This window comes from Rhinopithecus roxellana, chromosome 15, assembly GCF_007565055.1.
Source record: "Rhinopithecus roxellana isolate Shanxi Qingling chromosome 15, ASM756505v1, whole genome shotgun sequence".
Lineage (NCBI taxonomy): Eukaryota > Metazoa > Chordata > Mammalia > Primates > Cercopithecidae > Rhinopithecus > Rhinopithecus roxellana.
The window spans coordinates 72,536,013-72,608,101 of NC_044563.1; the positions used below are offsets into that span (position 1 = coordinate 72,536,013).

Here is a 72,089-nt window from a genome sequence, read left to right on the forward strand (position 1 = left end):
CACTACTTGATTTAAAACTGCAGCCTATGTCCCTGCTCTTTCTATCATTTTTCCTTGATTTATTTTTAAGGATATTAAAAATTGAGACAAATATTTTTTATATTTTCCCCCACACTTACCATGTCAAGTGCTCTTTGAGTTTACGTTTATGTCATATCTCTAAAGTTACATTTTGCAATTTCAGGAGTTCTCCCTGCTTCCAACTAGTGCTGCTTCCAACTAGTATCTTTTTTTTTTTGCCTAGAGAACTTCTTGTAACATCTCTTGTAGTGCAGTTGTTACTGAGCAAAAGGGGCTCGCTGCCCGCTATGCTAGAAGCCAATTCTATGACACCAGATTTTTGAGAAAAGAAAAGCTTTGTATTGCAAGTTGACTCACAAGGAGACACGAGTGTCAAGCTCGAATCTGTCTCCCCACGCTGACTTCAAGGTAGCATTTTTATTAGAAAAGGTACAGGGGGTGGATTTTGAGATTAGTAGATGATGGGTGGAAGGAAAGGGGAGGTCTGGAAAGCCCTTGGGTATGCGCAATTATTTTTTCTTGATATCTCACGGGTCACATGTGCAAATTTGTGGGGAGTTAGTATGAAACATGCGGTAGAAATCCAGGCCGTGATGTCAGCAAACTCATTCTGCAAAAACTCCAGTCGGCCATGTTGGTTCCAATTAATTTCAGCCACTTTTTTCATCCCCGAGGGAGACGAAAGAGGGATTTTCAGTGTTTCAGGAAGTTGTTTCTTTTCTTAACTGCTGTCTACCAAACTCAAGAATTTCTGTTAGTGGTTTCTTTAACTCTTTGGGGGCATGGTTTCACTTTTACTTATATTAAGAAGTATTTATTTCGCCTTTAATTGTGAAATATATTCCACTGAATATAGAGTTTTAGATTGACAATTTTTTTCTTTTTGCCCTTTAAAAATTTCAAAAGAATGAAATCCTGTCATTTGCAACAACATGGATGGAACTGGAGGACATTATGTTATGTGAAATAAACCAGGCACAAGAAGACAAATAGCATATGTTCTCACTCATATGTGGGAGCCAAAAACAATTTAATCTCATGGAAATAAAGAGTAGACTGATGATTATCAGAGGCCGGAAAGGGGAATAAGGAGTGGGGGATAAAGACGGGTTGGTTAATAGGTACAAAAATACAGTTAGATGGAAGGAATAAGAGCTAGTGTTTGGTGGGGTGACTATAATTTACAATAATTTAATGTGTATTTCAAAATAACTAGAAGAGTGGAATTGAATGTCCTAAACACAAAGAAGCGTTAAATGTTTGAGATGGTGGGTATCCCAGTTACCTTGATCATTTTACATAATCATGTACTTCATAAATATGTGCAACTATTATGTATAAAAATTAAAAATAGAAAATACTATTACGATATGATTTTTCATTGTCTTCTTGTCTGCATCACTTCTGGTGAGAAATCTGTAGTAATTCTTACCTTTGTTCCTTTGGTATATAATGTGCTCTCCTGCATTCCATTTCCCCAGGCTGCTTTTAAAATTCTCTCTTTCTAATTCATATTCAGAAATTTAATTATGATGCACCTTTGCATGGTTTTATTTGTGTTTATTTTGCTGACAGATTCATTGAGCTTCTTGGATCTGTGGACATACAGTTTTTAGCTAATTTGAGACATTTCAGCCATTACTTATTTATACAGTTTTCTTCCCCCCTTTCTCCTACTGGAACTCCAATTACAACTATGTTAAACTGCTTGATAATGATATTGTTCCATAGGTCACTGAGGCTCTATTCAGTCTTTTTTTTTTTTTTTTTTTTGAGATGGAGTCTCACTCTGTTGCCCAGGCTGGAGTGGTGCAGTGGCACTGAGGCTCTTTTCAATTTTTATGTCAGTCTTTTTTCTCTCTGTGTTTCAATTTGGATAATTTCTATCACTGTGTATTCAAGTGCATTGATATTTTCTTCTGCAGCATCTGATGTTAATACAATCAAGTCATTATTTTTCTTTACAGATATTATATATGTTTTAATCTCTACATGTTCCATTTGGTTATTTTTGGTATCTTCCATTTCTCTCAGCATCATGTTTACTTTAAAAAAATTATTGACTATATTGAACATATAATAGTTAATTTTAAAGCTCAATTTGCCAGTTCCATCATCTCTGTCATTTCTGGGATGTTTTTGCTGAGAAATTTCTTCTGGCTACAGGTCACATTTTTATGTTTCTTCTATATCTAGTAATTTTCAATCGGGCATGGACATAATAGATTTTATGTGGTTGAGTGCTAAATTTTGTTATGTTCCTTTAAAGTGTGTTGGGAATTCTTTTGGAAGGCTTTTAAGCATCTTGAGGGTCAGTTTGATCTTTTTGAATTTTATTTTATTTTATTTTATTTTTTTTTTTGAGACGGAGTCTCGCTCTGTCGCCCAGGCTGGAGTGCAGTGGCCGGATCTCAGCTCACTGCAAGCTCCGCCTCCCGGGTTCACACCATTCTCCTGTCTCAGCCTCCCGAGTAGCTGGGACTACAGGCGCCCGCCACCTCGCCCAGCTAGTTTTTTTTGTATTTTTTAGTAGAGACGGGGTTTCACCGTGTTCGCCAGGATGGTCTCGATCTCCTGACCTCATGATCCGCCCGTCTCGGCCTCCCAAAGTGCTGGGATTACAGGCTTGAGCCACTGCGCCCGGCCTGAAGTTTATTTTTAAGCTTAACTTAGGTATCAAGCGAAAGTCTCAAGTAGACCTCTATGCAGATTTGTGGGGTTCTTTTTTGCAGAGCTCCCTCTTCTCACTTTCTGCTCCACAGATTCTTGCTGCTCTGGCCTCCCTCAACAGGTCTGTCGCTTCAGTTCAGTGAGACTACCAAGCCCTTTTTGCTTCCTGATCTCTGCATTCCTGAAATTGCGTCTAAGCAGAAATTCTCATTCGTTTTCCCTTTTCTCCCTCTGGAATAACAATCTTCTGCTACGTTTTGTCAATGTCTGAAGACAGTTGTTTTGCATACTTTTTTTCTGGTTTTCTAATGATTTAGGGTAGGGGACAAGTCAGGACTCTGTTACTCCATCATGATTATGAGAGAAAGTCTCAACCCCCCCTTTTTCTTGAAGTATCTTTCCTATAGTTTTAATGTGCATTTCTTGTATGAGAAAAGTTGAATATTGTTTTATATGTTCAAGAGCCATTAATATATCCATTTTCTCTGAAATCTCTATTTGTGTCTTTTGCTCATTTTTGTCTTGGGTTGTAGGTCTTTTTATTTTCAAATACTAGAAGCTCATTATATTAAATATATTAGCTTTTTGTCTGAGATATAAATTCCATATAGATTTTTGTCATTTTTTATCTTGTGACTTTTCTTACAATTTTTTTTCCAGGCAAAAAGCACTTTCTAGAATATAGTCACATTTATTAAAATTTTATTTATAGGCTCTAGGTTTTGAATAGTTGTCTGCCAAGTATTCTCTACTTTCAGGTTATAAATAACTTCATCTATGCTTCATTTTCCTTTCCAGAACTTGTATGAATTTAATTTTTACATTTGGATGTATTTGAAATTTATACTGTTTGTGGTGTGAGAAATAGATCTAATTTTGTTATTTTTCATAAGGCTATCCTGTTACACCCTCACCATTAAAAAAATGATAACCTATCCTTTCCCCTATTGATTCTAGTTACTACCTTCATTAAATATTAAACTAAATTCCTATTTGTTTTATATTCTGTTTCAGTGGACTACCATCCTATTCATGTGCTAATATTTTGCTTTAATTATGGAATCTTTATATTGTTTTCATATATGTTAGGGTTAGCTTCTACGAGTCGTGATCCCTCATGCCCCCAGGATTTTCCATGGTATTCTTGCTTATTTATTCTTTCAGATGAACTTCGTTATCAGTTTGTCTTTCTCCAGACAAAAAAAAAAAAAAAAAAAAAACAAAACCCTCCTACTATATTTATCAAGATCATATTACATTTACAAACTTAGAACTAACTGATATATTCTGGAGTCCGACAATCGGAGACCACGGTATGTCTTTCTGTTTGTTAGATATGCTTTTGTGTCCTTTAGGTATGTGTATACTTTTAGTCATATAGGTTTTGTATATTTTTAAAACTAGATTTTTGCTTAGACATTTTATTTTCTATTGTAATGAGATCTGTTGTGACATGTTCTACCAGGTGATTGTTTGTATATGAAGTATATGGATTTCTAATTTTATTCCTGCAATTTAACTGGTATTGTTTTTAGTATTTTTCATGGATTCTTTTGGAATTTCCAAAAAATTAATAATAGCATCTGCCCATACTTCTTGTACTTCTTCCTTTATGATTCTTTTGCCTTTAATTGCTTTCTCTTGTCTAATTGCATTGGTTCCCTACTTTACAATATTAATTAATAGAAGAGATAATAGACATATTGGTCTATTTCAGGTTTTAATGGGAATGTATCTAATATTTTTACCATAAGGATGTTTTCACATTTACTTTTAGAGTATGTCTATTGATTCCTATTTTACTGAATATTTAAAAATAACGATATTGAATTTGATCAAATGCCCTTTCATGTGCTCTTAGTGCTACCCCTACCATCCTAAGTATTTCAAATCCTCAAATTTTCTTTCTTTTTTAAAAAATTTTTTATTTCCATAGGTTTTTTGGGAACAGGTGGCATTTGGTTACATGAGTAAGTTCTTTAGTGGTGATTTGTGAGATTTTGGTGCACCCATCACTCAAGTAGTACACACTGAACCCAATTTGTAGTCTCTTATCACTCACCCTCCTCCCACCCTTTCCCTTGAGTCCCCAAGGTCCATTGTATCATTCTTATGTCTTTGCATCCTCATAGTTTAGCTCCCACTTAGTGAGAACATACAATGTTTGGTTTTCCATTTCTGAGTTATTTCACTTAGAATAATGGTCTCCAATTGCATCCAGGTTGTTGCAAATGTTATTATTTCATTCTGTTTTAGGGCTGAGTCATATTCCATGGTGTGTGTGTGTGTATGTATATATATACACATGTATCTATATATATGGGAGAGATATATATATCTCACAATTTCTTTATCTACTCGTTGATTGATGGGCATTTGGGTTGGTTCCATACTTTTGCAATTGCAAATTGTTCTGCTATAACCATGTGCGTGTAAGTATCTTTTCTCATATAATGACTTATGTTCCTCTGTAGATACCCAGTAGTGGGATTGCTGGATCAAATGGTAGTTCTACTTTTAGTTATTTAAGGAATCTCTGCATTGTTTTCCATAATGGTTTACTAGTTTACATTCCCACCAGCAGTGCAGAAGTGTTCTTCCATACCAACATCTTTTTTTCTTTTTGATTTATTGCTGATGGCCACTCTTGCAGGAGTAAGGTGGTATCACGCTGTGACTTTGATTTGCATTTCCCTGATCATTAGTGATGTTGAGCATTTGTTTTCATATGTTTGTGAGTCATTTGTGTATTTTCTTTTGAGAATTGTCTATTCATGTCCTTGGCCCACTTTTTGATGGGATTGTTTTTTTTTTTTCTTGCTAATTTGAGTTCCTTGTAGATTCTGGATATTCTGGATATTAGTCTTTGTTGAATGTACAGATTGTGAAGATTTTCTCCCACTCTGTGAGTTGTCTGCTTACTTTGCTGACTGTTCCTTTGGCTGTGCAGAAGCTCTTTAGTTTAATTAAGTTCCATCTATTTATCTTTGTTTTTGTTGCATTTGCTTTTGGGTTCTTGGTCATGAAGTCTTTGCCTAAGTCAATGTCTAGAAGAGGTTTTCCAATGTTATCTTCTAGAATTTTCATAGTTTCAGGTCTTAGATTTAAGTCGTCGATTGATCTTGAGTTGATTTTTGTATAAGGTGAGAGATGAGGTTCCAGTTTCATTCTCCTACATGTGGCTTGCCAATTTTCCCAGCACTGTTTGTTCAATAGAGTATCCTTTCCCCACTTTATGTTTTTGTTTGCTTTGTTGAAGATCAGCTGCCTGTAAGTGTTGGGCTTTATTTCTGGGTTCTCTATTCTATTCCATTGGTGTGAGCCACCATGCCTGGCTTCTCTCTATTGCAAAAAATTTTTAAATGTTTTGTGTATTTCTCTTCATGTCAACATTCAAGTGCTTGTGCTAACTTTTCACTGTTATACCATTTTTCCTCTCTCTTCATATGCGGTGCAACTTCCCTCCTGTACAGATGTACTTGGATCTCAGATCTAGGTTTTCTATGATTTAGAACTTGCTGTGTAATTGTCAGGTTTTCCCTGGGCCAGAGGGAGCTACTGAGAATGTTACTCTCCTTGAGTTTTAGGCAAGCTGCCACCAGATGGCAGCAGCAGAAAAAGTCATTCTGTGTGAACGTCAGTTGAATATGTTTAGGCCTATGATGATTTTTAAATATCATCTTCTCTTTTTATGGGAAGAAAAAAAAATATATATATGTTACTTTTGAGATACATATTTTTAAATATTCCCCTAAGTAATTAAGAAACTTTAAGACACAGCTTCTTACAAAGACTTTTTTACTTAATAAGGGGAATATATTTACACATATATACATAGTATACAAATATATTCATATATAATGTGTATCTTTATTTTTATTTATTTATTTATTTATTTTGAGACGGAGTCTCGCTCTGTCGCCCAGGCTGGAGTGCAGTGGCCGGATCTCAGCTCACTGCACGCTCCACCTCCGGGGTTTACGCCATTCTCCTGCCTCAGCCTCCCGAGTAGCTGGGACTACAGGCGCCCGCCACCTCGCCCGGCTAGTTTTTTGCATTTTTTAGTAGAGACGGGGTTTCACCGTGTTAGCCAGGATGGTCTTGATCTCCTGACCTCGTGATCCGCCCGTCTCGGCCTCCCAAAGTGCTGGGATTACAGGCTTGAGCCACCGCGCCCGGCGTATCTTTATTTTAAGAAGTAAATTCTAGCAAGCACTAAGGCATTATTCAATAAATTTATATTCTAAAAAAACTTAAAAAAATAAGTGGGTATTATTTATTCTTTATTTCGTATTTTACTTAGAATTGCTGAGAGTACGAGGGCATTAAATGTTTTCTGACTAAAAGGATGATGCATTCATGTAGAGAGCTTCTGCCTTTCTGAAAATAACAGTGAGTGTATGCCCCAATTTGAACCTCTGAAAAGAAGAAAAATGTCACATGTTTATGGTGTGACTCTTCCCTGCTGTCTTCAAGGGCACAATACTGCTCCCCAGAACCAATGACAAATGAACAGTTTTTCCTCTCTACTCCATATAAACTGATTTTAAGCTCTCTCAAGGCATTAGCTGCCATTACTTAAGAAAGCAGAGATCTTAGTAGCTTTGAATAATTTTATATAATTTAATTGAAGATAGCGATATGAAAAGGGCTTTGTCATGTGCAGAATGTAAAAACCCTGCCTAATTGCCAGCTCCACAAATTGTGTTACTGAATTTCGGCCATTTTTGTAGAGCGCTAGCCTAGGAATTCCCATGTAGCATCAACCCTGGGCCCCAGAACCAAATGGGGGAGGGAGACAGGGTAGGCACCTCCTTTCATTGCTTTCAGTGTTGAAGCAAAATCGAACATGGAGGTTGTTAAAGTTGCTACATGTGTCAACTCAAGGGACATAATTTCTTGTTTTCTATAGTAACTCTAGGAAGTAACTGAGGGAGCCTTCTCTGGATTTTTACTGAGGCCTCTGAAATACGTAAAAGAAAACTCAGGCTGTTAGGTTGAGAGGTCTCTGGTTGCTCTTGACTTGAGACACACTTTGTGTATTTACCCTCCAATTGCACTTGGGCTTCCAGAAGCAGATCCAAACTTCAACTAGCAGAGAGAAGCAGCTACACTAAAGGGGAAAACAAGTAGAAGCGTGTCTTAAAGTTTCTTAGTTACTTTTGAGATGTATTAAAAAAATTAATACATCTCAGAAGTAACATAGCACAGTACTGAACTACAGCAGAACTTTATGAGCAAGTATTTTACATGTCACAAGAAGGAAACTTGCTGTAGGGAAATGATTATCCTGTCTGTGACTGAACCCAAAGCAGACCAGCCTGTATAACGGGATACCTATGTGCCTTCTGTGCCTCAGGAAGATAAAGAGCGGGAGGAGCCCTTTCTTTTTTCCTTCTCCCCACTAGACTCAACCCCAGAAAGAACAGTGACTCCTGCCTCTTGAGGCTGGGAAACAGCACTGGTTCAGGATGGCTGAGCCCCCTGAGCATTTTCTTTGTAGGACAGCCCTGTCCTCGGGAGTCTCTTTCTTCCTCTTCTAAGTGCTCTCCTTTTGTAGAGAAGAGCTGCAGTTGCCATCTCAGCTGGTGTCTAGGTTTGTAGAATTAATCTAGGGAAGCAGAGAGGGAATTAGGGAGTCCTTTTGTGGCTTCAGCTCTAAGCTATGCCCTTCTATGAACTTCATCAGTGTTTAGGCTCTCTTCATCTCTTTCTATGTGGCTTCTTTCTCAATTCTCAGAGTGTGGAGGGGAGGATGATTAATTATCACCTGTAACCTCTTGTGTCTGTCTGGGTTCTCCAGAGAAACAGAACCCTACCTACATCTAGATATCTATATCTATCTCTAGATATCTACATCTATCTCTATATCTATCTCTAGATATCGATATCTATCTATATATCTACACAGATATACTGTGTAGATAGATGGTATGTCTGCAGGGAGCTGTGTTTTATGGAATTGGCTCACATGATTGTGGGGACTGGAAAATATGAAATTTGTCAGGTAGGCACAGCCTGGAAGAATTGATGTTGTAGTTTGGAATCTCAAATTCACAGGGCAGGCCAGCAGGCTAGAAATAGGTGGGTTTCTGTGTTACAGTCTCCAGGCACAACTCCTTCTCTGGAAACTCTTTTGCCCTTTGGTCTTCAATGAATTGGATGAAGCCTGCTACATGATATTCTACTGTAATCTGCTTTACTTAAAGTCAACTGACTGTAAATGTTAATCACAGATACAATTCACATCCACAGCAACATCTAGACTAATGTTTGCTCAAACAGCTGGATTCCATAGCCCAGCTAACTTGATACATAAAATTAACCATCACAGTTGAGCCCTTGTTTATTCAGCATCCATACACATTTTCTTGCACTTAATGTCCAGATAAAGGAAATAACAAAGCCGTTCTTCCATCCAACGTGGTACAGTCAAAGTGACACACAAAATTAACAGTTGTGCCACTGTTCCCCGAAGCTCTCCTATTTCACTCTTCCACACATGCAGTGATTTAACCATAATATCACCAACCCTTCCCTAAATATACATATATACGTGGGTTTTTTTGTGCCTCCGTATCTTTTTTTCATATTGTCTTCTCTGCCTACAAAACCCTTGCCTGTTCTTTTCTGGTCATCTTCTATTCATCATTCCGGATTCATAGCAATGAGTTTTTCGTGTATCATAAATTTGACCATGTATTTCTATAGTTACAGTGTTAAAAAATAGGACATGGTTTCTGAATAAAGATTGAATAGAAAATAAATAAAGATATGGCCAGTTACCTGTCATAAATGCAAAGCTATAGTTGTTTAAAAACAAGGTACCATAAAATAAATCTTGTAAAAATGAACAATGAGCTACTCTTGTATTGGTTCCATAAGGAACTTTAACAGACAAGGTGTATGGTATCTATGTGTGTGCCTGTGTGTCGCAGAGAGATAGTCCTCTGCTATCACAGTGAATGTTTAAAATACAAATGCTAACTATACCACATGTGTAACATTTAAATAGTAATTATGTCATTTACTTTGTTAGATGTCAGTAATAATTTTGGGAATACACTACATTATTTTAAGAATCTTAGTAAAATTTGAACTGATACAAATATAGATATCTAGATTGGAAGCATGTGTGTTTATAGTTGTTTTGCTGACATTAGGGCATTAATATTTGAGTTAGTCACTTAAAATGCAGTTCTCATAAGACAAATTGACTACAGACTTCCCCACACTCTTTACCAAGGACGTTGGTCTCTGGAATCTGGTCTGTTCGTACATTTTCTTTTTTTTTTCTTTCTTTCTTGCTTTCTTTCATTTTCTTTCCTTCTCTCTCTTTTTTTTTTATTTTTATTTTTTGCGTTACTATACCAACAAAAGGAGTCTGGAAGAGAAAAACAAGAATAAACATAGCGTGAGTATGATGCGGAAGAGGAAGGTAAAGGCTGTTTCCACTTTACCAGGAGGAGGGTGGGGGTTGATGAGCAGCCACAGACGTCTGAGAGGGCTGCTGTGCTGCCGGGCACTTTCCTCAGTCCCTATCATTTCCCTCAGATGCGCCATCTGGCCAGCTTCTATTATAACCAGCGATGGCTCTTAGCTGTGAAAAAATAGAATCTGACTCTGGTGAACTCCAGCAGGAAAGGAATGCATTGAAAAGATATAGGGCAACTAGACTATTAGAGAAGTCTAGGAAACCAGATCTGGGAATAATTAGGATCCAGGGGAGTCAGGTGGCCAGAATCCCAGCTGAGGCCATAAGTGAGGCTTGCATTGGTTTAAGTAGCCCTGACCTTAAACCTGATAGCACCTGATAGCACCACACAACACAGCTGGTTGCTAGTGGTTGCCATCTTTGTGTTTTCCATTATGGACCTGTATCTTAGTCCATTTTGTGTTGCTGTCACACAAATGGATAATCATACCTGAGACTGGATCACTTATACAGAAAAGAGGTTTACTTAGCTCACAGCGCTGCAGGCTAGGCAGTATGGGATGCATGGCCCTGGCATCTGCGTAGATTCTGGTGAGGGCTTTTCGTGCTAGGTCATAACACGGCAGAGAACATCAAAGGGGAAGCAGACAAAGGCAAAGAGGCAAACCCCAAGGGCTGTCCTGGCTTATAACAACCCACTTTTGAGGGAACGAATTCATTCCTTTGAGAAGTAATCCAGTCTCAACAGAGCAAGAACTCACTCACTGCTGCAGAAGGACACCGAGCCACTCATGAGGGATCTGCCCTTGTGACCCAAACACCTCCCACCCCACAGCCCAGCCCCACCGCAATGGGAGTATTGGTGGGGACATTTCAACATGAGTATCGGTGGAGACAAACAAAGCGTAGCAACCTGAAATTATCTGTGTTTCTCTGCACTGCTTGCTCCAGAAGTAAAGTCCTGAGTGGGAGCATCTAGTTGGCTGAGGTCGAATGTTCCTCTTACCTTCAACAGAGGGCATATTCACACACTTGCTCTGGCCTTAATAGCTGCCAAGTGAGAAGATTTCAATAAAGATTTGAACAAAGGCAGATTCTTCTAACAGAAAAGTGGGTTCTGATGCTGAGAAGCCAAATATCGACTGCACTCCCTTATCCTTTAGGTGTCTGAATTTCACTTCCTCAGAGAGCCTATTCCTGACCCTGAAGACTCAGTTCAGTTTCTCCCAATTAAATGCTTTGGTACAACCCTATGCTTCCCTTTGGAGCACTTACCACAATTCTAATTCATTGTAAGTGATAACATCTAGGACCTCTTCATAACACATTTTTGGTATGGGACTCTACAAGTCAGAGAGAGATTGTTCCATCCACATTCCAAGTTCATACACATTTGAGTGCAGATTGTGGTGAGGGATTTTCAGGAGAGAGGGTTTTCCATTATCTCCCCGTATTCCATCCAGAGCCAAGGCTGAGACCAGCCTGTATCCTCACCATCTCTCTGAGGGGGCAATTCTCTTCCAGTTCATTCACTCAGGTTTACCTTCTTTCGGCATGAGTTTACAAGGGTGGTGGGGAGGGGACATGGCTTCTAATCCCACCTCTGTCCTGCATGGGCTCCAGGCCTCATCTCTTGCTTTTCATGTGTGAAAGCTCAGGACTTTCCAAGGACTCCAAGGACTGGAAGACACCCCTAGGTGAACACTGAGTCCAGGCTTCATTTACATAGTCAGATGCCTGCTTTTTACCTGTTTTTTTTTTTTTTTTTTGCCTTCATAGCAACTTCCTTTACCTTCTCATAAACCATATCATTCAATAAAAAGCTGCTTTAATATTACTTATCTACTACTTTTGTATGTGCTGCGGTGAGAGAGGTTTTTTTCTTTGATCATATAGCCAGAAAGGGCTATTTATGTGAATGTTTTTCTATTTTATCAATGAATGAATGCTTTAATAATTATCTTAATAAACAGATATTTCATGCTCTTTCACGCTATTCTTTTTTTTTTTTTTTTTTTTTTTTTTTTTTTTGAGACAGAGTCTTGCCCTGTCGCCCAGGCTGGAGTGCAGTGGCGTGATCTTGGCTCACTGCACCTCTGCCTCCCGGGTTCAAGCAATTCTCTGCCTCAGCCTCCTAAGTAGCTGGGATTACAGGCACCCACCACCATGCCTGGCTAATTTTTGTATTTTAGTAGAGACGGGGTTTCACCATCTTGGCCAGGCTGGTCTTGAATTCCTGACCTCATGATCCACCTGCCTCAGCCTCCCAAAATGCTGAGATTACAGGCGTGAGCCACCGCGCCCAGCCGGATTCATTCATTCTTATTCATTGCTGTGTACTTGGGGAATCTTCTGTAGGAGAGGGACAAAAAGGGAAAAAGCCATTTTTTTTTTCCTAAAATAAACCAGAAACATTCAAATTTGGAACTGAAGTTGATTCTGGGTGGGGAGGGATGATTTGACCAAGCATCCTAGGCTCTATTCTGGGGAATGTCCCTCCCCTTCCTGTGTCTTCTCTCTGTTGTGTGCCCCAAATTATGCAGGCCTCAGAGGACGCCTGCTTCTCCTTAACAGTGGACAAATGACCGTAACCTTGCTGTTCTCTGGTGCATCTTGAGACAAGAAGCGGAGGGTCCAACATGACTGTCCTAAGGCTAGGTGATGATGAAAGGGAAATAAAGGTGGAGTGTGTCTAGAGAATATGTCTAATGAGATATTGTTTAATCATTGTCAGCTTGTGGGGTCCCACAGAGGTTTCCATACCCTGCTCCTGCTGCTGCAGAGGCTATCATCTGCTTCACTGTCTGAGACGGCATTTGAACTTGTCTACCTTTCAAAGTCCATGCTGAGAAAGGAAACCAGCTCCTCTCCTTTTTCCATCCAGGTATCTCTTCTTACAGATTGGTTTCCTATATGAGGATCCAGTTTTTTTTTTTTTGTTTTTTTGAAATTGACACTGGCAATGTCTTTATTCAGCAGAAGTACCCAGTGGGGCTCCTCTTTGTTTTTGCCATCAATGAGTGTCAGAGTTTGAATTTAAGTCATCCTGATTGCAAAGCCCATATGGTTTGCACAGAATGATGCGCCTGCAGAGTTTTCCTTTCACCTTGAGCCTATGTGGATTTGTACATGAATTCCAATCTTAGTTATAACATAAGGACATCCTTATATTGTAGCCTGGTGCCTTAAAAAGAGAGCATACTCTTTTGAGGTCTACTAGATGTGTGCTTGCATATCTCCTCTGCTTCTTACTAACCACAAAGCCTTATGATTATTTCACGTTTGTTAACCTCAGTTTACTTATTTTCAAAATGGAAACACACTTGTTCCTTAAACAACATGGGCTTGAACTGCACAGATCCATTTATATACGTATTTATTTCGATAAAAGTTACATGGAGTGTGCCTGCCTCTCTTGCCTCCTCTTCCATCTCCTCCACCTCTTCCTCCTCTGCCACCCCTGAGACAAGACCAAGCCTTCCTCTTCTTCCTCCTCCTCAGCCTACTCATGTGAAGACAATGAGGGTGAAGACCTGTATGATGATTTACTTTCACTTAGTGGACAGTAAATATATTTTCTCTTCTGTATGATTTTTTTTAGTTGTATTTGCATTTCTGTATCTTTATTATAAGAATATGGTGCATAATATGTATAACATACAAAATATGTTAATTGACTGTTTATGTTATTGGTAAGGCTTCTGGTCAACAGTAGGCTATGACTAGTTAAGTTTTTGGGGAGTCAAAGCTACAAGCAGATTTTTGGCTGTGTAGGGGGTTGGCATCTCAACTCCTCCTGTGTTGTTCAAGCGTCAACTGCACTATCTACATCTTGTGTACTTGAGATACCAAGAACAGTTTTCTGTAAAAACATGGAGATTATGTGCAAGTCTGTGAATTAAGTCATGACACCCTGTTGTTCTTTCCACGGCTGGGTTCTTAGGATGTTGGCAGCCAGTCTCATTAGGAGGCTGGAGGGTTTCCTGGTGAAACTGACAAGACTAAAATACTTACAGCTACTCATAAAGGGGCTCATGTAGACATCCTTCCTCTAAAGCAGTACTTCTCAAAGTGTGGTCCCCAGCCTAGAAGCGTCAGTGTTACCTGCAAATTTATTAGAAATGCAGGTTCTCAATCCTTGCCTCAGACCTAGCAAATCAGAAGCTGTGGGGTGCAGCTCAGCCCTTGTCTTCACAGGTTTCTGAGGCCATTTTGATACAGGCTAAAGTTTAAGAACCACCGATCTGTTCACTAGTTGACCAACTGTCTTGATTACATTGGGGTGCTAGGCCCTTAAAAAACATTATAGTGCCCAATCTCCCTCAGCCACATAAAATTTAAAATAAAAATTAATATTTGAAATGACACAATAAATACATGTATTCTGAAACTAAAGTTGTTTGTTTTTAGTTTCTTTAATTGGAAAATTGTGAAAATGTTTTCCAAAACCTTCTTGTTGCCCTGATTTTCTGGTGCCTAAGCACATATTTTGTCTGCTTATTTCATTACATTCAACCCAGCCAAAATAATGAAACTTGCTTAGCATATGAATCATACTCACAGCTGTCTTACTCCAGATCCCATGCAATGAGAGGAATAAAGTGGTGTAGGCTCCCTCTGCTGCACTGCGTAGTGGCAGCAACACACTGGAAAACTCCTGGGCCAGGGACATCAGCAGCAGCGGCAGGCCCACAGCTATGAACTTGCCCGTTTTGTTGGCAGCAGGGCTTCTGAGAGCATAGAATCTGCAGCCATGTGCAAAAGCAACTAGACACTGATGAGCGTGGGGGTGCAGAGACAACCTGAAGGGATCCCAGGACAGACAGAAAAAGGATATGGCAGCTTCAGGAAGCTGGCTGTGAGCAATTATCCATGCTAGGAGCAGGAGATGTTCTCTAAATAACTTACCAGGCCCCTGGTAATTAAAGGGAGGCTTGGCCTTGAGCAGGTCGTTGCTGGAGGAGAGTCTAACTTCTGTTGGGACTGGTGCCAGGCTAATTACCCTAAGCTGACCTTAAGTCGGCAGAGCTCCCTTACTTTGTTCCAAACCCTGGCAAACGGGAACATTTCAGCAGAGTGATGGGGAAAGGAAGGATATGGTCCAATTATGTGGACCCTGTGTAACTGGTGTGAAATTTGAATGGCATTTGCTTAAGTGTATTGAAGGCTCTCATTTTGTGGTTTGGGAATGAGAACAGAGACCCTATAACTCTGCCTTGGATTGCTTCTTCTGCATTTTATTCTTTTTCCCAGAGAAGGCTTTAGTTCTGAACTGTGGTTCCTTTTCCCAAACTGCTATGCATTTGAGGGTAAAGACCATTTTCTCTGTGTGCCTGCTATGGACTTTGTGTAATCTGTTTCAATTACACTGGGTCCTTCTGAAAATCTCTGAATACATGGCAGGGCACAGAAGTGGAAAAACTTTGAAAGCTACGATCAAAAGTCCAGGCAGATGGTAGTATCAGTAGCACCAGCTTTTCACTCTGTCACTTTGGAGAGCCTGAATATACAACCAGACAATGTCCAGACCATATATAAAAATGTAACTCTTGGCTGGGCGCGGTGGCTCATGCCTGTAATTCCAGCACTTTGGGAGGCTGAGGCGGGTGGATCACGAGGTCAGGAGACCGAGACCATCCTGGCTAACACGGTGAAACCCTGCCTCTGCTAAAAATACAAAAAATTAGCCGAGTGCAGTGGTGGGCACCTGTAATCCCAGCTACTTGGGAGGCTGAGGAGGAGAATCACTTGAATCCGGGAGATGGAGGTTGTAGTGAGCCGAGATCGCACCACTGCCCTCTAGCCTGGGCGACAGGGTAAGACTCGGTCTCAAAAATAATAATAATAACAATAATAATAATGCTTCCCTTAGATTTTGTGAGAGGTGTCTCTGTCTTCAGCCCTCCCCTGGCTGACCCTTCCTTATGGGGTGAATGGATCCAAGAGGATGTGCCCAGTTAGAGCCTATGCATCCCTTAGTAGTGTTGTGGATACCAGAATTCCCTCCTTAAATACCCTGTACCTGCTTATAAGGCTCTTCCCCAGGACCATGTCCTGAAGGTAGACCACTACTGGCTGTTCAACCTTAGATAAAAGGGACAGTCAGGGGTTGCTTTGTGCAGGTGTATGGACCAAGAGTCTGAATACCAGGTTGCCCATATATGTGTACGTGTGAGGTCCCTTGTGGAATGGGACACAATGGGGAGTGGGAAGCGGAGGGGGAAAGCTGTGTCTGTGGGGAGAATGCCAGGTGCCAGGAAGAGCCCTTTCCTAGTACCACATTCTGGCATGGAGCTCTTAGAATTCTGAGATTTCTAAATTTGAACCTGGCCATCTAGCTTGTTATGAAGGTATATCTATCAAGGTAGGAAGAAGGAAAATATTTAACACTTCGCTAGCTTAATTTACAACTTTTAAACATGTGGATAGTCTTTCCCAAGACTTCACAATTATTGAGGGTGAACTTGCCTGTCTCTCTATTCAATGGTTCAGTGGCTAGCTCTGATCCAGAGCTTCTTGGATATGTTCACTGGTATGTACCTGAGGGTGGTGGGTCTAGGAAAAATAATTTTTATTTCTGTTTCTTCTTTTAAAAATAGAATTTATTTTTTAAGATAGTTTTAGGTTTACAGAAAAATTGAGCAGAAGGTACAGAGATTTGCTATATTTTCCTTACCTCCACACATACATAACCTTCCCCAGTATCAACATCCCTTACCAGAGTGGCACATTTGCTACAATTGATGAGCCTACATTGACACATTATTATCACCCAAAGGCCAAAGTTTAAATTAGTGTTCACTGTTGATATTGTACCTTCTTTGGGTTTAGATCAATGTATAACGACATGTATACACCATGTCATTATACATGTATACACTATGTCATTATACATGTATACACCATGTCATTATACATGTATACACTACGTCATTATACATGTATACACTATGTCATTATACATACCCGTATATATACAGAGCATTTTCACTGCCCTAAAAATCCTCCGTGCTCCACCCATTCATCACTCCCTCCCACTCTAATCCTTGGCAACCACTGATCTTTTTACTGTTTCCATAGTTTTGCCCTTTCCAGAATGTTAGATTCTTGGAATCATGCAGTATGTAGACATTTCAGATTGACGTCTTTCAGTTAGTAATATGGATTTAAATTCCTCCATGTCTTTTCATAGCTTGATAGCTCATTTCTTTTTAGCACTGAATAATATTTCATTGTCTGAACATATCATAGTTTATTTATTATTCACCTACTGAAGGACATCTTGGTTGGTTCCAAATGTTGGCAATTATGAATTATTGAGCCTTCCTTTTCATGAATGTGGAATCTCTCTCCATTTATTCAGTATTTGATTTCTTTCATCTGAGTTTTGTAGTTTTCCTTGTTTAGATCATGCACATATTTTGTTAAATTCACACTTAGGTATTTCATTTTTTGGAGTTCTAACATAAATGGCATCGTGTTTTAAATTTCAAATTCCACTGTTGTTTGCAGGCATATAAGAAAGCAATTTACTTTTGTATGTTAATCTTGTATGCTGCAACTTTGCTGTAAATGCTTATTAGTTCCAGGAGGTTTTTATTTTTTTTGCCAATTATTTTTAGTTTTCTAAATGAACAATCATGTCATCTGTGAATAAGGACAGTTTTATTTCTTCTCTCTCAATCTGTATATATTTTATTTCCTTTTCTTGTCTTGTTGTATTAGGTAACACTTCCAGTACAATGTTGGAAAACAGCAGTGAGAGGGGACATCCTGGCTTTGCTCCTGATCTTAGTGGGAAAGTTTCAACTTTGTCATTGTTAAGTATGACATTAGCTGTAGGTTTAAAAAAAATTCTTTATCAAGTTGAGGAAGTTCCCCTGTATTCCTAGTTTACTGAGAGTTTTAAAAAATTATTAAATGAGTGAGGAATTTTGTCAAAATTTTTTTTCTGTATCTATTGATATCAACATGTGATTTTTCTTCTTTAGCCTGTTGATGTGGATTTGGATTACCTTAACTGATTTTCAAAAGTTGAACCAGGCTCATGTCCTTGGGATAAATTACACTTGGTTATGGTATATAGTTGTTAAATACATTGTTGCATTCAATTTGCTAATATTTTGTTGAGGAGTTTATTGTCTCTATTCATGTTAGGTACTGGTCTGTATCTTCCTTTTCTTATAATATTTTTGTCTGATTTTGGTATTAGGGTGATGCTGGCCTCAAAGAATGAGTTAGGAAGTATACCCTCTGCTTCAATCTTCTGGAAGAGATTGTAGAGAATTGGTATACTATCTTTCTTAAAATGTTTGATAGAATTCACCAGTGAACCCATTTGAACCTGGTGTTTTCTGTTTTGAAAGGCTGTTAATTATTGAGTCAGTTTCTTTAATATATATAGGCCTATTCAGTTTGTCTATTTCTTCTTGTGTGAATTTTGACAGATTGTATCTTTCAAGGAGTTGGTCCATTTCATCTAGGTTATTAAGTTTGTAGGCATAGAGTTGTTCATAGTAATTCTTGTTTTTCTTAATGTTCACAGGATCTATAGTGATGTCCTTCTTTCCTTTCTAACACTAGTAATTTGTGTCCTCTCTCTTTTTTTTCCAGTTAGCCTGGCTAGAGGCTTATCAATTTTATTGATCTTTTCAAAGAACCAGCTTTTGGTTTCATTGATTTTCCTCTGTTGATTTTCTGTTTTAAATATTATTGATTTTTCTCTAATTTTTTTCTTTTCTTCTGCTTACTTTGGATTTAATTTGCAATTCTCCAACCTAGTTTCCTAAGTTGGAAGTCTAGGTGATTATTTTAGATCGTTTTCTTTGCTAAGACATTCAATGCTGCAGAATTCCCTCTAAGCTCTGCTTTTGCTGCATCCCACAAGTTTTGATTAGTTGCATTTTCGTTTTATTCAAAATATTTTAAAATTTCTCTTGAGATTTTCTTCTTTGACCCATGTGTTACTTAGAAATGTGTTGTTTAATTTCAAAGTATTTAATGATTTTTCAGCTGTCTTTCTGTTACTGATTTCTAGTTTAATTTCACTGTGGTCTGAGAGCAGATAGCAGACATTGTATGATTTCTGTTTCTTCAAATCAGTCAAGGTGTGTTTTATGGTCCAGAATGTGGTCTTTCATCTTTTTTTCTACTCCCTACTTTCAAGCATCCTATATCTCTCAGCAGTCATTCTAACCTACCTAATGTGTATTTTACGTTATGGTCTTTTTTCTTTCTAAGTGTGTTTTTTTTGGGGTGTGTGCACATGCAATTTTAATATACATAAATAATATGTTTTATGTCTCATTATCCTTCTTACTTTTCTCACACAGCACTATACCTCTAAACTATACTGTGTATAGCTAATCCTTTGTTTCTAACTGTTGAAAAGTCTATAAATTGTAAGTAAGTAGATACAATTTATCTACTTACTTTCCCAATGGTGGACACCTATTTTACCTCTAAGTTCCCATCGCCTAAAATAATGGTATAATGAATGCCTTTGTACACGCCATCTTATAGGCCTGAAAGAGAATGATTTGGGACTATATATACCCTGGACCAGATTTGCTATGCCCTGTGGATACATATACTTATTTTCCTAAGTAATGTCTTACTGTTTTCCAGAATAGCTGTAGTATATGGGGGTTCCTAAATCCCTACCTCCTTACTAACACTTAGCACTATCCAGCTTTTAAAATTTTTGCTAATCTTATAAATATAAAAAGATATATCACTGTTTTAATTTGCACTTCTATGTTTAGTAATCGGTCTGAGCATCTCTTCACATGCTCTGTGGTACTTCAGGTTTTCTCTTTTGTAAATTGTTCTGTACACCTTGCTCATTTGTTTTTCTTGCCAATGTTGATGTCTTTTTCTTGCTGGTTTGCTAGGGTTTATTATTATATATGCTACTTAGGCATCTTTTCCCATTCTATTATAGTTGTTGCCCATAAAGAGAAAGAGGTTTGGGCAGATGATAAAAGGAAGGGATTTGAGAAATTATTTTCAGAAAGCATTTGAAATTGGACGAGCATAATTATGGAAGGTTTAATAGGCTGTTCAAAGGGACTGTTAGACTAAAGTGAAGAAGTAATGTGTGAGTGCCCAGAGTCTGGGCTCTAGAGTCACTGGGACTGGGATTTGAATCCCAGGGTTGTTACTCCTGCTCCAAGTTTCCATATCTGTGAAATGAGGATAGAATAGTACCTGTTTGTTGTGCAGTATAATTGAAATAGAATAGAAAGCACGTAGAAGAGTTGCGTGGATCAGAGTCAGCATCCAAAAACATGTTAGCTGCTATTATCATTATTATTAGTGTCACTAAGAAAATTGCATAAAGAGATCAGGAAATTCTTGGGCAGGAGTAAGTAGAGATACTTTGTCTCTCTTAGCCTTATTTATTCCCAAGTACAAAAAGAAAAAAATTGGCTGGGTGCGGTGGCTCACGCCTGTAATCTCAGCACTTTGGGAGGCTGAAGCAGGTGGATCACTTGAGGTCAGGAGTTCAAGACCAGCCTGGCCAACATGGTGAAACCCTGTCTCTACTAAAAATACAAATATTAGTTGGGCGTGGTGGCAGATGCCTGTAATTCCAGTTGCTCGGGAGGCTAAGGCAGGAGAATCACTTGAACCCGGGAGGCGGAGGTTGCAGTGATCCAAGATTGTGCTACTGCACTCCAGCCTGGGCTACAGAGTAAGAGTCTGTCACCAAAAAGAAAAAAAAAAAAAGAAAAAAATTAGGCTGAGTATATTTTCTGTGTAGAAGGTGATAAGACCATGAATGACCCTAAAACTCAATGTTGAAAGTTTAGCATTTAAGTTAAATTACAGTTAAGGTAGGAAACATTTATTAAAGGGCTTAGGATAGAGGGATGGATCTCAAGTGAAAGAAAACCTGAACTTGAAGTTGGCTGGTTTCAATCAGAAGTGGAAAAAGAGGGAGAGAAGGAAAAATGGCATCCACCCAGCCATGTGGAGAAGCGATTATTTTCCATTCATGGCGGGCCAGCATTCAGAAGCTGTCCCTCTAGTATTTATAACAATTACTACTAAATTGAAAAGGAACAATAACATTGGCATCAAAACAGTTTACTCCTCAGTGTTTTCTGCATGGCAGCCTTTACTTCCTTGTTTCTCAGGCTGTAGATTAGGGGATTCAACATGGGGATTACCGTGGTGTAGGACACAGAGGCCACATTCTCCTGGGCCAAGGAACTGATTGTGGAGGGTTTTAAGTACATGAATGCAGTTGATCCGTAGAACATTCCCACAGCTGCAAGGTGGGAGCTGCAGGTGCTGAAGGCTTTGGATCTACCCTCTGTGGTGCTGATGCTGAGGATGCTGGAGAGAATGAAGGTGTAAGAAACAAGAACTGTTAAGCTCGTGACTATGATGTCGAATCCAGCCAAAAAGAAGACTGCCATCTCAACATCATAGGTGCTAGAGCAGGACAGCTTCATGAGAGGGAGGATGTCACAGAAGTAGTGACTGATGAGGCGCTCACAATAGGGCAGTTTTAACATGAGGCCAGTTTCTATTGTGGAGCCAATGAGTCCCATGGCGTAGACCACAGCCACCAGCAGGGAGCAGGTGTGATGAGGCATAATGATGTTGTAAAGCAAAGGGTGGCAGATGGCAACATAGCGGTCGTAGGCCATCACTGTCAGCATGTAACACTCAGCAATGACAAAAACAAGGAAGAAGTAGAGCTGTGACATGCACCCTGCGTAGGAGATGATGTTTTTCTCTGACACAAAGTTCACCAGCATTTTGGGGGTAATGATGGAGGAGTAAGAGAGATCCACGAGTGACAGATTGCTGAGGAAGTAGTACATGGGGGTGTGAAGCTGAGAGTTCAGACGAATCAGAGTGATCATGCCCAGGTTCCCCGCCATGGTGACCAAGTAGATCCCGAGGAAGAGGAGAAAGAGGGGGAGCTGGAGGTCTGCTCTCTTCGTTAATCCCCTGAGAATGAACTCTGTCACTGTAGAGTGATTTCCTGCAGCCATCCTTCTCTGAGCAGGAGGCCTGCAGGGATGCATGGGAGACAAGAACCTCATTAAAAGGCTAATCTTGGATGGCTTGGGGAAGCTAGTCTTGAGGCTTTGGTGCTAGTGAAACATCCTGGGCTCTCTGCTGATGCATCCTCCCTGCCCTCCTCACCTCCTCCTGCTATTTGCTGGTCTTCTTTGCAGGAAGACCAGCCTGAGTGTTTCAGAGATCATGAAGATGGGAGGAAAGCAGGCCAAGGTCTGGATCTTTTACCATGCACATTTTTCTAAAGTATCCTGGGGCAGTGTTTCTTAAAGGGTAGTCCCTGGACCAACAGCACTGATATTACCTGGAGTTTTTAGAGATGCAAATTCTCAGGCCTCAGCTCACACCTGCTTAATCAGAAACTCTGGATATGGGACCCAGCAATCTATGTATTAACAATCTTTCTGGTGATGGTGTTGTGTAGTAAAGTTTGAGAATCTCTACACTGTAGATAAGTAGTATATTTCATATTTAGTATTTGGAGATGGATTTTGCTTTAGAAATAAACTTCCCTTGTCAGGTATGTATTTCCTAAATATTCACTGAGTGTGGACATGTAAATACCTATCTGAAATTTATGCAGTGTCAGGGTGATAGGGTAGTTACAAGCTGTGTCATTGACACATCAACTTCTATGTCTGAAAGATGAAGAAATTAATATTGATTCGAAAGGTGGTTGTAAAAGTAACATGGGATAATGCATATTTAGAAATATTTTTTCAAATACTCAGTGCCTGTAAAAAATGTGAATTGTCATTAAGAGTCTGGAATTTGTTCTTAATTTCTCACTTGACTTAAGGTCCTAAGGCAGTGGTTCTCAGCATTGGCTATATATTGTAATCACATGGAACATTTACAAAGGATTGATGCCTGGTTCCTACCCATAGATGTTCTGATTTAATTGATCTGTGGTGCACCCTGAGTGCTGGCCCATTGAATGTTCCATAGTAAGTGCTAAATAGCTAATTATAATTATTATTATTTTCAGATCATAATATCAAACCATTGTCCCATTACATCCCTGATGACGAAATATTCAAATTACAGGCGTATCTCCAGGAAGCATGAATAATCATTGCTGGATACAATATGTATAGATAGTCTCATCTGTGGGATGTATTTCTTAAGCTATGAAACTTAAATTCCCCCTATTTTAATTGCTTCCTTATATAATTACCAACTTTTGCATAATGCTTTACAGCTTACACATTTCTTTCAAAGGTCAATCTCATTAACTTCTGAAGTTTTGGGAAATGGGGAGAAATGTGTTTAGGGAAGGATTTTTATTTTCATTTTTGTATTGAGAAAACTGAGGTGCCAGACACTAAGTGGTTTGCCCAAGGTTTACTAATTATTGGTGACTTGGAACTCACACTTACCTCTGCTCCGTCCTGACCATGAGTTTCCTCTTTTGCCTCACATGTGTAGTCTTGTAAATCTGCACACTTACAGCTCTAAGCAATGTGTAATTGAAACAGGTTTATGCTTGGTATATGCATAGCATAGGAAAAAGAAGAATGCTGTATGTTGTTTTATTGTCTAGGAAATTGAAGCTCTAAAAGTTAAATAAATCACTCAAGGTGACTAAGCTAGTAAGAGACAGAACTGAACCTAAAACCCATGACTTCTGACCACCTTGTGTTTTGTCTCCACTAAACTAAATTGTTTTGTTTTAGCTTATCTTTGTGTAGCACTTTTTTATTATTTAATAACATTTAATTTCTATAATTTTTGAAGATAGAGGAAAGATCTATTGCTAATTTTGGATGCATTTAAAAAATTATAAAGGCAATATATATGCATTGTAGTTAATTAGAAATGCAAATAAACAAAAATTTAAAACAACCATTTTCCACCAGTTGGAACCAAATGGTGGTAGTGAATATCCTTCTAGACTTTTCCTATGCATATATGTATTTACATGTATATAAATATATATGCATTTTTACAAAAACATTTGTAATCTGCTTTTTAAACATAGCATTCACAAATGTATTGTCTCATTTGATTCTAACTGGCACTAACTGTATTCCTTTTTCTTAGAAGTAAGAGTCTTTAAAATCATTAGGATGTGGTGTGAAGCAAAATCTGCATTGCACTGTAAGTTTTTATGTCAAATTATTGGTAATGAGGCATTTAACTTTACAATAACTAGTATGAGAGGTAGCTAAGATTTTTAAAATTCGAGTTGAGCATTCCTAATCTGAAAATTTAAAGTCCAAAATCTGAAACTTGTTGAGCGCCAACATGAACCACAAGTGGAAAATTCCATGCCTCCTCTCATGTGACTAGTCTCAGTGAAAATACAGTCAAAATTGTTTCATGCATAAAATTATTTAAAATGTTGTATAAAATTACCTTCAGCCTATGTGTATAAGATGAAGCATATGTAAATTTCATGTTTAGACTTGGATCTCATCCTCAAGATACCTCATTATGTGTATACAAACATTCCAAAACCTGAAAAAAATTCTGAGTTCAAGACACTTCTAGTCCCAAGCATTGTGCGTAAGGAATTATTCCCATTTATGACAATGGAAATAGAAATGCATTATTTTCACTTATTACAAAGAAGAATTTTTTTTCTAAATAACAACAGTAGATTTAAAACACTTTACATATCCTTTTTTACCCCATCTCTGCCTCTTAAAATGAAAGGAAACACCCAACTTGAATAACGGTAACTGTGGATCATGTGCTTTACAAAGCAGTGTGGAATGAACACCGTTCACTGAGTGCACAGCAGGTGGGAACACCATTGTGTAGGAGAATGCTAGACAGCACTGATTTAATTTTTCACTCTCATAGTCTTCTAATAACATACAAGAGGCAAATATAAACCACACATTTCTTTTATTTTCCTGTTTTTCCTCTTTTTTAAAGACAGAATCTCATTCTGTTGCTCAGGTTTGAATGCAGTGGTGCGATCATGGCTCACAGTAACCTTGAACTCCCGAGCTCAAGCAAGCCTTTCACCTCAACCTCCTGAGTAACTGGGACTACAGGTGCATGCTACCACGCTGGGCTACTTTTTACAATTTTGGGTACAGGTGGGATCTCTCTGTGTTGCCCATGCTGGTCTCCAACTCCTGGCCTCAAGCAATTCTCCTCTCTTCATCCCCTAAAGCTCTGAGACTACAGGTGTGAGCCACCATGCCTGGCCAAACCATATATTTTATATTAGTTACTACAATTATTACCTTTAGTTTCACTAAGCCATCAGAGCCTTAGGATTACTGCCAATGAGAACACAGCACACAGATTAAAAAAGCACATAGAAGTGAAGATAAATACACTGTTATAAATACTCTGCATCATAAACAAGAGTTCATGGAAGAAATATTTTTCTCATGCGATTGCTTTAAGTTTGTAATTAAATACCTGTGATAAGGAAAAATAAAGCACAGTCTTCTGGAAACTTTAAGAGCTGAGTTGGTTTCAACAATCAGAAAATGCAGGAACCATACTGATTTATATTGAGTCCTACGTTTACTCAAAGTCATAAAAAAATGGGTCACTAAGACTGGGGGCTTGGGATTGTGTTTACGACTATATGGGCACAGTATCTCCTGGGCTGTAATCACTCGAGAGGTTGGGGTCCTCACTAATTGAGCAATTAGAGCTTTGCTTTACACTGGCTTTGAGAAGGATGGTTTCTCTCCCAGGTGTGTTAATTTTCCTTTTATTGGTAGGGTGATCTTGCAACTAGGGAAACTTAGAGTCTAATGCCAGCTTTGGAATATTTTACCATCAACAGTCCCGTTACTATTGTCATCACAATCAACATGATTATGATCATTATGCCCATCATCACCACAACCACCTCACTCATTACCATCAACACCATCATCAGTTACTACCATTATGGTTGTTACTTAATATTCATGATTGTGCACAACTGACTAGCTTTAAAAAGTTTACTATAAAGTGTTTTAAGAAAAAAAGGAAAGTTATGTTCCTTATATTTATAAGGGAATGCTGAATTTGGCACCCTGCTGCTACACCAAGTAAACTGACAGCATAGGAGGTTAGGAGCATATGAAGGTAGACTGAAAGAACTCTTCATTCATATAGGCTCATTCATAAGAGAAGTGTGTTCATAAGGAAATTTCCCATTCAAGAACACATTCAGTATTTTGTTATCCGTGAATATATTGCTAATGAAGATTTTTAAATTAAACTTTTTATTTTGAGATAATTGTAATTAAACACGTAATTGTAAGAAATAATGAAGAAAGATTCCTGCTGTATACTTTATGCCATTTCCCCCATTGGTAACATCTTACCAAATGATTGTACAATATCATACCCAGGATTATTGACATTGATACAATTCATGGATCTTATTCAGACTTCCCCAGTTTTACTTACACTCATCTGTGCGTGTATTTAGTTCTATGAAATTTTATCAAACACATAGGCTTGTGTATCTAATACCACAGTTAACTTGAAAACACATCACCTGCATTTTCTGTTTCGAAACAATAACTTGATATCCTGTTATACTCCAAAAGTGACCGGTTATTTTTCTTTATTATAAACTCACCACTGTAAACGTGTTTTATGTGTCAAATAACTGTGATGGATAACAAAAGTAACTTAATGCAATTAGTTTTGTTGATCACATTTTTCTATCTTTGGCCTGCATAATTCTCTTCAGTTTCCCTCTGGAGTCTTTGACACAGTGTTAGTAGTTTCTAGTATTATACCTTCCTTGCTCCCTGATATGATAAGATGAACTCATTTCATACATTTAATTCCTCAGACCTGGAATCAACCATTTCTCCAAGAAACTTGATTTCTTTTAGCAGGGAAATGATATTTCAAGAACACAAATTAGGTGCTGGAGAGGCTCATTGCTCTTGGCCTAGCCAGTGTTTCTAGGTCTTTTCAAACAGAACTAGGAAATGTAGGACTACATAGTTATCAAAGTGTCTTTTTTTTGAAGTTCAATAATCTTTCTAGGGTATATTTTAACGTTCATTCTGAGACAATTTTCTTAGGCGTGATGTTTCTTTTAACATGTTACTTTAAATCTTTTTTTTTTTTTTAATGCCAGAAAGTTTCTTGAATTATAGTTTTTATTACTTGTTCATTGGTTTAGATTTCTCTGTTGAGGCTCCTACTCTATGCCAGTTGCCAGCTAGATCTTTACCTAGTGTCTACATTTGTTACTTTCCCCCAAATGCTCTGCATTTCATTTTTTTCTCCCTTCTTTTCACCTTTGATTTCTCCTAAGGCAATATCTGTTGTGTTTATTTCATTTTGGTTATTCCTAGTTCAGTCTCAATTTCTGAAACTGTTTTTTATTTCCAACAATTTCCTGAGTTCTATTGCTTAATTTATAATTTTTTACTAATTCTGAGTTTTATTATTTGTTTGTTGGCAAGTTTTTGTGGCTTGCTGTATATTTTCTGTATAAAACCATTCTTTTTCTTATAACGACAATAACTTTATATGGGATTTACCTTGATTCTTTTCTATTCAGTTTTAGATCAAGTTAGTTTTTTCCTAATTTCACACGTGTGGAGCCCCTTCTTTGTTTTTTCTGTGAAGTGCTGAAACTATGATGCCTTACCACCTGAGATCTCTTGGTTCTGTCCCTTTTCTGCTTTTATCTGGATTGTTACTTTCTTTTGTCTCTAATGTTTCTAGTCTGCTTAGTTTGGGTTTTATTCCTTCCAGTTTATTCTTGTAGGGAGTTTTGGTTGGTTTGTTTTAAGAGTTCATGGTGTCCAAACTTCTGCACCTCTTCAGATCTTACCATTAAGGAAATGAAAAGGTGAGACACAGATTGGGAAAAAATATTCAATGCATATATTAAAAGACTTTTATAGAAGATAAAACAAGTCTCTTACAAATCATCTAAAGACAAACAACCCAATTAAAATTGACTCCAAAATTTAGATAGTTACTCCATAAGAGAAGATACGCAAATGGTCAAGAAATACATGAAAACATGCTCAATATCATTAAACATCAGGTAAGTACAAATTAAAAACACACTGACATAACACTATATACCCACTAGAAATGTTAAAAATTTAAAAATCTGACAATATCAAGTTTCGTTGAGGATGGAGAGCAACTGGACTTTTCCTACATTGCTGTTGGGAATGTGCAGTTGAATAACTTCTCTGTCAAGTGGTGCTATGATTTGAGTGTCCCAGACAAAACTCATGATGGAAGCTTAATTCCCAGTGCAGCAATGTAGAGAAGTGAAACTCTTAAGAGGTGGGGCTTACTGGGAAGCATTTGGGTCACGAGGGCTCACCTTTATGGGCAGCTTGGTGCTGTTCTTACGGTAGTGAGTTCTTGCTCACAAGAATGAGCCCTCACCGGAAACCAAGCAGACACCAGCACCATGCTCTTGGACTTTCAGACTCTGGAATCATGAACCAAATAAACCTCTTCTCTTTATAAATTACCCAGCTTCAGGTATTCTGTTACAGCAACACAAAACAGACTGAAACAAATGGTTTGGCAGTTTTTATAAAGGTAAACTTGCCTATGACCCAACAATGCTAACATTAGATATTTATCCAAGAGAAATGAAAATACACACTTACAAAAAGTTTTGTACGTGAATGTTTATATATGCTTTATTCATAAAAGCCTGAACCAGAAACAGTTTAACTGTCTATCAACATGTAAATGAATAAACAAGTTTGTGAAAATAATCATACATCAGATTACTACTCATCAATACAAAGGAATGTATTACTGATATACTCAATAATATGGATGAATCTCAAAAGGATTGGACTGGGCAAAAGATGCCGGACCGAAAGGAGTATGTACTGTAGAATTTCATCTGTATAAAATTTTACATCAGGCAAAATAAATCAATAATGGTAAATAGCAAGTCAGTGGTTGCCCGGGCTCAGGGACAGTGGAGGGATTGAATGCAGAGGTGCATTAGGGAGCTTTTTGTGGTAATGGACATGTTCACGTACAATAGGTGCATTTTGCATTGTATTTAGTAATTTACTGTACTTAATAAAGTAGATTTAAAATGAAAAAAATAGATATAGTCAACAAAACATGTCCAATAGTCAGCATCGCTAGTAATCAAAGAAATATGATCAAAATATGCCATTTTCAGAATCAAATTGGGTTGAGAAGTTTTTGAATGATAATATCCACTGTAAGTTAAGGTGTGGGGAAAAGGTACTCTCATATGTTACCTATGGGGTGTGTATAGGTAAGCTGTTTACTCTAGCTGAACCCATGGCTGGAGTCACCTCGAAACAGTGGCAGGGGAGTTTCCATAAGGATGTTCCCCAAACCTTCCCAAGATGACTCTGGTTGAGGTTCTAAAGAAATAAATAGTAAATGCTAGAGTGATCAGCATTTATCAGGAAAAACTTACAGAGGGCTATGGTCACCCTCACTAGAGACAGCAAGAGAAAGGGGGTGTTCTACATATGTATGTCCACAGTGAGGGGCTAAGGTATGGAGTTTTTATGAGGGCTTAAGGAATTTCGCACAGGGCTGGGGCTAGTTTCTTTCAGTGTTTTAGGCAACAATCTAGATAACCTTTATCAGTGCCTGAGTGTTCAAGGGCTTAGGTTTGAGCCTGCTGGGTAAAACCTGCAGCTGACTGGGTTGTAAAGTCGTCAGGGCACTCTGATTTTCAGTGAGGACACAGAAAGGAAGTGGGGGGAACTAGAGAACACTACACAAACCGTTATGTATGTATAGTTCAGCAGCATATATAAAAGAATTTAATAAAGAGCAAGTCTGTAGATACAATTGTACTTTAGGAGTTTATCCTAAGAAAATAATGTTATGTTTGCAAAAAATGCACATTCTTCTCAGCATTGTTTATCATAGTGAAAAATTGTACATAGAAATTGTCCAGGAGGAATTGACAGTTTTAATTATGGGTCTCCCTCCTGTCAAAGGACTACCATACGCCCATTAAGAATGATGTTTAATTGTATGTATTTATATAAAAATGGTAATAAATTTTTTAAAATAGAAAGCTTAAAAATATTATATACAATATGATCTACTTTTATTAAAAAACAATACTATGCAAATTAAATGAATGCATAAAGTATATGGAGAAATACACACTTAAATGTTAGCTGATTATGCATTGTGGAAATATGAGTTATTTAAATTTTCTGCTTTATGTTTACTTATGTTTTGTAGTTTTATGAAATAAGCACATACTTACAAAAAAACTTGAAAGTTAAACTAAATTTATCTAACTGGTCATTTTACAAATTGAGTGTTCGGTGAACCAGCTTTTAGTAAATTGACTTTTTGGTTAATTATCTTTCAGCAAATTGATTTTTAGGCAACCAGCATGTATCATTAAAAGATAAAGTCAGGCCAAGAGTGATGGCTTATCCCTGTATTCCCAGAACTTTGGAGGGGTGAGGCAGGAGGACTGCTTGAGCATAAGAGTTTGAGACCAGCCTGGGCAACATAGCAAGACCCTGTCTCTACCAAAAAACAGAAAAAGATAAAATCAGGTGGTTGATGCCTGTAATCCCCAGTGCTTTGAGAGGCCGAGGTAGTAGAATCACTTGAATACAGGAGTTCGAGACCAGCTTGGACAATGTAGTGAGACTCCATCTCTACAAATAATTTAAAAAATTAGCTGAGTATGGTGGTATATGTCTGTAGTCCCAGGTACTCAGGAGGCTGAGGTGGATGGTTTATTTGAGCCCAAGAATTTGAGGCTGCAGTGAACTATGATTGCACCATTGCATTTCAGGCCTTATTTATTTATTCTAAGAATAAATAAATAAATTTAAATAATATTTAAAACAGATGAAATTAACATATTTGGAATATTGATGAAGGGGATTGACAAACTAGGAAAATGGTGCCATATTTTGACACAGGGTATCATGGGGAAAAGAGAAATTTTAGAAAGAATGATATGGTTTGGCTTTGTGTCCCCTCCCAGATCTCATCTTGAATTGTAATCCCATAATCCCCACATGTTGTAGGAGGGACCCGGTAGGAGGTAATTCAATCATGGGGGCAGTTTTCCCCCATTCTGTTCTCATGATAGTGAATGAGTTGCATTTCGCCTGCTGGCACTCATTCTCTCTCCTTCTGCCTTGTGAAGAGGTGCCTTTGGCCGTGATTGTAAGTTTCCTGAGGCTTCCCCAGCCATGCAGAACTGTGAGACAATGAAACCTCTTTTCTTTATAAATTGCCTTATCTCAGGTATTTCTTCATAGCAGTGTGAGAACTGATTAACACAGGGAAGATAATAAAATAAGTTTTCCATGTGTTGAGTTTTAAGTATCTGTGGGACATTCAAGTGGAGATGTCTAGTAGGTTTTTGGTATTTCAGGTAAAAAAAAATCTAGCCTAGAAATATAGATTTGATTTTCAACAGACCAAAGCACTCAAGGTGTGGGTGTGGATAAGATCTTTCAGAGAAAGTTATTTAGGATGAGAGGAAGGAGGCTGAGGATCTGCGGGTCATTAGCACTTACAGGCAGATGAAGAAGAAGACTTGAAGGAGTAGGAGAGTGAAAGGAAGTAGCCAGAAGTTGGAGGATAATCAGAAAGTTCATGTGCCTTGAAAGTGAAGGGTTATGAATAATTCATGAAGAAGTTAGCTATCAACAGCATCAAGTAAAACAGTACTGAAAAGTTTTCACTGGGTTTAAAGACATCCTATTTGATTTATTCAATGACATAATGACATAGATAATAGATAAGTCAGGTTTAATTATTGCTGTTCCACAGAGGGGGAAATGCCAGGCAAAGAGAACTCAATGTCTTGTTCAAGACAATGCAATAAAAGCCAAATCTTTAGACTTGGCCCCTTCCACAATACCACATTTCTTCTTGATTTAAGCTAGCAATCAGAGTAAAGTTCCTGAGAACAGGCTTTGTGAAATTCTGGAACACCTTACCAAGAAAATGTGTGGCTTTCTTTCTCAGCAAAGGTCTTTGTAAACTGGGAAAGTCCTTTCAATCCTTGTTTTCTGCTGATCTAAGACTTTTTAAAAAAATTTTCTTGTCCATGGAGATGTCTCCATTACACTTGGAATCACTTCCCGTCTTCTACCTATTAAGCCAGATACCTTGCGTTTGTAGATCATCCCTGCTTAATCCCTTTTTTATTTTAATCCATCACTATCTCGATTTGTTTCTCACCCTTGAGAAATTTTAGATTTTATAGTATTGTACAGGCAGATTTTGCTTTATGAAATAATACATATGTTCCTGAAATGTAATTTTTTTTTTTTTGAGGCAGAGTCTTACTCTGTTGCCCAGGCTGGAGTGCAGTGGCATGATCTCGGCTTACTGCAGCCTCCATCTCCTGGATTCAAGCGATTCTCCTGCCTCAGCCTCCCGAGTAGCTGTGATTATAGGCACACACCATCACACCCGGCTAATTTTTGCATTTTTAGTAGAGATGGGGTTTCACCATGTTGGCCAGGTTGGTCTCGAACTCCTGACCTCAGGTGATCTGCCCGCCTTGGCCTCCCAAAGTGCTGGGATTACAGGCATGAGCCACCACACCCGGCAATGTAATGTTTAAGAATTTTATTTTGAAGAGCTTTGTGGTGCCTACTTGGGACAGCTCTGTAAACCAAATTCTTTCTACTGCATTTGGGGTAAGTTTCTGTGTAGTTTCTTGTACAAATTCCTTGACTTTGAAAGTCTCATTCGGTAGGCATACATTATCTGGTGTAATTGTCAATAAAACACCAATACTAGCATATTAAAGGCCTCAAATTAATTTTTTAAAACTAGTTCTCTCTCTTTATTTTGGCATGGAGCAGGGTAGCTAAGGAGGGTCGCCAAATGACTACAGGAACTCCTAATGTATTACTTCAGAAAATAAACGATCATCCCTGAATTTATGGGTTTGCAATATGGATTTTTATTGAAGTGTATTCATATGAAAGTCTGTTATATTCAATAAGATTTTAAAGGAGCACCTATAATGTGTTCATCACTGTGTCAGATACTGAGTGTGTTAGTGTACACAAAAGTTAGAGAATGTAGATTTTTTCCTGAAGGAAGATTTTTATCTAGAATAAAATAGAGTCTTAACATAATCAATTAGTAATGGAAGGTTCCTTTAGAGTAAGCACATATGCAGGTTAATGTAAGAATGAGTGAACAGGAGGGCAAGAGAACGATCGCATTCAAAGTTATTTTCAGTTCTTCCTCTTGCTCAGGAATATAACTATTCCTCACCCTTGAAATATGCTTCTCTTTTGGCATCTGTGAAATTCTCATTTATCCCACAATTATTTTCTAAGTTGAATATCGACTAGGGCCACATATATTCTCACAAACACCTTCAAGTTTCTTCTTGTGATTCCTGTTTTTCAGATGGGAACATCGAGTTTAGACAGTGTTAAGCAACTTTTGCAAGCTCACACAGTTAATGAGTAATAGAGTAGGGATTTACTTTCAGGGCTGTTTGACTCCAAAACCTGTTCTTAGATGCTACATAGGCCTTTTAAACACTTCTGTTGGTCAACTTCCTTTTCCCATTTGTGGGCATTGTTGAGGAAAGTTTCAGTCCTTAGACCGCAATTATTTTCTCTTTAAACACACTTGTTTGGAGCAATTCACCATTCCTCTGCTTTTTGTGTTCCTCTCCGTTCCTATAATTCTCCAGCTTTCATCTCTACCTCTTTTCTCCCAAGTTGTGATCTTTTATTGCTGACTTCTTTCTGATCTCTGCCTTTTAAAGGTTCTGCCAGCACTCTGTGGTCTTGTCTGAAACTGAGTTCATTACCCTCGTCACCCTTTGATTCTTCATTTATGTCATCCTATTCCTGACTCCCTGGGCTTAAAATCTTAGTCAAATTTGATTTGTGCGTCTTTCCATCATTCTCTCCTGTACCATTGAGACATCAAATCATGTTAATTATTCAATTACCACGTCTCCTATACTGTTCATCTCTTTCTGGATTTACTGCTTGTGGAAAGTCTTCTAGCTGATCTCCCTGCCTGCTGTTCTCTCCATTTCAGCCTATTCTTACACCACTAACTACATAAGACATCACTGTTATTAAGATAAATAATTTCAAATACTAATATTACTTAAATTACTTCATTTTATGTCTTCTGTAATCAGCACCACTTATTCATTATAATAATCATTTCAGGTTGGTTATTACATTCATTTTAAGATTAGGGACTTGCAGTTCAGAGAGAGGTTAAACACTTCCTAAGGTCACACATCTAATAAGAGGTAAAGTCAGGATTTGTGCTGAAGTTCATCTAATTCCAAAGTTCAGTTCTGAATACTTAGGGAGACCATAATTTATCATTCATTAGAATATATCTGAGACAGAAAGAAGGTGCTATTAATAGTTTTACTGAAACGACAGGCAAAAACTGGGAGTATTCTAGACAAATTGACCGGTGGTCACCTTATCGATACTACACTGTAGTTCCTTTCCAGTGGTTATACCCACTTACACAGTGCTTTTGCAGAAGAGAACACAAGCTTAGCTTTCAAGTTAGTATTTGTAATAACCACTAGACAGCCTATTGGAAATATCTAGTTATGTGGTTGGATACCAGTTTATGGGCTTAATAGAAATATGAAAGCTATTAAATAAGGAATCCTTTCCCCATTGCTTGTTTTTGTCAGGTTTGTCGACGATCAGATGGTTGTAGATGTGTGGTGTTATTTTTGAGGCCTCTGTTCTGTTCCACTGGTCTATATATCTGTGGCACATATACACCATTGAATACTATGCAGCCATAAAGAAGAATGAGTTCATGTCCTTTGCAGGGACATGGATGAAGATGGAAACTATGATTCTCAGCAAACTAACACAGGAACAGAAAACCAAACACCACATATTCTCCTTCATAAGTGAGAGTTGAACAATGAGAGCACATGGACACAGGGAGGGGAGCATCACACACTGGGGCCTGTCAGGGGGTGGGGGGCAAGGTGAGGGAGAGCATTAGGACAAATACCTAATGCATGCAGGACTTAAAACCTAGATGACGGGTTGATGGGTGCAGCAAACCACCATGGCATGTGTATACCTACATAACAAACCTTCACGTTCTGCACACGTATCCCAGAACTTAAAGTATATTAACAGAAAGAAATATGAAAGTTAAAGTTACAAATTTGGGAGCCTCTATCTAGAGGAGCTTGTTGAATAGATGAGCTCACCAAACCCTAAAGAAGAAAAGGAAGTGCATAGAATCCTGAAAAAGGTGAAACACGAGTGAAGAGGCAGAGAGGAAGAACCAACAGTACCAGAATGGACACAGTCAAAAGTATTTCTTTCTATACTGTTTCCTGCATGTGCTGAAGCAAGTCATCAGTGAATCTGACTTTGGAAAAGCCCTGGTTGAAATGCACTTGAAATAAAGTTTTCATGGCAATGGTCTCTGAAATGACATCAACCCACAGGGCTTTTCCTGGTGTTGCATCATCCAGACAAGAAACTTCTAAGGCTCCTAGAGAAAAGCCAGCTTTTAATGAACCCCTAAAGTTTTCTCTGCCTGTGGGTCCCCAAGAGCGTTTATGATAGTTAATTATTTTTCTCCATTTGTAACTTATGTGTAGTGGGTTTAAGATCAGGCATTGGGACTCATTAGAGACACTGTAGGACATAGCAAAATTGTAAGTGTAAATCTACAGATGAGGCACCATTATTGTGGAATACAGGTTGGAAACGTCTCCCAGAGGTGGATAAGCAAACAGATGCTGATGTGTGCACACCTATAAATGTGAAGTGATTAGTGCCGTGATTGAAGATGGACTTGACAAGGAGTCATACCTTTATGGTATGATTTCATAAACTTCTTAAGAGAAACCCTGATCAAAAACAGAGCTTACCTACTTGCTCAGTGAAGTTTGAGTTTCTCTAAATAAGTTTCTTTCCTTTGGCTAAATGCATTGTAAATGGCCCTGTGAACGGATTTGGAGTGTAGGTGGCTACTCAGCAGCTCACTCTGTCCCTGTAGAAATGACTTTATTAGATCCCTTCCTGAGAGTGAATGTGAAAACTAAAGGAATTTAGAGCAGCTAGTACTGGTTGTTTAAAGACCAAAAATGTGTGCAGGCAGTGAACTTCATTGCATAACTTGTGATTTTGTAAAAAAAAAGGTCTTTTGCTTCTCTAACTTGTCACAATGTCCAATATTTGTTCATTCAAGCCAGTGCTATGGGTAGAGTTATTGTCTGAAGCATGGAACAATGATGCATTGAGATAACGCTAAGCAACATTCACCCAGTGGTCACTGGAGTAACTGTTATTGACCAGCACAACTCTGATCACAGTCTTTCAAGACTGCTTAAATGTTACTTTCTCAAAGACACCTAACCCTACCATCCTATTTAAATGCATAACTTACAGTCCTGGCCCTTTGTATTCTCTTTCCTTGCTTTTTTATTGCTCTTATTATCATCTAATATATTATATAAGTTATTTATTTATTGTCTGTCTTCCTCCTACTAGAATACAAGCTCAGTGAGGGCAGAGACTTGTTTTGGTGAGGGCTTTATCTGTAGCCCCTAGAACAGTGTCGGACACAGTTTCTCAATATTTGTTGAATGAAATAACGAATGTCATTCTCTTAATGACTATTGGAGGTTACCCACTGGCTAGTAAATTGTGGTTAATTATAGCATTGTAGGTTATCCTCAGTTTGTTCTTAGCATACTTTTCCAGATAAATCCATTATTCTTTTCAAGATTTCTCCCAGGTTGCTGCACATATCAATAGTCTGCTCTTTTTTTTTGTTGTTGTTGCTGAGTCATATTCCATTTAGTGATTATACCATGGTTTATTTATGTATTCTTCTGTTGATGCTTGTTTGGGTCACATCTACTTTTTGGCTGTTAGGAATAAAGCTGCTATAAATATCTGTGTTTGAGATTTTTTTTGTGTGGAAATATGCATTAATTTTTTGGGTGTATACTTAGAAGTGAAATTGCTTCTTGGTTGAGGGTATTTGTTTTGTTTTATTAGATACTTCAACTTTTACACATGTTGTACCATTTTACATTTTTACTAGCGATATAAGAGTGTTTTATTTGCCCCACATTCTTGCCAATATTTGGTCCTGTCAGTCTTTTTAATTTTAGTTACCATGATGGGTATGTGGTGATAACTCATTGTGATTTTAATTTGCATTTTTCTTGTAAATAATGCTTGGAGCAACTTTCCATATGCTAATTGGCCATTTGAGGGATCTTCTGAAATGTCTGTTTCAATCTTTGTCCCATCAAAAGTTTTTAGTGTTTCAATAATTTAGTTGTAGGAGTTCTTTATATATTATAGATGAGTCTTTTTTTTTTTTTTTTTTTTTTTTTTTTTTTTTTTTTTTGAGACAGAGTCTTGCTCTGTCGCCCAGGCTGGAGTGCAGTGGTGTGATCTCAGCTCACTGCAACCTCCACCTCCTTGGTTCAAGTGATTCTTGTACCTCAGCCTCCTGAGTAGCTAGGACTACAGGCGTGCATCACCATGTCTGACTAATTTTTTGTGTGTGTGTTTTTAGTAGAGATGGGGTTTCACTATGTTGGCCAGGCTGGTCTCGAACTCCTGGCCTCAGGTGATCCACTCGCCTAGGCCTGAGTCTTTTGACAGATACATATATTGTGACTATTTTCTCCCTGTAGTTTGCCTTTACATTTTCTTAATGGTGTATTTTAAAAAGCAGAAGTTTTAAATTTTGATCACATTGGATTATTATTTTTTTCTTTTATGGTTATTGTCTTTTATGGTCAAGAAATCCTATTCTAAGGTCTTGAGAATAGGTCCTATTCTAAAGTCTGATTTTCTTCTAGATGTTTGTAGGCTTAGATTTTATATTTAAGTCTCTGATCCATCATGAATTAAATATGTATAGAATAAGATAGGGGTTAAAGATCACTTTTGTTTATACATTGCTATCTAGTTATTCCAGAATCATTCATCAAAAATTTTTTCCTCTTGTTGAATTGCTTTAGCGCTTCTGTAAAAAAAAAAAAAAAAAAAATCAATTGATCCTATAAGTGAGTCTGTTTGTGGGTCCTGTGCTCTGCTCTATTGATCTATTTGTCTGTCTTTACTTCTCTACTAAACTGTTTTAATTTCTGAAACTTTATATAATTCTTGGAGTCAAATAGTGTAAGTTCTCCAACTTTCTTCTTTTTCTAAGTTATTTTGGCTATTCTAGGTCCTTTGTATTTTCATATAATTTTTAGAATTATTTTGTCAATTTCTGTCAACATGTCTGCTGGTATTTTAACTGGTATTGAATTGAATCCACTGATTAATTTAGGTAGAAGTAACAACTTAACAATATTTAGTTTTTCAATCCATGAATATGATATATCTTTCCACATATGTAGATTTTCTAAATATATTCAGTTATATGTTATAGTTTTCAATATAGAGGTATACAAAAATTTTGTTAAAGAAATTCCTAAGTATATCAATTTTTGTTGCTAGTGTCAGTGTTATTGGAAAAATTTCATTTTGTAATTATCTTTTGCTAGTTTGTAGAAATGCAGTTAATTTTTATACATTAACCTTGTATTCCATGACTTGATTAAATTCACTTTTAAGTTCTAATAGCCTGCTTATAGGCTTACTTTGATTACTAGGTATATTCAAGTCATGTGTAAATTAAGATGGTTTTATATCTTCCATTTCCATCTTTAGTCCTCTTTATTGAAACAAATCAGAGAGAGCAAACTGACACTGGCAATCAATCTTACGAGGGAGGATTTAGTTTGAGAGTACTGAGCAGCTGGAAGGTCAGGTGCGGTGTTCAGCAAGGGACCTGGAGGGAGAGGCAGTCAATAATTATTTTTTAGTATATGCTTAATATTATGACCGATACATGGTAGAGACCAAATTATGTTGTCCTCCTTCTTTTTTTTTTTTTTTTTTTTTTTTTTTTTGAGACAGAGTCTCACTCTGTCACCCAGGCTGGAGTGCAGTGGTATGATCATGGCTCACTGCAGCCTCACCCTCCCTGGGCTCTGGTGGTTCTCCCATCTTAGCCTCCTGTGTAGCTGTTGCCAGGTTGGTCTCAAACTCCTGGGTTCATGTGATCTACCCACTTCGGCCTCTGAAAGTGCTAGGATTGCAGATGTGAGCCACTGTGCCCGACTGGTTCTTTTTGAGATTGTTGAAAAGCTCAACATTTTCCCCTATTAAGTGGGCTAGGACTTCCCATACAATGTTGAATAAAACTTATGAGAGTGGACATTTTAGACTTGTTATTGACCTCACAATAAAAACAATCAGTATTTCACTATTGAGTATGATGTAGGTTTTTAGCTGTAGGTTTTTCACACACATCTTTTATCAGATTTAGGATACTCCTTCCTATTCCTCAATTGTGGAGCATTCTTACCATGAATAAGTATTGCCTTTTATCAAATAATCTTTCTGCATCTATTGAGATGATTACATAATTTTACTGTTTTATTCTATTAATGTGGTGGATAATGTTGATTGATTTTTTAAATATTAATTTAAGTTTGTTCCTCTTAAGTTATTTAAAATTTTTATTCATTTTAGGTCTATTGTTGGAATTTTAACTATACCTCTCTATGTTATTTTTATTGCATTATTTGTATTACTGTATTATGTTTTATTGTGTTATTGACATTTTATATATCTTATTTCTACACATATTTTAAATCTACCATAAATTGTTTTCTATTGCTTTAAATGGTCAAAGTAATTTAAATGTAAGGAAAATTTTAAAATAGGCTTCTATATTTACCCACATATTTCCTATTTTCAGTGTTTCACATTTCTTCCTGAATATCTAAGCTTTCCTCTGGAACCATTTGCCTCTCCCTTTCTCAGCTTTTTTGCAGTGTCGGCTTATTGGTGACATATTCTTTCACCTTTTGTCTGAAAATTACTTGTTTTTTGAAGAATATTTTAGCCAGGATATTTTTGCCAATACTAGGTTGACAATTTTTTTTTCCTTTTAGTACTTTAAAGGCCATTTCATTGTCTTCTGACTTCTATTTCTTTTATTACAAGTTAGTTATTATTATTTTTGCTTATTTGAATGCAATACATCTTTTATCTATGGTTGCTTTTAAGCTGCTTTTTTTGGTTATTGGTTTTCAACAGTTTGACTATGTCTGATATGCCTAGGTGTGGTATATTATATATTCATCTTGTTTGTGGCTTCCTGAACTTTTGGGTCAATACATTCACAAATTTTATTAAAATTGGAAAAATTTCAGCTATTATCTCTTAAAAAATTATTTCTACCCAATTCTCAGTCGACTCACCTTTTGGAACTCTAATTATACATATGTTGGACTATTTAGCATTGCCCTAAAGGTTTTAGTTACCATGTTCTTTTTTAAAATTACTTTTTTCCTGTCCATATTTTAGTATGGATAATTCCTACTGATTTGTCTTTGCTTATACTAATCTTTCCTTTGACTGTGCCTGATCTGCTATTAAGCTAATCTGGTGAATTTTTATCGCCAATATTTTTAGTTTTGAAATTTTCGTTTGGTTATCTTGATTGTTTCTATTGCTTTGTTGGATATATTAGACAATTCTGTCCTTTTATCTAAATTTTAAAAAATAATTATATAAGTTATTTTAAAGTCCTTGTCTGTTAATTTCAACATCTAGATCGGATGTGGACCTGATTCTAATATATTTTTCGATCTTGACTTTGGGTCACATTTTCTTGCTTCTTTGTGTTTCTAGTAATTTTTGACTTTATGATATTGGACATTGTGGATATGTTTTAGAGACAGTGGATTATGTTGGCCTTTGCTACAGAGTGTTTAATTTTGTTCTGGGATATAGTTAATTTACTAGCAGATTCCTTTGATCTTGCTAAGACCTGGATTTAGCCTTTGTTATGATTCAGTTTTGCCCTTAGCACAAAGGCATAGTCTTTACTCTTAGTGTATGACTTTTCAGGGATGTCACTTAATGTCTGGTTTGCTGACCAAGGTCTCTCCATTTTCAGTAAGTTAGAAAAGTTAGAATTCTAATTTTTATCAGGCGCTGTGGATCCTCTGTGATCTCTGTTCAGTTCTTAGCCCCCCAGCAACTGTTGTCTCCTAAGCTGGTAGAATCTTGCCCTACACATATAAAATTTAGGATTCAGCCAAGAACTTAAGGGAGTCCTTTGTTTAGGTACCCGAGGATCCTTTTTTTTTTTTTTTTTTTTTGGCTTCTTGTTCTCCATTCCTTGCCCCACAAATTCTAGCTGTCTTAGCCTCCTTACACTTTCTCATTCCACTAGTAGAAGCTGCTGCCATTTGTTGGGGCACCACTTTACTATGCATGGTTTAGAAACAGGCCTTAGAGAAAGTTGGGGTGAATGTGTTAGTGACCTCGTTTTCTTGCCTTTTCTCAAGAATTTCATCCCTGTGTTGTCTACTTTCCAAGTATTGCAAATAGTTGCTTTATATACTTTTTCCAGTCTCTCTTTTTTTTTTTTTTTGTGATCAGAGGGGTAAGTGCAATAATAGCAATACCATCACACCTGAAATAAAAAGTCTCATAACACATTTCCATTATTTGTGTTTTACATTCCAGGCAAAATGAAAGTCAGGTGAGTTCATGGGTGAGGAGAGATTGGAAATGTGGAGACTTAGAAGAGATCTGTGACCTTGGGGGAATGCCTTTACTTCTCTGAACTTTTTAGTGGTCTTAGTCTGTAAGATGAGGGCAAATAATAGTTCTGTGGATCTATCAGTTCCTGGCATTGGAAATGCTTGGGAAGATTTAAAAAACATAGGCACCATGTCCATATCTATGGAGATTCTGATTCCAAAGGTATGACTGGAGCCCAGCATTTTCTTTTAATGAATATTCTAGGTAATTGTGATAACCAGCTAGGTTTGGGAAACACTGAATGAGATACTCTCTCAAGTCTTTTCAGGTCTACAATTTTCTGAGTTTGTGGGTTTGACGTTAAAGAAAATAAGTAAGTATCTTAGAGACAGAGACATAGGATAGACAATTTTAATCCAGGCAGAGATTGGAGGTATGGAGTAAAAGAAAAAGACAAATGCAAACCAAAGAGAAAGAACAAATGTGGATGTATTCCTGCAGTGGGAACTGGGTCTACTAGGACTCAGTTTGAGGGCATTGAACAGATGGAAAGTCAGTTGGGAGCAGTGCTCAAAGAAAAGTGGGTGGAAGGCAGGGACAGCCAAAGGGAATTTTGACTAGTTATTAATTTAGAAAAAGGCTGGTCTTGGCAGAAGTTGAGAGCAGTTACCTGATAGGGATTCTTGTTACCATTAAACATACACTCCATGAGAGGACAGGGGAGGGGAATGAGAGAAGTCTTTTCTTGTCTGAGCTGGGAGTAGAGCAGCGCAATTAATTCCTGAGATGAGTGGAATATGAATAAATTATTGAATATCCTATTCTAAATTACAATAGCCCTTTGTGTTAACCTTTCCAGGCTCTACCTGCTTCCTTTTAAAAATTAAATTCCTTGAATATTTACTTGTTATTTGTCGAGAGACTGTCAGATCCAAGAAGGCAAGGGCTCTGCTTTATGGATTTCAGTAGCTGTCCTTGGCAGGTAGTTTAGTCTAGCAGCCACATAAGGGGCGTGGAGTCAGACAGACCTAAGCATACCTGTGGACTCTGACACATCTTGTCTCTGTGAGCAACTTACCTGTAAGATAGGTATTGTGAGAAATTAATAAAGATATGTTTGTATATGCGTACTTTGGATCTCGGCAGCCAGAATAAGGGTACTATGTCAGGTACTAAATTATTGGGTATTCAAGAAATGGTAATGATAATCATTTTTTTCACAATGATTTTCTCTTAATAGTACTGGATACATGTTAGTAGAAAGCCAAATCAGGCAATTCCAAGAGATAAACAAACATTTCTTCTTCCCTAGGGAAAGTAATCGCTAAGGAAGTAGTCTTGAGGGAGTCTCTATCTTAATAGTCAGATCACTGAAGTCTGTAATCCAGAATAAAACTCTTTAGTCTTTTGTTATTCACTGGTCAGGAAAAAGCTTTGTGTCCTTCCTGGAAGCTGGAGAGGCCTTTGGGCAAATAAACAATTGGAAGTCACATCCTTCAGTGCAGGGGTGTTATGAGATACATTAGAGGTTCTGATCCTTTGACCTGTACTGAGAAGAAAGGCCTTGAATTTTCAAATCTGTCATCTTCTCTTCACTAGGGTCATCTTCCTCCCCAGAATGTGGAAAAGAGGCAGTAGAGTATAGCGTTTACAGCTCTAAAGGGAAGGAAGGTGAGTGCCTGCCCTGATGCTGGTCACTTATGTAACATGGTGATTTCAAGTGCAAACCATTTGAGCCGTACTGCCGAAATTCACCTTCTGGCTGCAACTCGGTGGTTTGGGGACTTTTGTCTAGTTGTGTCACCTTACTTGTTTCATCTGTAAAATGAAGATAATAATATTGCTACATGGCTCTTCAAACAGAACCTCTTATAGTAACCACTCAATAAGTGTCAGCTTTAAAGAATTATTAAATGTACAGCCACTTGAGCTAAGAGATCTTGGAAAAGCATGAGCTCACCTACTTAATCTGACAGCGTGGACCCAGAGGTGGAAGCTCTGAGCAGAGCCACTGTGACTTCTGCATCTCAGGATTCCCTTCAGGGAAGAGGTCCAGGTTTTACCAAGTGAAGCAGAGACAGGAGAGGGAAAGTATAGAAAAGGGACTGACTTAAGGATCTAAAAGACATTTAGCTTATTTTTGGTACCCCTTTCTTCAGCAGAACCAGCTCTCATTCTGCAGGTACAGTTTAGTCTCATATTACACTTTGGGAGTTATAATCACTTGGACTGTGAAGACAGACCCCTAGTGAGTGGTAAAAACCTTCCTACCAAAGTTCAAATCTCTCTCCTTGGATTCCTTTTCCAAGAATGGGAGATAGAGGCTAAGAATGTGGTGGCGATGTTTCTTTCTAAGTGGTCCTCTTCTCTTGTTCCCTCAGACTTTCCTGCCTGACCAAAAAGAATGGCAGCCAAAAATTCTTCTGTGACAGAGTTTATCCTCGAAGGCTTAACTGACCAGCTGGGACTTCGGATCCCCCTCTTCTTCCTGTTTCTGGGTTTCTACATGGTCACCATGGTGGGAAACCTGGGCTTGATAACCCTGTTTGGGCTGAACTCTCACCTGCACACTCCCATGTACTTCTTCCTCTTTAACCTCTCTTTAATAGATTTTTGTTTCTCCACTACCATCACTCCCAAAATGCTGATAAATTTTGTCTCAAGGAAGAACATCATTTCCTTCACAGGGTGTATGACTCAGCTCTTTTTCTTCTGCTTCTTTGTCGTCTCTGAGTCCTTCATCCTGTCAGCGATGGCGTATGACCGCTACGTGGCCATCTGTAACCCACTGTTGTACACGGTCACCATGTCTCCCCAGGTGTGTTTACTCCTTTTGTTGGGTGCGTATGGGATGGGGTTTGCTGGGGCCATGGCCCACACAGGAAGCATAATGAACCTGACCTTCTGTGCTGACAACCTTGTCAATCATTTCATGTGTGACATCCTTCCTCTTCTTCAGCTCTCCTGCAACAGCTCTTACATGAATGAGCTGGTGCTCTTTATTCTTGTGGCTGTTGACATTGGATTGCCCATTGTCAGTGTCTTTATTTCTTATGCCCTCATCCTCTCCAGCATTCATCACATCAGTTCTACAGAAGGCAGGTCCAAAGCTTTTAGTACTTGCAGTTCCCACATAATTGTAGTTTTGCTTTTCTTTGGTTCTGGTGCTTTCATGTATCTGAAACCCCCTTCCATCCTGCCCCTTGAGGAAGGAAAAGTGTCCTCCCTGTTCTATACCATCATAGTCCCCATGTTAAACCCATTAATCTATAGCTTGAGGAACAAGGATGTCAAAGTTGCCTTGAGGAGAACTTTGGGCAGAAAAATCTTTTCTTAAGAAAGGAGTAGTATTGGAGGAAGGAAATACAATGCTTTGCTTATTAGCGTGTGTTTTCAATGAGATTCAAGTTCCATTTTTTTTTCCTGTCTTGTACAGAAAGAGACTTTTAAATCTTTACATTTGGATGAGTGTTAAATGCAGACATATTATCCCTGTCTCTGCTCCACTGCTCCACCTCAGTTATTCCAAGATTTCTTCATTTTATGCAAATTTTTCTATAATCATAGGTCATTTAATTGTGAATTGGCCTTACACATTATTTAATCTAGCCTTCTCAATTAACACATGTTGGAGACTCAGAAATATATATGTTGCTCAAGGACACACAACTACTTGGTGCCACAACTGGGACTGGTATCCAGGTCCTTGAATTCCAAGCTGCTTTTTTTTTTTTTAATGTCATTTTTTTCATGCTTCATTGATGCCCTTGCAGATTTCCTTTTAAAAGTATGAAAACTTAACACATTAAAACCTAATTCTATTCATAGTAATTTAATGTGACCTGTCAATAAATAATTTTTAAATATTTCATTTTTTTTCAAGAGGATAGATGGAACATTTTCTTGAGTTGGTCTTGGCCAAATGAGAAGAGAATTGTGTTAAGTTTGTAGTATGTGAGTGACCTTGAGTTAAGATTGAGGTTGTGTGGAACCCTAGGAACCCAGTCTAGGGAATTAGGACTTCTGTAGGATTAAGGGTTATAAAGATGCTGAGAAGAAAATCATACATTCATTTGAAGACTTAAAGAATCAGAAGGTAGAGCTTTTTCAAGGGTTAGTTTGGGTGTTTGAGCTGTGATGGAGAAATCTGTGGCTTAGGATAATCAACCAAGGGTCTGCAAGTTTTAGAGGTGCAGTAAATAATGTTGAGAATCTAGTTAGCTATTAAAACACCACTAAGTAGCTGATTATTAGAAGAGACAATTTCCATTGAATTTTAAGGTACTACAGACAGCACTCATATAAGCATATGTGGTAAAAGATAATCCAAGACTGGGTTGTAAACCCACAACATATAATGACAGCTATATAACACATCAGATCAATACACTTTGATCTAAATAATTTATTAGTAGCAAAGGAAGTTTCCTTTGGATTAGGATTAATATGTTAAGGTGCTGGGGAGACACTTTGATTTCTAAGCTTTTCCTTGGGAATATTCTCTTCTTTGGGAAAAAGGGACGTTTAGATGAGGGTGTAGTTTTGTTCTTTGGTATGACATGAAGGGCTTGAAGTCATAAGACTGAGTGTGTGTGTGTGTGTGTGTGTGTGTGTGTGTGTGTGTGTGTGTGGTGGGAAAGATTTTTCTTTAGTCAGCATGGAATAGGAAAGAGAAGTGAGTTCAGGAGACTTGTGGGTGGGCGTCTGGTGGGTGAGGTGAATAGGCTATTTGAGGTAGGGAGCAGATGAAAACAGCGATTCGTGAGGCACATGATGGAGTTGGTTTTGTATCCTGGCTCAGTTGCTTAGTAATTGTGTGACTTTGGGCAAATTGCTTAAGGTCTCTAAATATTAATTTTTTTATTTTTGAAAGTGAGATAATGTTTCTGACTTCGTGGGGTCTTTGAAGAATTAAATGCAAGGCACTTACTATATTTTAGTTATCACCCTGCAATAATTCTTTTATGTAATTATCAGCACTTCCTTGAGTTTTTCCATGAGCTGAGACAAGTCACTTCATCTTTCTGGAACTCTGTTTAGTCTTGAAAAAAATGAACTCTAAATATCATTAAAAAAGTCACATATTTTGACTAAGTAATATTTGCATATAGTACAGCATTAAACAATATAAATGAGGGTTATACGGAGAAAATATGTCTTCCTCTTATCTTGTCATTCCATTCCTAAAATCTCCTTCCTAAAAACAACAGTTGTTACTGATTTCTTGTGAGTCTTCTCATATTCAAGCATATCTAGCTATCTATGTATCTTTCTATCTATGCATGTATCTATGTATGTATGTACATATCTATCTATCTAATTTATCTAATCTATCTATCTGCCTATCTATTCATCCACCTATCTTGTTTTAAAGTTGCATAAAAAGGCATTTTCCAATGGAAACAACTTAGAAGAGGATGGCATAAGAGAACAATGCAGGGGTAAAAAGAAGAGGAGCCAATCACAGAAGAGATCTGGGAAGGGATGCGGCTGAGGAAGGAGAGAAAGAACAGAGGCACCCTTGACCCTGGATGCATCACTGTGGGCCTCAACCCTGCAGCCACAGGGTAACATTTTGGTTCCCTGATCTTCTGTCCTCACCTTGTGGTTGCACCACCCCCATCACTATTTGGTTGATGTTGCGATGAGGTCAGAGCCTCTGATAGTTAAGAATATCTGGATGGCAAGTATTTTTAATCCATCACAAATTTCTCTACGTGCTTATCTATTTTAACTAACGAGGCACATGGTTTTTCTTTTTCTGATTCTTGGAGCAACTCATATATTATTGTTGAAAATTGGGAATGTGAAATATGTATGAAAAAAATGGTTACCTATCTCAATGTGGTAGTTTGCGTTACTGGTCAAAATTCATCATTCATCTAGTAGTATTATAGCTCCATTCCCTTGCCATGGTCTCATAGAGGTAGGGTATATTTCCTTGCCCATGACTGTTGGCTTGGCCAGGTGACCTATTTTGGCTAATAGGATATTAGTAGATGTGATGTTGGCAGGAGCTTGGAATATCTTTGCATGGCATTTGCCCTCTTTTGCTTCTGCCATTGCCTTGAGAAGAGTCCTTCCTGGGTAACTGCTGCCTCTCCCAACTAATTCTCAATATGAACACACGAGGAGCAGTGTTCACTGTGCAGAGCAAGCAGTGCGGCCCGGCTGAGCCCAGACAAGATGAACCACCACAATCAATTTGTAGACATGTGAGAAACAAATGTTCCTTGTTGTATGCCAATGAGATTGTGTTTGGTTGTTATATAACAATAGCTAACTGGTCTACTCCACCATTCACAGAACAGGAAAGGAGAATATCATCTGGAATACGAAAGTCTCTTCCAGTAGGCTCATCTTCTATGTGCTGTGTTACAAAATGTTGTTTAACTCATCATTATAATGTGATCTTTAATCCTTATCAATAATTTTTTTGAATTGTAATTTTCCATGGACTTAATCATGTAGCTATGTCATATTTTATTTCAGCTTTTTCCTGTTGCTAAACATTAACATTGTGTCAGTCTCCCCAATATTTAAACAGTGTAAATAATACCATAACTATAACTTTTGTGTTAAAATTTTTTAAAAAATTAAGCAATATCCTACTGAAAGAATGTGTTAAAATTTTTATCTAGAGCCAGGTACGGTGGCTAATGCCTGTAATCCCAGCACTTTGGGAGGCTGAGGCGGGCAGATCACGAAGTCAGGAGATCGAGACCATCCTGGCTAACACGGTGAAACCTGTCTCTACTAAAACTACAAAAAATTAGCTGGGTATGGTGGTGGGTACCTGTAGTCCCAGCTACTCGGGAGGTTGAGGCAAGAGAATGGTGTGAACCCAGGAGGTGGAGCTTGCAGTGAGCCAAGATCACACCACTGCACTCTAGCCTGGGTGACAGAGCGAAACTCCATCTAAAACAATAACAGCAACAAGAAAAATTATCCAGATTTCTGATTATTTTCTCGGGAGAGATTCCTGTTGTGTTTTTCTTATTTTTCTGTTCAAAATATTTTTCAGTTTTCCTTGTGATTTCCTCTTCCTTGATCCATGTGTTGTTTAGTCATTCTTTTCTCAGATATATTTTTGCTAAGTTGACAGGTGAGTTAGAGCTTCAACCCTCTCTCTACTCTGTGTTTTGGTTACCCTAACTGGGTGACCACTGCCACACCTCCATGTACCTTTATATCTTTAGCTTTTCCTTCATAGGTTTCTTCTATTCCTCTGTCATTTCTCCCCAAATGACGATAAGCTTTGTGACAGAAAAGAACATAATCACCTTGTGGCATCAAACCCTCAGCCTTTTTCTTTGGCTTCTTTGTCGTTAGTGATTACTCCACATTTATCCCATTGGCCTTGGATCACTATGAGGCCATGAGCCTGCAGGTCTATTTCATAAGTTTCATTTCTGTAGATGGTTCATAAGTTATAGAATTTGCTGATGCTGTGGTCCCTCAGGGGACAGGGTACCAAATCCTCTTTTGTGATCACAATTGCATGAGCCTTAACTTGTAAACATAGGGCTGCTCCAGGATGCCTGAATCAGTACCTATGACAGAAGCAGGTGGATGTATATTCATGAGAACCAGCATTGTACTATGCTGTGTTATCATTTTTCATATTTTATTTTCATTCTTTTCATCATTTTTCATTAACCCAGTGGTCCAAATCTTCAGCCAGATTCCATAAATCTGGATTTATGGAATTTTGGATTAGGAGCATTCATTTATCTCAGATCTCCAGGAGCTATGGGTTAGTGTAAATTACACAGTCTCCTTCACCAAGATGGGGCCAGTGATGAACTGTCTGTTAGACATCTTGAGGAGCAAGACTATCTAACTTGCTGCAATGAAACCTTTGTCATTTTCTTCTTGATTTTGAGCAGTGATGGTTACTAGGACTCATTTTGAATGCTTCCCAAAGAGTATTTTTCCTCTTAATGGTTTCCTTGTAAGTGTAGGCCATATTTAACCTTTCTACCAATGGCTAGAATCATACACGGTCTTGGGATAGTCCAATTCTGTCACACTGGCAGTGGAATATCACATGCACCTCCACAGCTGGTGGCTGGGAGACACTACCTTTGTCTTGCTTTTGTGAACTCCGTATGGCCCTGGTTTCTTCATAACATTTGTTTTGGAAGCCAAGACCTATGCAGAGCATCTGATTAGCTGGGATGGGGTGGTGTGGTTGGGCTGTAGATTCCAGGAGTCTGGGAGCTAGTGTCTGGTCATACTAGTGGGGAGATTTCAACTAAGATTCACACAAGGGCAGATTCCCCAGTGAGAGCAGGGTTCTGATACTGAGAAGCCAAATATCTTTTGATCTTAGCCAAAAGGCAGAGAAGCAATGAGAAGCCAGATAGTGACTGCACTTCCTTATCCTTCAGGTATCTGAATTTCTCTTCTTCAGAGAGGCTGTACCTTACCTTAGAAAGTCAGTTCAGTTTCCCCAGTTAATGAGTCCATAGGACCCTCAACTTACCTTTGGAGCACTTAACCCACTTCTAATTAGTTATAAACAGTGACATCTAGGACCTCTTTCTAATAGATGTTTGGCTTGGGATTTTACATGTCATGTAGAGGTAATGTAAATTCCAGGTCTATGCACATGTGTGTGCTGGTGTGGCAAGGAATTCTTAGAGCAGAGGCTTTTCCTTTCTTTCTGTTTTCCTTTTCCATCCAGAGTCAAAGTTAAGACCAGCCTGTACCCTCACCATCTCCCTAAAGGCACATTTCTTTTCTGTCTTTACGTACTTTACGTACTTTGAGTGTGGGTTTATGGGGCTAGCGGGGAGGTAAGGTGGCCTCTAATTCCACATCCATCCTGCCTGGGCTCCAGGCTTTATCTCTCACCCTTCATGGGACAAAATCCAGGCTGCAGGCCTCCTAAGACTGGCAGATACTTCCAAGGGAAACAATGGCTCCAGCCTTATCTATACTGTTAGATGCTGTGATCCTGTCTTTATTTTTTACTTCTAAAATCTCTCTTATTTTTAGACCAGCTAAGCCAATTAGTGGGTTAGTATGTTTGTTATTAACATTTTCATTCAGCGTTTTTCTCTGTTTTAGAGGGAGGACATTTTTTTTTCTGAACATTCAAACTGCTAAGTGGTTAGAAATAACAATTCAGAAAATTAATAAATAGACTTGTTTTTTGTTTTAATAAACACAAAATAATCCCTTCTCTCTTATGCTTTCTTTGGGTATTTCTTTGTATTGGGTGAAACTCATGGGAGAAGAAATAATGGAGAAAAAAGTCACATTTCCTAAAATAAAGTCAGAAATCAATTAAAATTTAGAGCTGGAAGTTGGCTTACAGACTCCTGGACAGAGTTTGGGTCACTGGGCCCAGTCATCTTTCCTATGACAGTTTTACCCAGATTAAAGAAATATCTGTTTTACAGATTAATGAATGTTAGGTGGTAGTTGCTCTTTCACTTTGCTCAGTGAGGTGGCCTCTATTTGCTGTAATGTGGGAAGCTAGAGGGTGCCGTGTTTTGTCAGCCTGGCTCATCTTGGTTGCAGTGGCCAAGGCGAACCGACAGGAGCTGTCTGTGTAGGCAGCCTGCTTGGAGCGGATGTTGCAAGAGTAGATGCTGGGACACGAATGTGGCTTTAACCCCAAGCTAGCACAGAGGAGGAGGAGGAGGAGCTTGGAGAGCCACTATCTAGGAGTCCTTAGAGGCCACTTCTTTATCTATTTATCTACTCTTCCAGTTTTCTTCCCCTGCCTCCTGCCATGCTCTTGTTTTCTGGGTTGGTACCTGCTGGGCCACAGTAGTACAGAGTGTGGCAGGGGACAGCACCTGCTGTTTGCCCCAGTTCAGCCAAATGTTCTGACTCAGGCTTCTGGTCTTACAGCTCTTGCCTCCCAAAGATTCCTCTTGACTCCCAGGCAAGTCAGCAATGGGCTGTTTTCGTTGCACCAGAGTGCCTTCCTAGGACAGCTGTCATTTGTAGAAGATTTTCTGCCTAGATTTCTGAAACAGAGGAGTGTGGGAGCATGATGCTACAGAGAGGAAAGGAGTCTTGAGTGAGAGCAACCCTTGTCTCCATCTTATGGCTGAAGGATGAGGCAGTGGGGAGACTGGGGAAATGCTCCTGGGAAGTGCCTTCAGCCTGCAGCACAGCCAGGGGAGAGAATCAGAAATCCTAATTCTCACATGGCCCACGTTCTTTTTAATAGGGGTTGTGGAGTTGCTGAGTTGGAACCCAAAAAGACAGATATGTGTGTTTGCTTATATTTGTGTGTCTTGAGTTTGTAGAGAGAAACACAGGGAAGTGGAGAAAGAAGGGAAAGGAAGTGACGGTTATTTACCACCTATCATGTGGCAGGCATTTTGTCACTTAGGTGATGCAATCAGTCTCCTGGGAGGTGAGGATACAGAGGTCTTGGAGAGGATACATAACTTGCTAAAGTACGACCTGATTCAGACCTTTAAAGGCCACCCACTGGAAATTCAAAATTAAAAAGTTTTAATTCAACTTACATATTTGCAGAAATTAAAGTAGCTTCTCTTTAGAGTTTCGCTGTGTTGCTGTTTTCATTATACAATTTTAGAAATGCTTTTCAAAGTCAGTTGCTGTGCTGGTGTCCTAAGCATACAGTTGATCTTCCTGTTGGGTAACTCAACCCAGCCCAAGATTAAGAAATCTAGTCACTGAGCGATTCTTACTTGGAGCTGTCTTACTCCAAAACCTATGGAAAGAGTAGTAGAAGGTAGTGAGATTCTTTGCTGCTCTGAGACAATTCACCAGATAATTCCTGGTCAAATGTCAGGGACTTCAACAGGGGAAGGTTGCAGCTACAAACGACCATTTGGTGGTGGTGATGGGGGATATAGCTATAAACTTGACCATTTGGTTGTGTTGTGTGGTTGGGGGAGGTGAATCCAAGCCTAGTCCCTTGAGGCAGGGTCACTAGTGAGGCAACAGGGCATCTGACAGCAGGTCCTCTGTAGCTGTGTGAGTGAATGACATGGTCCTGCTGAGCTTGGGGTGCAGAGGTGGCTAGATGGGATCCTAGGATAGGGTGACAACATGGTAACTGCAGGAAGCTGGCTCTGAGCAGACAGTGTCTGCAGCTGCAGTCTTGTATTTATTTGTGCTGGGAGCAAGGATGATTCTCTAAATAAAATGCTAGGCCCTTGTCCAAGCATCCTGGTAATTAGAGAGAGGCATAACTTGAGTGGATGTTTTCTGGAGCAGGGTCAGACTTTATCCGGGGCTGCTGCAAGCTGCATCTCGGAACAGATAGACTTTCTATCGTCCTTTCATTAATGAAGTGTTTTCAATGGGGTGGTATGAAGATTGAGGGCTTGAGAACATGTCCTCCAAGTAGCTGGTGTGGAATTTGGTTAGCATTTGTTTAAGTGCATTAAAGACCCTCATTTTGTGTTTTGGGATGAGAATGGAGCATTAAGACCTTGCCAGAGACTGCTGGCCTTGTGTTTTATTCTTTCTGCCATGATGGTTTTAGATCTGAGCTCTGACAGTTTTTTTTTATACCCTCTCTGCATTTAGTGATAAAATCCTCCGCCCCAAACTTTTTGAAGCTTTTTAAAGACCAGATTAGATCCTCCTGCAAAGCTGGGAGATGCATGGCAAGGCTGAGTAGTAGAATTTCACATGAATTTTGAAATGTATAGTTTAAAAAGCCTGAATTTTTGAAAGCTATAGTTTAAAAAAGCATGAATTTTGAAATCTATAGTTAAAAGATATGGGGTCGGGATGTCAATTTCTCACTTGTGCCTTTGGGCAAGTTGCTTAACCTGTGTTCTTATCTGTAAAATGGGATAATGTTATGAGATAATAAGAATGTAAAATTAATTGATATTGAGTGTTAATGTGCTTTATAAATTGTAGTGTGAAGGACAGATGTTACTTTTTATTTCAATTCTGGGCTTAGCTAGTTTGGAGGTAGGAGGAGAGGTAGAGAAACAGTGACATGTCAAATGCTAGCAGTAAGAGAGTGCATCTGTGGACCTTCTTAGCCTTGCTGAGAGGGCCTCTTTTCCTGGGCTCTGCTCTGGCCATCCACTGACCACATCTTCCAAATTAGTCTGCAGAACCAAAGGGAAAGCATCTAGCTGGAGCCTGTGCTCCCATTTCTAAGACAGACACAAACTGAAAGTGACAAGGAAGCCTTTATTCGCTTACTGCTATAGTGTAAGCAAGAGGCAAAAAGAGAAAGAAGGTGGTGCTCTCTCCCCCTCCAGAACAGCACAGCACTGGGAAGGGTCAGGTGGATCAGCCCAGATGGGGTGGGAGTGGAGAAAGGATTGGGGTCAGTGAGAGCGGGATGTTCTCTGTGTGGAAAAGTCTGAGTACTAAAGAAAGGTGTCTTCAAGTCTCTCCTGTGGCAGACACACTAGAGCAGTGTTTCAGCAGAGGTCCCCCTTCCCTCACTCCCTCCAACGAGGGGGTCTCTGAATGGAAGCACCTAGGGTAGGAATGCAGACATACATAAGGCTGGGGGCCAGGGTGGGAGGGGCTTGGGAATGGTGTGAGTCCTTGACGGCAACTCTCTTAGAGACTGCAATGCATTGGCTATGCACCAAGTCTGATAAGGGGAGGGCAGATTTTCCTCGCGAGGCCTGCCACACAAAGACATTGCTTGTGTGTCTTGGTAATTGCTATAGTCAGGCCTGAAAGATCACACATAGATTCTAGTTTGGGGCTAGATTCCTCATCTTCCAGGGCCTGCGTAAGATTCTTTCCTGGCTCTAACCCTAACCATAACCCAACACGAACCCTCACCTAGCTGGCAGTAGGAAGTGGAGGAGGGGAGCTTTGGGCCATGAGCAGGCTCCTGGGAGCCAGGGCCGCTTTCCATGGCCACCTTCTGACATGGAACTTTGAAGATTCTCAGGACTCTAATTTGAATCTGGCTTTGCAGGGCTATAAAGGTAGCTTGTCAAAGCAAGAGGTAGAAACATATTTTATTTAATAGTTTATTAGATTTATTTTTAATTTTTAAATTTTTAATTGTAAAAACACAATGGAAAATATACCATTTTGACCATTTTATGTGTACAGTTCAGTAGCATTAAGTATATTCACATTGTTGTGTGACAGAGCTCCAGAAACTTTTCATATTGCAGCTCTGAGACTGTATACCCTTACACAACAACTCCCACTTTCCCACACACCCCCAGCCCCTGGTAACCATTCTACTTTCTGTTTCTACGAATTTGAACATTTTAAATATCTCATGTAAATGGAACCATACAGTATTTGTCTTTTTGTAACTGTCTTATTTCAGTTAGCATAATGTCCTCAAGTTTCATCCATGGTGTAGCATAGGACAGGATTTCTTTCTTCTTTAAAACTGAATAATATTCCCTTTGATGAATTTTCTTTATCTATTCATCTGTTGATGTACATTTGGTTGTTTCCATATCTTGGCTATTGTGAATAATGCTGCAATGAACATGGGAGTACAGACATCTCTTCAAGATCCTAACGTCAGCTGGGTGCAGTGGCTCATGCCAGCACTTTGGGAGGCCGAGGCAGGTGGATCACCTGAGGTCAGGAGTTTGAGACCAGCCTGGCCAACATGGTGAAACCCCATCTCTACTAAAAATACAATAATTAGCTGGACGTGGTGGTGCATGCCTATAATCCCAGCTACTCAGGAGGCTGAGACAGGAGAATCGCTTGGACCCAGGAGGTAGAGGTTGCAGTGAGCCAAGATCACACCATTGCACTCCAGCCTGGGCAATAAGAGTGAAACTCAGTCTCAAAAAAAAAAAAAAAATAAAATAAAATCTTAATTTCAACATTTTTAGATATATCCCCAGAAGTGGGATTGCTGGATTATATGTAGTTCTATTTTTTAGTGTTTGAGGAATCTCCATACTGTTTTCCACAGTGGCTATCCCATTTTATATGCCTACCAACTGTGTACAAATTTCTCCACATCCTCACCAACAGTTGCTATCTTTTTTTTTTTTTTTTAAATAATAACTATCCTAACAGGTAGACAGTGGTTTCTCATTATAGCTTTGACTTACATTTCTTTGATGATTAGTGATGTTGAATATCATTTCGTATACCTGCTGGCAATTTGTATGTCTTTGGAAAAATGTCTCTTCAAGTCCTTTGCCCATTTTTAATTGGATTATTTTTGTATTTATTTTGCTATTGAGTTGTAGAAGTTTCTTATACATTTTGAATATTAGCCTCTCATCTGATACATGGTTTGCAAATATATTCCATGTATTACTTTGTCATTCTGTTGATTGTTCCTTTTGTTGTGCAGAAACTTTTTAGTTTGATGTAGTCCCACTTGTCTATTTTTCCTTTTGTTGCCTATGCTTTTGGTGTTATATCCAAGAAATCATAGTCAAGACCAATGTTAAAAATCTTTTCCTCTATGTTTTTCTCAAGGAGTTTTACAGTTTTAGGTCTTATGTTTGCCTTCCATCGCTTGGAGTTGACTTTTGTGTACGATGTAAAATAGAGGTCCAGTTTGATTCTTTTGCATGATGATATGCAGTTTTCCTAACAAGATTTGTTGAAGAGATTATCCTTTCCTATTGTGTCTTCTTGGCATACTTCTTGAAAATCAGTTGATTGTATATGCATGGATTTATTTCTGGGATCTTTATTCTATTCCATTGGTCTATGTGTCTGTTTTTATACCAGTACCATACTATTTTGATTACTGTAGCTTTGTAATATATGTTGAAATCAAGACATGTAATGCCTCCAGTGTGATTCTGTTTTTCTTTTGGTTCCATATGAATTTCAGGATTTTTTTCCACGTCTACAAAAAAAATCCCACTGGGATTTTGGTAGAGATTGCATTGAATTTGTAGATCACTTTGGGTAGTATGGACACTTTAACGCTATTAAAATTTCCAATCCAAAATATTGATAAAACTAAAATTTATCAATATTTTAGTTTTCAGTGTGCAAGTCTTTCACTTTCTCAGTTAAGTTTATTCCTAAGTATTTTATTATTTTTGATACTATTGTTAGTGGGATTGCTTTCTTAATTTCATTTTTACATAGGCCACTGTTAGTGTATAGAAATGCTAATGCTTTTGTTTGTTGATTTTGTATCCTGCAACTTTACTAAATTTGTTTATTAGCTCTAACAGTTGTTTTATGTGTGGAGTTTTTAGGGTTTTCTAAATATAAGATAGCATCATCTGCAAACTAAGATAATTTTATTACTTTCTGATTTGGATGACTTTTACTTCCTTCTGCTGCCTAATTGCTCAGGTTAGCACTTCCAATACCATGGTGAATAGAAATGGTGAGGGTGGGCATTCTTGCCTTGTACCAGACCTTAAGGAGAAACCTTTCCATTTTTCACCTTTATGATGTTTCCTGTGGGGTTGCCATATATGGTTTCATTATGTTGAGATACATTCCTTCTGTACTTAGTTTATTGGGTGTTTTTGTTATGAAAAAGCGTTGAATTTTGTTGAATGACTTTTTTGGATCCATTGAGATGATTATGTGATTTTTTTTTTTTTTTGAGATAGAGTGTCACCCAGGCTGGAGTACAGTGGTGCAATCTCAGCTCACTGTAACTTCAGTCTCCTGTGTTCAAATGATTCTCCTGCCGCAGCCTCCCAAGTAACTGGGATTATAGGCATGTGCCACCACACTCGGCTAATTTTTGTATTTTTAGTAGAGATGGGGTTTCACCATGTAGCCCTGGCTGGTCTTGAACTTCTGACCTCAAGTGGTCTTCCTGCCTCGGCCTCCCAAAGTGCTGGGATTACAAGCATGAGCCACGACACCCAGCTGATTATGCGATTTTTAAAAATCCTTCATTCTTTTAATATGATGTGTTGTATTCATTGATTTGTTTACACTGAACCATTCTTGCATTCCTTGGATAAATCTCACTTGATTATGGTATATGATCCTTTAAATGCACTGTTGAATTTAGTTTGCTAGTGTTTTGTTGAGGATGTTTTCATCGATTTTCATCAGAGATTGGTCTATACTTTTTTATTTTTCCTTATAGTGTCTTTGGCTTCGGTATCAGGGTAATAGCAGCTTCATAAAATGGGTTTGGAACTAGAAAAAAGCATATAATGCAAGAACAACATGATTTGAGAGGGAAAGGGGGATTTTCCCTGATGCCCCTCGTTGCATAGGAGATGATGTTTTTCTCTGACACAAAGTTCACCAGCATTTTAGGGGTAATGACAGAGGAGTAGCAGAGATCCATGAGTGACAGATTGCTGAAACAGTAGTAGTGGGGGCTGTAAAGCTGAGAGTTCAGCCAAATCAGGAGATCATGCCCAGGTTCCCCACCATGGTGACCAAACAGATCCTGAGGAAGAGGATAAAGAGAGGAAGTTGGAAGTCTGGTTGCTTTGTTAATACCCTGAGAATGAACTCTGTCACTGCACAGTGATTTTTTTTTCTTTTATTTTCTTCGAGACAGAGTCTCACTCTGTCACCCAGGCTTGAGTGCAGAGACGCGATCCTGGCTCACTGCAATCTCCGCCTCATGGGTTCAAGCAATTCTCCCATCTCAGTCTCTCAATTAGCTAGGATTACAGGCATGTGTCACCATGCCCGGCTAATTTTTGTATTTTTAGTAGAGATGGGGTTTCGCCATATTGGCCGGACTGGTCTCAAACTCCTGGCCTCAAGTGATCCACCTGCCTCAGCCTCCCAAAGTGTAGAGTGACTTTCTGTAGTCAAGAAACTCACTCCTCCCCTGGGTGGGAGGTCTGCAGGGATGGGAGAGAAGAGACTAAGAAAGGCTATGTATGAGCCTTTCTAGTTAGGCTAGATATAAGCATCTGCCCCTGAGTGTGTTATCTTGAATTCTTTCCTTACTGTTTATCTCCTCACTCCTTCTAATGTTTTCTAGGATTCAGGCAATTTTGGAGTGTTTTGGAGATCATGAAGGTGGGAAAAAACTCCATCTGGAGTTTTACTAACCTTATCTTCCTTAAGTACCTTAGAGGCCACTACTAGTATATCTTATTTCTTGGAATTCAAGACGTATTTTGTCCTGGAGATGGTATTTCCCTTGTCATCTATGTAGCTCCAAAATATTACCGCCAAAATGAAAACATAAGCTCATCTCATCTCAAATCCTAGTAGCATGGGACAATGATCACAAGTTAAGTCTTATTTCCAAAAAATAGAGTTATAGTATCAATTCTCAAGACTGTTTTAAAAATAAAAATCAATAATATACATGGAAATGTTTTCCAGATATTCAGTTGCTGTACAAGTATGAGTTTTCATTCGGCATCTGGAATTTGTTCAAATTTTTCATTGAACCTGAGGTCCTAGGGTAGTTATCCTTAATTCTAGCTATACATTATGATCACCTAGGGAACCTTAAAAATAATTACATCAGGTTCCAATCTATAGGAATTCTGTCTTAATTATTTGTGGCATTTTCTGGGCATTGACCTCTGTGTCTCTGGGTAGGCAGAGAAGTTCAGCCATAGAAGAAAGTAAAGATTATGTTATTTGACAGTTTTGTGTATATTGAACTAGAATAAATTTGTACCTTGAAGAATTGGGTAAATTAGGCCTGGAATACAGTTTCTCTTGAGTAAAATAAAGCACTGAGGAAAGATCTGAGATTGTTTGCTGTCTACTGTGCTCGGAGGATTCAGAAAAAGTTAAGATTGAATCAGGATTAGGAGTAGGTAGAACTACAAAAAAGCATATAATGCGGCTCACTAACCAAGAACAAAATGATATGAGAGGAAAGTGAGCATTTTCCCTGATGCCTCTCTCTGCATATTCTTAAATCCTGGGATTCTTAGTGATCAGAATCCTTAGCCACTTTCTCTCTTCACAGCAAATGTGTTCTATAGAATAATATCAAGATCTCTTATGCTTTACCATTTCTCTGTTTCTATTCTATTGATTTCAAAATGCTATTTATAGTTAGCCTATTTTTAGAGCAAACATCATCAATGCAGAGAAGACATTCAGTTGATGGTAATCATGTGTAGATGCCGGGGTCTTGGTACATCTAAGTAAAAATGGCAGTTCACAGTTGATCTCAAGAAACAACCGCTGTCACTGGAGCATCTTCTTATGATAACTTTTTTTTCATTTCTCCTTTCTATCTAATGAGTAAAAACATAAGAAAACATAATTTATTAAAGCAGATGGTATTTTTTCTAATAAGTTATTCGCTAGAGGTAGTTTGGTAGATTGTGTTGAATAATTTATACAGTGGTGAATGTAAGTTCCTTGAAGGTCAATTGCCTGACATTGGCTAAAGATTCCTACATTATAAACAAGAAGGGTCATTAGATGAAATTACATTAAGCTATTTTGATCCTCAGATTTTATGATTTACCTTATGGATGAGAAAAAAATTCCATGTAAGTGAAAATAATATTTTTTGAATTTGAATAATTTTTCAACATAGCGATTCAGCACAGTTAAAATTTAGTGAGTGAATTTCCACTGCCATTCATGAAAGATAAACTCCTATTGAAATTGTCTTTGAGCCATAAACAACTAGACAATCAGGCAAAATAAATGAAACAAAACTTTTCTGATGTTTGACAACAGACAATATCAAATTGATTTCTGAAAGGAGGGAAAGAAAAAAACAAAACAAAACAAAACAAAACAAACAAACAAACAAAAAAAACATGAGCCCTGTGATTGTCTTGGCTTTCTTGCCTATAGGTATTTTTCATGTCACAATCTAGAGTGGTCAAAAGAAAGAGATCAGCAATTTCTAAGTTGAAAAATTAGAAGTCAGTATTTGGAAAGATGTATGTGGCTAGATGATGCAGGGCAGAATACCCAAGAGTAGGGGAGCTATACATAGAAAATCAGAGATCTGCAGAGGAACGTCTATTTCTTGATCTGCATATGTGTGGGATAAAACTTGATCTGCATATGTGTGGGATAAAACTTCAGAGTGAAGGACTACATGAAACGAGTGGTCAAAAAACTTCAGAAACTTATAAAAAGCTTGAAATAGTTTGATTTCTTTCAAGCCACTGTGTAGACATCTCATAATACATACAGCATTAGGTAGAGAGTTTAAAAGAGTGAAACAGCTTTGAATCTTCCTAACAAAGCTTTAAAATAAGACTTGGGATAGTCAAACTTTCATGTAAATAACTTAACTATGTGCCAGAAAAGTATCTGATCATCTTCAAAAGAATACAACAAAATCTTCCACTCGATAATGTAAAAAAAATCACAATTTCTGGCATCCAATAAAATGTAACCAGTAAAGGAAGCAGGAAAATATAAGCATAACCAGAAGAAAGAGCAATCAATAGAAATAGACCCAGAAATGACAGCAATGATGAAATTAATAGGCAAAGACCTTAAAAAAGTTGTTATATGTATTAAAAACACACTTAAGAATGAAAAGGAGAACATTAACACAATGCAGGGAAAAATGAAAAGTATAATGAAGACCTAAGTTGAAGTACTAGAGATGAAAATACAATATCTGGGTTGGATGTGGTGGCTCATGCCTATAATCCCAGCACTTTGGGAGGCCAAGAAGGACGGATCACTTGAGGTCAGGAGTTTGAGACCAGCCTGGCCAACAGGGAGAAACCCCATCTCTACTAAAATACAAAATTAACGAGGCGTGGTGGCACATGCCTGTAATCCCAGCTACTTGGGGGGCTGGGGCAGGAGAATCGCTTGAACCTGGGAGGTGGAGGTTGCAGTGAGCTGAGATCATGCCATTGTACTCCATCCTAGGCAACAAGAGCAAAACTGTGTCTCAAAAAAAATATCTGAAATAAAGCATACACTGAATAAGGTTAATAGATTAGACACTGCAGGAAAGAAAGATCTACAAACTTGAAAGTATAACAATAGAAATAATCCAAAATAAGGAATGTTTTGGATAGCAAAAGGACTAAAAAAGTGTAGAAACTCATTAACTTTGGAACCGTACCAAATGATATAACATAGTTTAATTGGACAATCCACAGAATGGGAAAAAATATTTGCAAACTACCCATCTGACAAGGTATTAATAATCAGAATATGTAAGGAGATCAAACAACTGTATAAGAAAAAAATCTAATAATCTAAATAAAAATGGGCAAAAGATTTGAATAGACATTTCTTAAAAGAAGACATACAACTGGAATACAGGTATATACAAAGGTGCTCAAAATCATTAATCATCAGAGAAAGGCAAATCCAAATTACAATCAGATATCATCTCACCCCAGTTAAAATGGCTTATATGCAAATTACAGGCAATAACAAATTCTGGTGAGGATGTGGAGAAAGGGAACCCTTGCACAATGTTGGTGGGAATGAAAATTAGTACAACCACTATGGAGATTCCTCAAAAAATTAGAAATAAAGCTATCATATGATCCATCAATCAATGAAAAGAAAGGAAATCAGTATATCAAAAAGATATCTGCAATCCCATGCTTGTTGCAGCACTGTTCACAGTAGCCAAGATTTGGAAGCAATCTAATTGTTCATCAACAGATGAATGGATAAAGAAAATGTGGTATGTATATACAATGGAGTACTATTTACTGATAAAAAAGAATGAGATCCTGTCATTTGCAACAACATGGATGGAACTGGAGGTCATCATGTTAAATGAAATAAGCCAAGCACAGAAAGACAAACATCAATCACATGGTCTCACTTATTTGTGGGATCTAAAAATCAAAACAGTTGAATTCATGGACATAGAGAGTAGAAGGATGGTTACCAGAGTCTGGGAAGGTAATAGGGAGAAAAGGAGGAGATGGAGATGGTTAATGGATACAAAAAAAATTAGGAAGGATGAATAAGACCTACTATTTGATAGCACAACAGGGTGAATATAGTCAGTAATAATTTAACTGTACATTTTAAAATAACTCAAAGAATGCGGTTGGATTGTTTGTAACTCAAAAGATAAATGCTTGAGGGAATAGATACCCCATTCTTCACAACATGCTTATTTCACATTGCATGTCTATATGAAGCCATCTCATGCACTCCATAAATATATACACCTACTATTTACCTATCAAAATTGAAAATAAATAAATTTAAAAAAGGAAAACAAACAAAAATAATACAAGTTCTAAAGGAATACATAGAAGAACAAAAAAACTTTTACAACCTTGGGCTAGGCAAAGAATTTTAGACAGAACAAAAGACATCACTAACCACAGTATAAATGGGACTTCATAAAAATTTAAAACTGTTTCTTGCAAATACTACTAAGAAAATGAAAAACAGGCCACTGACTGAGAGAAAGTATTTTCAAAATGTATTTGACAAATGACTTCTATCTAGATGCAATAATAAGAAAACATAATAGCCATGTAAGAAATATATAAATAGCCAAATTGGTCTACAAGAACATGAAAATAGGATTAATATCACTAATAGTGAGAGAAATGTAAAGAAAATTGTGACACCATTTCATACCCAATAGAATGGCTAAGTTAAAAATACTGACAACACCAAGTGTTGGTGAGAACCTGAAACTCAGTTATTGCTTATAGGAGTGTAAAATGGCACAACCACTTTGGAAAACATTTTGGCAGATTTTTACATAATTAAAAGAACACATTCTAGCTCACCTAGCAATTCCGCTGCTAAGATATTTATCCAAGTGACATGGAAGCATATGTCCACCGAATGTTGGGTATTGATACACCCAACAACATGAAGGCATCAAAAATATTTATGCTGAGTGAAAGGAACTTGACAGAAAAGTGTGCATACTGAATGATAACATTTTTACAAAATATGATAACAGGCAAAAACAATGCATAGTGACTGAAATCAGGCAATAGTTGGCTCAGACCAAGCTTGAAGGTCATTTATTATACCAGGGAAATTTTTATGGCAATGAAAACGCCATATATCTTGACTGAGTGCTGGTTGCATGAATATATACATTTGTCAAAAATTACTGAATTGTATACATCAATTGAGTTCACTTCATTTTACTTCAGTTATACCTCAATAAAGTATTTATTTTATTTATTTTTATTAATTACTTTTAAAACTTATAGTCGACATATAATAATTGTATATATTTATGGGGTACAGTGTGATGTTTCAATGCATGTATACATTTCATAATGACCAAATCAGGCTAATCATCATATTAATCACTTTAAACATTTATCATTTCTCTGTGGTGATAGCATCCCAAATCTTTTCTTCTAGCTATCTTGAAATATACATTACATTATTATTTGCTATAGTCACCTTACATTTTTAGCTTCCACATTGGAGTGAGAACATGCAGTATTTGTCTTTCTGTGCCTGGCTTATTTCACTTAACATAATGTCCTCCAGTTTCTTCCATGTTGCTGCAAAAGATAAGATTTCATTCTGCTTTATGGCTGAAAGGTATTCCATTCTGTATATAGACCATATTTTCTTTATCCATTTTTTATAAGATGGGCATTTAGTTTGATTCCATATCTTGACTATTGTGAATAGTGCTACAATAAACGTGGAAGTGCAGACATGTCTTCAATATCCTGACTTCATTTCCTTTGGATATTTGCCCAGTAATGGGATTGCTAGATCATAAGGTAGTTCTATTTTAAAATTTTTGAGGAATCTCCAAACTGTTTTCCATAATGGCTGTACAATAAAGTAGATTTAAATATTACTATAATGTGTGTAAATGGGTAAGTTCAAGAAATATAAAAATAAATTCCTAAAGCCTAACATATAATCAAAGAAGTATGAATTAAAACAATGTGATGGCATTTTTAGCATGTATTGGATGTATTAGGAAATTGTTAGAAAAGATGGAGAAAAAGATATACTCAGACACTGCTGGTAGGAGTGTTATTGCAAAAGCCTTTCTTGAGAACATTTCCGCAATCTTCTTAAAGAGCATATTTTTAGACTTAGCAATTTGACTTCTAGGAATTTATCCTCAAAAAATAAATGGTTAGGCTTCCAAAAATGCATATTCATCGCTACTGTGTTTATCATAGTGAAAACTGGACATAATAAAATGTCAAACAAAGAATTGACATACGAAATGATAGTACTCCCATTGAAGGGATATCATAAAGCTATTAAAAATAATGTTTAAGTTTATTTATTGACATAAGGAGATGCTGATCATATATAGTTTAAAAAATATTTCAAGATACTATGTACAATATAATCTAACATCAAACATAATGCACCTAAATCTTAACAGTGGTTATTTGTGGGTGGTGGAAATATGAATAGTTTTTATTTCCTGCTCTATTGTAAAATACTATGTATAAAATACTACAAAATACTTTGTATTTTATAATTTTTCTAATGCATATGTATAGTACTTGTAAGAAATAAGTTGTTAAAAGGGATAACGAAGTTTTGCAAATTGCTCATTGTTGAACTGGGTTTTGGTAAATTGTCCTGTTGGTAAGTTAACATTTCAGTGAACTGATTTTCAGGGAACTGGCCTGACTTTTAAAAGTTAGAATCAAATTGACTTTAGTATTGATGTAGGTGATTCAGCAGCTGGGAAAATGGTGTTGGTTGTTAAGATGGGATTACTGAAGGAGAAGTTTTTGGAGGAAAGATTGTGATATCAATTTTTTAATGTGTTGAATTTTAGATGTCTGTTGAGTGTTCAGCTGTGGACAAACATACAGATCTGGAAGTCATCAGCAGAGGGTAATAGGAGACAGGAGAGTAGACAATATTTTGGAGTGCGTAAGTAGAAAGCCAAGAGAAGAAGACTGAGGCTAGAACCCTGAGGAATATCCAACTTTTGTCCTTGAAGGAGACTGAGAAGTAGCTAGAAGTTGGAGGAAGACCAGAAGGATGATGTGCCTTGAAAGAAGGAAGATGAGTGTTTTAAGGAATTAGCTGTCCTCTGTGTGTCACGTAAAAAGAGATTGAAAAATGTTCATCGAATTTAACAACTGCTGGTTTCAAGAAAGTTGTGATATATATAAGGCAGGTTTTTTGTTGTTGTTGTTGTTGTTGTTGTTTTCCTGGTGAGCACACTTTTATTTATTTTCAAGTTAGAGTCCTCAGAATAACCTTGGGATCCTCATAATTGTCAAAACATGAGATCACAACTCAAAAAATCAATTTAAAACTTCAAATTTGAATTGATTTTTTACCTAGTAAGGGAGGGGTCTTGTCCAGCAAAGCAAACCATTGACCTTACAGGGATTTTTGAAGAAGAGTTTGTTGTGTCAGTGAGAGAAGTGGGAGTGGAATTATCTCAGCTTTATTTTGGATGTTGTAGTTTTCATACCTAGGTCTTCCATTTGACTCTTTCTCATTTCTTCTCTCTGTTCACATTTTCTTTTAACTTCCTGGGAACAGTTATAAGAGTCTTTTAATTTTTTTTTTTTTTTTTTTGAGATAGAGTCTAGCTCTGTTGCCAGGCTGGAGTGCAGTGGCATGACCTCGGCTTACCGCAACCTTGCCTCCTGGGCCCAAGCGAATCCCCTCCCTCAGCTTCCCAAGTAGCTGGGACCACAAGTGCGCCCCACCACACCTGGCTAATTTTTTGGATTTTAGTAGAGACGGGGTATCACCATGTTGTCCAGGATGGTCTCAATCTACTGACCTTGTGATCCACCTGCCTCAGTCTCCCAAAGTGCTGGGATTACAGGCTGGAGTGCAGTGGTGCAATCTGGGCCCACTGAAACCTCTGCCTTGTGGGCTCAAGCGATCCTCCTACCTCAGCCTCTTGAGTAGCTGGGACTATAGTGGTGTGCCACCACGTCCAGCTGATTTTTGTAGTTTTTGTAGAGACAGGGTCTCACTACATTGCCCAGGCTGGTCGCAAACTCCTGAGCTCAAGTGATCACCGCCTTGGCCTCCCAAAGTACTGGGATTACAGGCATGAGACATTGTCCAGTCCAACAGTTGTTTTACAGCTCTCTTTCACGAATACCATTTCTATCCTTTTAAAATCTCTTTTTAGTAATCATTTTTTCTTTTGGGTTATGGGCCACATTTTCCTGCTTCTTGGTTGGTCTAGTAATTCTTTCTTAAATAAAATAAAATAGAGACAAAGTCTCACTATGTTGCCCAGGATGGTCTCAAACTCTTGGGCTCAAGCAATCTATAAGGCAGGTCTTAATTTTCCTTTTATAGAGCAGGAATTTCCAGGCAAGGATAACTTAGTGACTTCTCCAAGACTGCATGACCACAGCCAGATCTTTAGACTCCTAATCCTAGCATCTAGGATGCTACATTGCCTATTGATTTCTGTTAGTCACCAGGTTAAAGTTCCTGAGAGAAAGATTTGCAAAATATTGGAATGCATCACTGAGAGAGTGTGTGGCTTTTCTTTTCAGAAGTCTTTAGAAATTGTAGACAGTCTCTTCAATCCTGCAATTAGGATTAGAGAGGAGTCTATCCAACAAGAAAACGTTGTTACCCTGCTTTCTTTATAAAACCACTTAGTTTCTGTGCACATAAAAGACATTTAATTTAATTTTATTATTAGTCAATTAAGATGTCTCTGTTATGCTTAGAATAATTTCCCTGCTTCTACTCATCAAACCACGTACTTCACTTCCAGTAAATTGCTTGAAGGTTTTTTATAGGTTTGTCCTGATTAACCCCACCATATTGTACTTTCTAGCACAGTCTTGATTTCTTTTGTACTCTTTACACTCCTCGTAAATGATAGATTTTACAGTATCTTTGCATACATTAACACTTTTCCAGAATTTTAAGTCCCCTAGGAAAGAGAATTCAGTTTTGAGAAGTTTTAAGTTTCTTAGCAGCTCTCTAGCTAAAGCCTTCGAAGCAATTTCTGCCATTTAGCTACTTTCTTTTGCCAGCACCTACAAGAAAGGGGGAGATGTCTTCTACAAACACTTTGACCTTGACGGACAGAAATCTTCTGACATCATTGTCATTTCAGTGTCAATGAATGTCAGTATCAACATTAACATAGTGAAGGCTTCTAACTTAGTTTCAGTAAATTTAATTATGTGTAGCTGATATGACTTTTTTCATGAGAATAAAATGTTTATCAAAACCTGTGGTTAATTATTTCAGGTAGTTAAGAAAATCCCCAGAATTATGGTTTTGCAATATGGATTTTTATTGCATTATAGTTACATGCAAGTTAATTACGTTCATCATTTTTTTGAAGATCATCTATAAAGTAGTCATCATCTGATAAATAATGATTATGTTAGTGTACCCCCAAAGCTATAGGATTTAAAATTTTCCTTGAAGAAGTATTTAATCTAGTTGGGCCTTATGAAATATAGTCTTGAAATAATCAATGAATAGTATAAAATTTTATTAGACTAAGCACAGTAAGAGTGATATGGAAAAATGAGTCAATAGATACGTGAGACAATGACTTAGTTTAAGCTCATTTTTCAGTTTTTCTTCCCATGAAACTCTTGGTAACATATATTCCTTACTCTTGAAATTCTGTCCACGTCTGGCTTCTGTGACATTTTATAAATTCCACGACATTTACTAAGTGAATATTCTTTGGGGCACAATTTAATTCTCACAAACATCTGCAAATTCAATATTGTTATCCCTATTTTTTTTTAGGTAGGATCACTGAGTCTTAATTGGGTTAATAACTTAGTCGAGTTCACCCAGGAAATGAGCAACACAGTTGGAGTTTAATTCCAGATATTTTTCTTCTCAAATGCTTGCTCTCAGTTACTGCATTTGCTTTTTTATTTTTATTTTTTGACATTTCCTTTGGTCAATTTCCTTCTTCCATTATCTATTTGTTGGTGTTTTTGAAAGAGTTAAACCTTGTCCCGATTATTCTGTCTTTAAACACTCCTCCTTGTGGCTATTTCCCCATTTTTCCATGACCACTTCCGCTCAGATGTTTCCTCTATTTGTATCTGATCCCTTTACCCAAGTTCTGATTTTTCAGTTTTCTACTTATTTCTGATCCTTGTCATTTGGAGGTCCTGCTAATATTTCATATTTTTGTCTAAAACTCAGCTCTTTACCTTTCTCCCTCCTTGTTTCTCCATTCTTGTCATTCTGCTCCTGTTTCCCTGGGCTTAAAAATGTAATCAAACTTGATGTATGTCTACTCGTCTCTGTTTTTCTCTTTCCAAGCACAGAGATGCCAAACCCTATTTTGCATTTCATCATAATATCATAACATGTGGCACTGTTCATCCTCTCTGTTTCTACTCTTGTGTAAAGCCTCTGAGCTGAGTTCCCTGCCCTCAGTCTCTTCCTGTTCTAGCCCAATCTGCAATTACTTTTATCGAAGGAGATAGTAACTGTTATTATTCTAGTACATGATAAGTAAATTTTATTTATTTAATAAAATTAAATAAAAGTAATACACCTAAAAGAATTATTTATGAAATAATAATAAATAATAATAGATAATTTTCTGTGTGTCTTCGTGCCAGAAGGTGCATTATTTATTCATTATAACAATCCTTTGAATTACCAATATTTTTCTCATTTTAAGATTACAACACTAGAAACTCATAGAAGGGTTAAACAAACTTCCCAAGATCACAAGTTTGTAAGTGTCAGAGATTTGAGCTGAGTTCTGCCAGATTCCAAAGTTCATGCTCTCAATGCTTATTCAACTAGGACATATTTCAGAATGAAAGGGGAGATACTAGTAACTTTTCTGAGATAACAGGCATAAACTGGGATGGTTCTAGAAAAGCCAGGACTTAGATTAACTTTATAAGTTCTACATTCTACTTTCTCTTCATCGATTACAGCCAAATAAATAAAGGGAATGGTTGAGCGGACATTTACTTTTGGGGTAAAGAGTCGTATACTTATCTTTGTACTCAAGTTCAGGGATGATTGGAGAACAGCCTCTTAGAAATATCCAAAATAAATGTGGGATACACAGGAAACGAGCTTAACAGGAAACTGAGAACTAAAGACACAAATTTGGCAGTCATCCATATAGAGGGTTTGTTGAAGCCATGAAACAAAGTAACTCACTGAGAATTTAAGGAAGCAGAAGAAGCATGGAAAAAAGGCACAGAATTGAATCCTGGTAAATGTGAAATATGAAGGGACAGAAGTAGAAAGATGAGCCAATATGAGAGGTGTTTTCTTTCTGGCACAAACCATGCCTTTTGTATCCCTGACCTCGCATATTACTATACATGCTACATACACTTATTAAATCAATTTAACATTAAGGACATTGCAGACTTATATGACTGGTGTTAGATGAATTTAATTTTGTCTTCTTTCTCAGGAGTTAATTAAGGCTATTTAAAGTCTATTGAAATGACTATTTCAAGTGCTGTCTCTCCTCTCTGTCCAGGTTTGTGCTTCTTATTGTGGTTGGGAAACTAGTAAGTTTAGTGATTGACCCCGTGCCATACGGTCACCACTTGATGATCTACCAGGAGTCTGAGCGCTAACACACATGCATGAGACACATATGTAAAGATATTTTATTGTATGTAAATGTTCACATGCTTTGTAATGTAATGTGTATAATACACAGTTTAAGTAAGAAATAGATACGAGAAGAAAAAAATTTTCAGATAGGTTTTTTTTTCTTTTTTTTTTTACTTGCTGCTTATACTGAAGTGAGTCATCAGGTAACACAGCTTTAGAGAAGCCTTGCCAAAGATGCATTTGGAAATGCAGTTGTCATGGCAACTGTCTCTGAAGTAACAGACAAAATCCCCCATAGAGCTTCCAGAGAACCTCCAATGTATTCTTTGCACTTGGATCTCAAGGAAAGCCTGCTTTATGGATTTACGTACATTTTGTTTAATGAATTGTTTTTCTCCCTTTGTAACTTTTGTGCAGTGGGACTGAGACTGGGATTGGGATCCATTAGGGTCACTCCGGGGTGTGGACAATTCTACATGTATAGCGACAGATGAGGCAACCTCATTGCTGAGAGTGAGCAAGTCTTCACTGACATGTGTGCACTTCCTCACAAACACACAGGCTTGTGTGTGGTGGTTTCCCTTGAACTTGCCTGAAGATGGACTTCTGCTTTTGTGTTAAGATTTTATAACTTCTCCAAGAATATTTCTGCCATCGAAGCAGGATCAAAAACATATCTAACCTGTGGCCATACTGAAGCGCTAATTTCCCCAAATAGAGATGTATTTCTTGGCTATGAAATCTATCATCCTTAATGCACAAAAGCCCCTGGTTAGGGGTGTGAAAGGCCAGTTGCCACAGGAAACTATATTAGTCCCTGTATGAATGAGATCCTCTCCTGAAAATGGTTTTGACAATGTTTAGAGGAGCCAACTCTGGTGTCTGGAGACAAAATTGGGTGTTGTCAGTTATGCACATTAAGTGTCTTGTGATTGCTTAAGAAGCTCAGCAGAGTCCCTTGCCCCTGTGACATTTGGAGCTGGACAGACCAGGATTCTAGAATCTATTGGCTGCGTGTACTTCTCACTTTCAAAGTGGAGATTACATGTCTAATTTATGAAGGTACTGTGAGAAATACATGAGGTAAAATCGTCTGGACATTGTTGTTGGATCCTTGGTGTCTGTATGAAGGTGCTGGGTCAGATACAGTGGTTGCTACACAGTAAGCTCTCAATACAAGGTAGCAAGAAAAATTGTGCTTAAAACCATGTGACCTGAATGAAAGATCAGGTCATTAAAAGCCCCGTGGAGCATTATCAAGTGTGAAAATAAACATTTCCTTTTCCTTAGGGAACTTGGTCTCTGGCAGTGGCCCTGAGAGAGCCTGTAACTACTCTGAGGTCTCTACTCCAGAATAAAGCTCTTCAGATGCTTGTTATCCATGGTGTTAGGAAAGACTGTTGTGTCATCTCTGGAAGCTGGGCAGAAGCCTCGGGGCAAAGCCACAATCAGAGATAGGGTTCTTCGTCTCAGCAAAAGAACCAAGATAAATTGGAGGCTTTGATCCTCAAAGTGGAGAAGCAGAAGCAGTAGGGGTCTGGACTCCAAGCTGTCACATTCTTTTCAGCAAGGCCAGTTGGATTTCTGCAAAAGAGATGGGAGAGAGGCAGTAGACAGCAGCCTTGTGGCTCCAAGCTGAAGGGAGTGAGTGCCTGTCTGAGCCACTGGGTGCCACAGCAGAGTGGTTAAAAGCTCAGACTAGGGGAGCCAGACCACGGAGTTTTCCTGCTGCTGCAACTCATTTGCACTGGGGCTTTGTGCAAGTGGCTTAGCTTTGCTATCCTCATTTGTGCAATGGTGATGGTCGTAATGCCACACAGCATTCAGATACATTTGGTAAATGTTTCTCTTCTTTTTTCTTAGCCTTTAATGAATAACGTTCCACAATTACTCCTTCATTATTATCCTATACTAATTCCATAGCCATGCCAGTAAAGACTGTGGACAATACAACGTCATCTAACTGCTCCAGCTAGTACAGACCCCAAAGTAGAAGGTCTGGAAAGGTCAAGCGGTTCCCACCTCTCCAGAGAAGGGCCGCCGGTTTTACCTACTCGATCAAGGGCTGTAGAGGAAATGAAGTACACAGCGAGAGGGCCACGGCGAGGGTTGGA

General features: G+C 38.0%; 2 protein-coding genes across 2 annotated transcripts; one reads left to right on the forward strand and one right to left on the reverse strand.

The window, feature by feature from the left end:
- Positions 1 to 14,687: 14,687 nt before the first annotated feature.
- On the reverse strand, positions 14,688 to 22,137 carry LOC104656382 (olfactory receptor 8A1). Its single transcript, XM_010355982.2, has 2 exons — positions 21,222 to 22,137; positions 14,688 to 14,928 (listed from the first exon to the last, which is right to left on the reverse strand). Exons 1-2 carry the CDS (start codon positions 22,135 to 22,137, stop codon positions 14,894 to 14,896), a joined length of 951 nt encoding a protein of 316 aa, XP_010354284.2. The 3' UTR covers positions 14,688 to 14,893.
- A 21,937-nt stretch (positions 22,138 to 44,074) lies between these two features.
- LOC104656381 (olfactory receptor 8B12) lies at positions 44,075 to 45,059 on the forward strand. The gene has a single exon (XM_010355980.2). It carries the CDS (start codon positions 44,093 to 44,095, stop codon positions 45,023 to 45,025), a length of 933 nt encoding a protein of 310 aa, XP_010354282.2. The 5' UTR covers positions 44,075 to 44,092; the 3' UTR covers positions 45,026 to 45,059.
- Positions 45,060 to 72,089: the final 27,030 nt, after the last annotated feature.

What these genes read in the sequence shown, in the direction of transcription:
- LOC104656382 (XM_010355982.2), bottom strand. Translation starts at nt 22,137, where the DNA reads ATGGCTGCAGGAAATCACTCTACAGTGACAGAGTTCATTCTCAGGGGA. An exon ending in CATGCAGAAAACACTGAGGA is followed by an intron (nt 14,929 to 21,221) that starts GTAAACTGTTTT and finishes GGATCCCTTCAG; the next exon opens with GTTGTCTCTGCACCCCCACG.
- LOC104656381 (XM_010355980.2), top strand. Translation starts at nt 44,093, where the DNA reads ATGGCAGCCAAAAATTCTTCTGTGACAGAGTTTATCCTCGAAGGCTTA.